At 32.2% G+C, this 72,089-nt stretch overlaps 4 protein-coding genes and 1 long non-coding RNA gene across 7 annotated transcripts; 2 read left to right on the top strand and 3 right to left on the bottom strand.

The window, feature by feature from the left end:
- Positions 1–24,263: 24,263 nt before the first annotated feature.
- Positions 24,264–25,713, bottom strand: LOC107953405 (uncharacterized). Its single transcript, XM_016888712.2, has one exon. It carries the CDS (start codon positions 25,455–25,457, stop codon positions 24,453–24,455), a length of 1,005 nt encoding a protein of 334 aa, XP_016744201.1. The 5' UTR covers positions 25,458–25,713; the 3' UTR covers positions 24,264–24,452.
- A 10,813-nt stretch (positions 25,714–36,526) lies between these two features.
- Positions 36,527–40,572, bottom strand: LOC107953404 (polyadenylate-binding protein RBP47B). Of its 2 annotated transcripts, none has more exons than XM_016888710.2 (6): positions 39,981–40,572; positions 38,300–38,780; positions 37,952–38,034; positions 37,746–37,876; positions 37,388–37,484; positions 36,527–36,869 (listed from the first exon to the last, which is right to left on the bottom strand). In XM_016888710.2, the coding sequence occupies exons 1-6, from the start codon at positions 40,347–40,349 to the stop codon at positions 36,846–36,848; spliced, it is 1,185 nt and encodes a 394-aa protein (XP_016744199.2). In that variant the 5' UTR covers positions 40,350–40,572; the 3' UTR covers positions 36,527–36,845. The 2 variants fall into 2 exon arrangements, with proteins under 2 accessions (XP_016744199.2, XP_016744200.2); XM_016888711.2 differs by having other exon boundaries at positions 36,527–36,866; positions 39,981–40,571.
- Positions 40,573–42,190: 1,618 nt separating this feature from the next.
- Positions 42,191–46,636, bottom strand: LOC107953403 (uncharacterized). Its single transcript, XM_016888709.2, has 6 exons — positions 46,321–46,636; positions 45,532–45,767; positions 45,191–45,449; positions 43,118–43,297; positions 42,887–43,042; positions 42,191–42,788 (listed from the first exon to the last, which is right to left on the bottom strand). The coding sequence occupies exons 1-6, from the start codon at positions 46,348–46,350 to the stop codon at positions 42,615–42,617; spliced, it is 1,035 nt and encodes a 344-aa protein (XP_016744198.2). The 5' UTR covers positions 46,351–46,636; the 3' UTR covers positions 42,191–42,614.
- An 11,872-nt stretch (positions 46,637–58,508) lies between these two features.
- Positions 58,509–59,620, top strand: LOC107953402 (probable carboxylesterase 2). Its single transcript, XM_016888707.2, has one exon. It carries the CDS (start codon positions 58,575–58,577, stop codon positions 59,484–59,486), a length of 912 nt encoding a protein of 303 aa, XP_016744196.2. The 5' UTR covers positions 58,509–58,574; the 3' UTR covers positions 59,487–59,620.
- Positions 59,621–61,500: 1,880 nt separating this feature from the next.
- Positions 61,501–63,703, top strand: LOC107953400 (uncharacterized). Of its 2 annotated transcripts, XR_001699202.2 has the most exons (4): positions 61,534–61,911; positions 62,189–62,351; positions 62,442–62,580; positions 63,160–63,703. It is a non-coding gene; the product is annotated as an uncharacterized lncRNA (long non-coding RNA). The 2 variants fall into 2 exon arrangements; XR_001699201.2 differs by having other exon boundaries at positions 61,501–61,911; positions 62,442–63,703.
- The last annotated feature ends 8,386 nt before the right edge of the window (positions 63,704–72,089 follow it).

The following is a 72,089-nucleotide window of genomic DNA, read 5'->3' as shown; positions in this document are numbered from 1 at the left end:
AGATAGTTTTTCTTTTATTAAAATTTTAAATTTAGACAACATTTACATCTTTGTTAATTTTTATATAGTATTGTATGATTATATATTTAATCTTATATGATACAAATTACGTAATATATAAAAATAAAATAAAATAAGTGGGTCCAAAAATGTTAAAGTCTTAACTCGACCCACATTTTAAATGAGCTTAATTTTTGTTATCAAATTAATCTTTTAGACCTCGTACTTTTATCTTTTAAATCTAAACTTGAACGAATAATTTTGCCAATAAAGAAATTTACTTACGTGTATCTTTTAGATTGCATTTCTTTTTATTTACTTTAACCATGTTATCCCCGACAACCATGGAATGCAAAGCAAAGAACAAGAACAGGCACCAATCTTCTATGCCATTTTAAAATCAGCATCATCATCATCCACATCATTGTCATTATCATTATCATTATCATAAATGAGACGAGCCTTTTCCCCCTTTCTTTCCAATGTATAAAATTTTTACATATATATTATAAAAATGAGCCATTATTGCATCACATATCATAGGCCATGGTCCAAGCCACCTTGAAAGAATTAAAGGAGGATAACGGGAAGTGACCATAATTACAAGATTTCTTGTAGGTCTCCTTTATAATTGATATAGCTAAACTTTCTGTAAAGCTAACATTGTAAGCATTGGCTGATCGCTACAGGACCATATAAAAATGTCTTACAAATGAAAGCATAACACTGTACCCTAATTATCAATCTCTGATCTCTCTTTACCTTTTTCCCCTCCTTCAGTTTGATTACTTCAGACCGTAATAAGAAGCATAATTGAAGTTATAGCACTCAGCAATTGGCATACCAGTTATAATTACTAGGTTGCATGCTACATTCACCGTGGACCCTTGGCTAAATCTGCTCATCCCATAAATAAATTCCAAATGCGGATTACTACTTGCTAAATGATTACATTTTGTGTTCAAAGTTGGTGGAAATGATCTGTACTTGTAATACAAAATGTTGGAGAAATTCTTGATTATCTAATTTTGATTTTGATTTTTGATTCCTTCATTTAAAAAAAAAAACAGTTTATGGTACGGAAACACACTTCACCATCATTAGGTCATTTATGTCGCTCTTTATTTGAAGCTTTTAGGTACAAAAACAAAGCAAATTAAATTGATTGAAACTTTAAGCCAATGCACATGGATTGAGCCTACCAAGATTTTAAAATGAAAGGGTCTTTTTGGCCAGCCCTTCATCATTGCAGCTTTGGAAAAAAAAATCAAAATTATTTTCAAAATCCGAATTATTATCATAATTGTTGGTCACAAAATGAAGGGGTTTTGGTAGTTTGGATGGATTGTTTTCATCTTTTTGTTTGACTGCAAAAAACCCAATTTGAGACTGTTTAAGCATCATCCGTAATTATTCAAAATGCTAATGATGATGGTAGAAGTAGCTTTTCCACTGCCATTTGTGGTGCCACTTTTTCTTTTGGCTAAACCATGCGGTGTGGTATTATTCTCCAACATTTCTACTTTCCTGGGATCTTGCTTGGAATGCGTAAACTAATGTTTTTATTAAGACCGAAACAAATCACACCAATTATTTTCAACTGCTTTAGCTATAAATCTGACATTTATATTTCAAAGTTACTTTGCCTTGGTTTTAATTTTGTTAAATCCTTTGCTAGTATCTAGAAACTCATATTTTAGCGCAATTATTTATAATTATAATTCATACATTTTATAGTATTAAGTTTAATTGAAGAACTTTAATTATATATTTTTTAATTTTTAGGAGGAATGTAAGAATTAGAGTTATTACGTAGGTAATTACGCTTAAATTCAATTAGGTTAGGACTTTTTATGTTCATACATGATTGAACTTTAAAAGGAATATTTTTATACAAATTTAAGTTATGAAAATTATATTATAAACACGAGTGCATACAAGTGTTTGGAATGGTTATAACAAAATATTCTAAAGTATATTATAAAAATAATTTATGTATATTTTATAAAGTTATAACGAAAAATTATATTATTTAAATCCTAAACATTTCTAAAGTAATAACCAAAAAATATATTATAAAAAATAATTTACGTGTTATAAGAAGTATTACAATATACTTATTTATAAAGAAAGTTATAGTAAAAAAGTAAAGACATAATTTATATGTGTGTTCATGTTGTATATTATAAAAACTAATACTTAAAAAAGTGTTAAAAATAATTTTCTAAAGTTATGGCAAAAAAATATATTATTTATAATAAATATTATCAAAATTATTGGGCACTTGATAAAACAATTTTTAAAGTTATATATTATAAATTTTATATTATTTTAAACCTAATTTATATATAAAAAGAGTTATAAAATAGTATAATTTTTTCTTCAAATTAAGTTTATATAATTTTTTTTTGTAATTAAAGCTACAAAATATTTGCACCATGGACATAAATATTATCTCATAAATGCTAGTTATTTAAATACAAAATATTTTCTTGCACCATATTCTGGGGTACGATACCATTTAAGAGAATAGAGTCAGATACAAGCACTAGAGATGACTCGCAAACTCTTTAACTTGAAACATTCAAAGCTTTGAAATGTGGTTGAGAAAACATTTGTTGTTCTAAAAAAAGATTTTTCATATTAACAACATCAACAAGGTATAAGAAAACAAGGTTAGGTCGTACTGACATGTTGCATACTTCATAACTTCATTTGTAGGTGGAATTGGGATGATCTATACTTTGAAGAGTACATGGAAGAAGAAGATCTTGATAATCTTAATGATACATATTAAATTCAGGTGATGATATGGAGTATATGTTAAATGTTAAATAAGAAATAACCCAACAAATATGAAATGCTAAAGCAAATATATAAAATTACATCTGATGTTTGCTTTTCTTGTTATTTTTATAAGTAATCGTTGTAACACCCCGAAACCCGGCCTAAAAGTTTTGACCGAATCCCAAAGGTCACATTGACCACCAAAATGGCACAATAGGAATCACGAGTTTAAACACATGAATTCTTTTCGACAATCTTTTTCTCTTGCAGCTTACCAAGACTGAAAACAAATTTTGCCAAAAATGTGGTGTGCAGGGCGGACGAAGTGGTGTTCAGTTGGTTGTGTGGGTTTTTAGTTTGTTGCATACATTTCAGATTTGAGTATAAGTCTGTCTACAAGGACAGTGGCACAACTGCGAAATAATTTAAGTAGTCCGACGTGATTAAATAATTGGTGTGTTAAGGATAATATCTTTATGTTATGTTTGGCAATGACACTGTTTATATGTCTGATTACCAGATCAAGACTTTCATACTTAGTCTACAAGATCTCTTTTAAAATATCTATTTTGATTCACGGTCATTTGTCTTTAATACTATTTCGGTCTCACACTGAGCTCACGTAGCTCATCTCCCTAGTTTCCTCTCTTTTTAAGTTAACTTTGAGCTTGGAGGTTGGACTCGGCATACTGGTGGTCTCAGATTCTTAAAGAGTTTGGTTTGTTTTAATGATGATTCTTAAAATTCACTTTATTATTTTTAATTGATTTGTAAGGGAGTTTATAATACTGTGGTATGAGTTTTTGTTTTCGGACAATCAGTATGTTTTGAGTTTATGGTTTTCAAAACTTAAAATTTGTAATGTGGCGCATGAGTTTAAAACTAAATATGATCTTTTGGCAAGATGACAGTATAGTTATCAATAACTTATTAATTGTAAATTAGTTCCAATTAGAGTTTTAAACGAAAATAATTTCAACGTTTGCAAAGCGTTTTGGCAAAATTTATTTTCAGTCTTAGTAAGCAGTAAGAGAAAAAGATTTTCGAAAAGAATTTATGTGTTTAAACTCTTGATTCATATTTTGCCATTTTGATGGTCAATATGACCTCTGGGATTCAGTCGAAACTTCTAGGTCGGGTTTCGAGGTGTTACATTTAATGGTATCAAAGTTAGGTTTGTAAAAACTCGGCCTGTTTTTTTACGTGTTCGCATGCGTGTGTGTTAAAAATATTTTTTGACAAACATACCACAATGTTTTGAAAATGATTTGTGTTTTGAAAATGTTTTACGAAAATGAAATGTCTAAGACTCCAATGCTGGTCCGTATGAAACTTCGAGGTTGTAAGTTTAGATCTGTAAAATTAGAACTATAGTGTTTAGATTCTTTTATTGTGCTTGGTTTCAATATTGTAGATCTCTTAAGTTTAGTTACAAGGTTCGATATGGATTCTGGTGACAAGCTAAATTGCTAGGATTAGCCTAGTTGGACTTTCAAAGAGTCATCTACTTCTCTGGGATGTGTGACTGCTCAGGAGTCATAGGTCGTTGTGGTTTTGCCAGCTATGGGTAACGATAACCCAGAGGTTGGTATTGAGGTGTTGACTTAAGTGGTGAGGGAAGTTTTAGAGAAAGTCTTCAAGGCTAGTTGAGAGAGAACCAAGGAAGTGGTTCAAGGTAGGTGTGGGGAGTGTGGGAAGAAGAGGGATCGCAGTCCTTTAGGTACGGAGCTCGATTTGCGAAGCATGTCAAATCTCAGCAAGATGGTAGTAAAGGTAATGACGAAGGTTCTTCTAGTGGCGTGGACGTTTCAGTCTGTGCGCATTGTAAGAAGCGTCATCCGGACGAATGTTGAAAAAAGTTAGGAGTGTGTTTCAGATGCGGGTCCACAGAGCATCAGATTCGGGAGTGTCCTCAGTGACATTGAGACATGTATGGTTGTAGGTTATTTTGACTTGGTGTATTGTTGTTTGAGAATGATTTGACTATCTATTTGTAGGATTGTGCTTTGTGTATGTTAATGAAGTAATATTGTTTTGGGTAGAGGTTAAGTATGGTATGGTAGTGCATTGGGATTAGAGTGCACAGCGGGAGTGTAGTAAGAAGACTTGTGTTTGAACGACTGTTCTGTTAGTGGAAAATTTCGGGGACGAAATTTCTTTAAGTGTAATTACTACCCTAATAATTACACTATATTGTTCAAATACACTTTTACTAGCAATTTTATTTTATTTATTAGAATTTAAAAATTAAATGCAAAGCTCAAGTTTAAATTTGAGCTTTGACTTTAAAATTTATCAACCTCAATTTAATTACTTTAATTATTAGTTCAATTAAATCTTACAATTATTTTAAAAAAAAAAACATTTATAAACCCAAATTTAAATCTTAATATTCCTATCATTTTTTTTAGAATTTCTAAAAAAAATCTATTTATTCGATTAATAAATAACACAACCCTAAGCATATAACTATAATTGTATGTTATTTGGTATCATAAAAAGTTAGTACAAATTAAAAGAAAGCTAATATGGTTAATGATAATCGCACTTCAGTTATCAAATAAAGTATAGTTGGCTATATCTAGATACACTAGTAACTAATTTTTATTTATAATGGGCTAATTAGAAATTATGCTAAATTAGAAATTGTACTAAATGTGTATAAGTCACAAATTAAGGTTATGATCTTCAAACTATATGAAACTTAATTTTTTTTTGACATCCATCTAATTAAAAATGAGTCCTTTTCTCTAAATAACAGACTAATATGGAATATACAAATGGCAAGACTCAAGGATTTCAACATATTAATTGTTTTAGGTACACTTCTGTATCTAATTTATTTTCTTAATGATTTGACATGATGAACCTTGGAAGATTAAGTTTCATATAAGATTTAATTCATTTTAACAAGTGGCATTAGAACATTGCCAAGTTGAATAATTGGAAATGGAAGATTTATTCTAATCTTTTAGATTATTTGTTCTTAAGATTTTATGAATTTAATATATCGATTTAGTGTTATGATTAAATATATGTTGAATCTTTGATTTTTTTATGTTGAATTTTTTAAAGGATTTATGAATATAAATTGAATGAATATTTGAATATGTTTATTTTAGAAAGGTAGCTGATGTGGTCGAGGACAAAGGTGATGATTTGTTGCTCTCTACATAATCTAGTTGAAGGTGAAGTCGTGTCAGATGTCAAGCATGTGCCTGATTTAGAGAATAATCTCATCTCTTTTTTTCATCTTTAAGACTCAAGTAGTACGCAGAGTGTTTAAGGAAAGGTTGGTCGTAGAGGGTTACAATCAGGTGGAGAGAGTCTCTCCTATTTCGGTATTATTGGCCCTTGTTGCATTATACAAATTTGATTTGAAGACTAAGAGTCTTTTAGTTTCGAAGTTCGGGCATGATTTAGACTTGTTTGGCATTCAACAAAATTCAATTTTGGACAGTGGTAGAGCATAGAAAAGGAGACGTGATAAATACGAGTCAATGTGGAGATTTATGGGGCGTGCCTCGCATTCATCGGACACGTTACAAGCACCTTAGACGAGAATCGAAGAGCAACTAAAGAAGGGCCAAAACAGGCCCAACGTTGGGACGAGGAGCGTCTGCTCGTCAGGACAACACAATGGACGAAGTCATTACAAGGCAAATGGAAGGTTGCAATGTCATGACATGTTCTCCTACTTGGCAACTGCATTTTAGACTTTCAGTAGGACTTCTTCTCCCAACTAGACTCTTTATTCAAGGGATATTTTAGTATGATTAGAACTCTAATCTTAGCATATTTAAAGGATCCTTGTACCCTTGTTTTAAGATGCCAATCAGTAAGGGCTTTTCTTTTGGGGGCAACAAGATGTAGTCGTAGACGAGTTTTGGTGAGTGTTTTCGTAATAATTATGGAGAGTATTGTATAACCCTTTTGTGAGTGCCCTATAAGAATTAAGGTTTTGTTTACCATTTTTCTCTTTAGGATTTTGAGCTTTGTATTCGGGGTTTTAGGTAATGTACATTTAGTATGTTTAGGTTTATTTTCTCCATATTGTACTCTCGTTTGTTTACTCATTTATTGAAAAGCTTATACCTCTTTTGCCTATGATTTTTATCCTCTTCAGAAGAGCTTTCAACGTAAGTATTTGTGTTTGATCTTCTCTACCTTTTCTTGCTCATTATATATACAAGTTGATTCCTAATAGATTCTCGTCCACCATATATAGATGAGAGTACCTCTCATGAAAAGAGAGATGAAAAGTTGGGAAAGATCAAAATTAATATGTTTGATTATAGTGAAAAAGGTCATCCAAGAAACATTTTAAGGCATCATGTCAGTCAAGATTATTGTTAGATATTGATCTAAATTCTAATTGGTGTTAAAATAGGATTGAAATATAATTCTATTGGTTCGAGATTACTTGGTCACTAAATTTACTTAAGTAATATTTATATTATATGATAAGTCTTAAGAAATTAGAATCCTTGGTAACCAAATAATAAGTTTATAAATAAAGAGTAATTATATATATTGGATGCAGGCTAAAGGGGTTGAACCATATTAAATTTGTGTTGTCATTTTTGTTTTGTTTTAATCATTTATTCTTAAATGCTTGTTACAGGTTACTATGTTTTTTTATAGAAATTACCATGGTTAAAGAATTCTTCAAAATTTATCCATGAGTTTCTTGGTCTTGGGTTTCTTCAAAATGGAAAAAAATGAATTCCTGGAAAAATGAATTCAACTTAATCTTTCCTAGATGTGCTTTACTTCTAGTGGTTGGACCATTCGGAAGATTGATATCTTGATTTCTTTTGGAATTGGTGGTTGTATCAATCACCATAAACATGCCAAAATCGTTTAACTTAGGTCATCTTCGACAATGTTCAATCAATTTAAATAAAGAAACACAATTAAAATAGTAATTCCACAATCTTTTTCTTAACAACAAACCTAATGACTTGCAAGTCTAGTTAAGGACCCAATTTATCCCAATAAAATCAAATTATGCTCCATAAAGTTGACTTTGTACCAAACTTGTCAAGACATCTTAATCAAACAGAGTTCACAACCATAAATAATATTTTATTCCTATTTTTCCCTTTTTTTTTCCAAGTCAAGCATCTTATTGACTTGTCTAGAGTGTCATTAAATCTTTTGGCACAAAGAGAGATGACAATATTAACACTTCACATCAACTACTCAATCAATCACAACTCTAGTTGGTTACTTGCTATACTCATAATTATTATGACAAAGGGAGTAAGTGAACCGCTTAGAATATCACTTGATCTTTTGAAACAAAGATAGATGATAACCCGAGCATCGCACCCTGATTACTCAATTAGTCAGAGTTCTAAGACTTTATTGTTTTTTTCTTTTTCACTTTTTTTTCCTTTTTGATTTATATATGTTAATGGTTTTTTTATTCTCCCTTTTTTTTCCCTCCTGGGATTACTCCTCGTATTTATAAGGCATGGTTCTTTGATAGGATGTACTAGGGGATAACTATGCGTCATTCATGAGGACATGTTATCCTTCCTAGATTTGACATGTATTCTTTGAGGGGTTCCTCGAAGAGAAATCCTTACAGGTGTACAAATAATGAGAAGGTGAGATGTGGACGTTAGGTAGACAAGGGATGACAAACCATGGACACGAGAGATGGCTAGCTATGGATGTTAGACGGACAAGGGGATGGCGAGCTATTCGGGCTCTCGAGTTGGGTCGCCATGCTCGGGTTTCTCTAGTCGAGTCACCATTTAAATCGGGTCATGAGATGTGCGATTGTAACAATTTATCCCCCCGGCTGATCAAAGAAGGGTTATAAAGTAACCCTTCTAAGACACTTACATGTGTTGAACGCGTGATAGTGGGTCTAGACGATAGTTTTAACTTCGGAACTTGTGAGATTTGTTTCTGTCCATCTAACAGTTTAAAGGAAGGGAATCTTCACGAAGAAGATTGATCGTCCCCCAAATTTTTATTCTTTCTAGATTTTCTGAAACCCTATTTTCTTACTTAACTTTAATTTGGTTAAATCTTTTGTTCGTTCTCTTTTAAGATCATCATTGATCAAGAGGTAAATCATCTTCTTTATGCAATGTACTGTATAATTAATTTATCTATGCATAAGTAAAGTATTATGTGGTGGTTGTGGCCAGTAGGGGCGTGGTGTAACACCCATTACCCAGTCCGATCACCAGACCCGAGCTATGGAATGGTACATTCATAATCGGAACAGAACGCCTCCAATTCACAATGATTATTTCAAATAAACATGGAGTACTTCATAAATATAAAACTAATACTCAAATTAAATATAAATCATACAAACAAATCCAATTCAATTCATAAACGCCAAATACAATATTTTCAAGGCCTTATACGAGCTTACATATGCTCTAGTATCACCCAGAATTCAACTGGGACTAATTTGTAACATTTCCAAAATTACAGATCAATTATATCATAAATAAATCCTTCAAATAATCATTTATGTCATAAACACTCAAGTATTATGATATATAATTAATTCGAGTCTTATTCGAGCTTACGGAAGCTCTTAAGTTGACCCGAGCACAAATAAGGATTAAATTGAAACATTTTCAAAAGTTAAAGACAAGTATGAAAAATAGAGGTCGCATGGCCGTGTGCCTAGGCTGTGTAACTCTTTGTGACCGTGTGGCAAAAAAATGGCCATGCCTTCTAGCAGTCAGACGGCCATGTGGCCAAACCGTGTAACAAACGGGGATCCTGTGGACCAAAATGTTCATATTTTACAAGCTGCACACAGTTGTGCCTTCAACTCGTGTATCTCACACAACCGTATGGCCATCCGAGTGGTACCAAATAGATCATAAAGTATTTACTTCAAAATAAATTTTCAAACTAACTTCAAAACACATTTTGGCAATTCAAAACATTTCAAAATCAGGCCAAAACATACATATATCAATCCCTAATTCACTAACCAATATGCCTCAATGGCACCATCCATGTAATAGCCTAAATTTTTAGTGGTGTCGGAATGGTGATTCGAGATCACTAAATCTGACAAACGAGTAGAAAATATTATAAATTTGGTAAGTATAAGTTAAATGTGAAGTTAGAAAAATTTTTGAAATAGTGAATAGTGTACTAGGAATAAATATTAAAATAATTAAAATAAAAAAACGAGGTATCGAGACCTCGAAGATTTTCAACCGAGCCATAAATATTTTTATAAATATTTATAGAGTGTCATTGAGTTGGTATTAAAGTTTCGTTAGAAAATTTTAACGTTTGGGTAGTTAATTAACTAAAAAGGACTAAATTGGGAATAGTGTAAAATTTGTTAAATTGTGATTAAATAGCTTAAGTGACTAAAGTGGAGGGATTTAAAAGGCAATTAGGCCCAAATTATATGGGCTGGACGGTTGGGTAAAAAAAAATCAGCAGAATGTAAGGAGAAACAGGGGCAAAATTGGAAACTTAACAAATTAAACATTTAAAACAAAGACAAAAGTGAAAAATCTAGAGATCTCTTCACAATTTATCAGCAAAAACGCCATAGGAGGTCTGGAATAAGCTGGTTTTTCATATTTTTGAATCACGTAAGTTTAATTCTTGATTATTTCTTCTAATTTTTGTGATTTTGATACTTTTACAATTAGGTCCAACTAATTATTTCATTAGTTTTTGATTCCATGGCTGATTTTGAAAGTTACCATTGATGAGTGTTGGATTTTTATGATGAATAAACATGGAATTGAAGCTTTAATTTTGTTATATGATGATTTTATTAAGTAATTTTAATAGAAATTGATTTTAGGGACCTAATTGTGAAAAAGTTGGGAATTAAGGTTTGGTGTTGCGGTTTTGAGTATGAAAGGCTCTGTAGTAGTCTAAAATAGTTGGAAAGGTGTTAATTGAGAAAAATTAGATCAATTGAGGGGTTAATTGAGTAGGGATCAAATTGTAAAAATTGTAAAGTTTGGGGTAAAAGTGTAATTTCGAAAATTAAAGGGCATAAATTGTGAAATGAATTAGAATTGAATTAAATGCTGATGAATGAATAAATTTGCATTTTAGATCGAGAACCCGAAACAAGTCGAGGAAAAGAAAAAGTAGCCGATTAGTCCCTGAACTTTTACAAATTCTGCAAATCGATCCAGGTAAGTTCATATGGCTGAAATTTAATGATTAAATGTTAATTTCATGAATTATACAATGTATGATGAAATGTATTTATTGTTGAAATGAGAATAAAATAAAAATGTGAAAATCGAATAAATGATCAAATTAAGTGGAACACCGGATTTGAGTACTTCTGATCAAGAAACAAAGTGATAAGTGGCTACACTTATCTGATCAAGAAACAAAGTGATAAGTGGTTACACTTATCTGATCAAGAAACAAAGTGATAAGTGGTTACACTTATCTGATCAAGAGACAAAGTGATAAGTGGCTACACTTATCTGATCAAGTGATAAAGTGATAAGTGGTAGCTTCAGCTACACTTATCTGATCAAGTGGAAAAGTGATAAGTGGTAGCCTAGCTACACTTATCTGATCAAGGACAAGTGATAAGAGGTCATATGTCAAAGTGAAAGTGAAGTACTCAATTTTCCGTAACCGTTCCTTAATTTTGATCAAGGATGGTAAGTGACAAATGGGCCCAAAGGAATTATGGTAAAAGAATAAGTAGTAGTGAGTTTATACCAAGGAACTCACCAAAGATTGTGGTTGACAGGTAAATTTAGTAATGGTGTATATTGTATAAGTGTACAAGTGTTTGGTAAGATTTATGTTTTATGCCTATGAACTTACTAAGCTTTTCTATAAGCTTACATGTGTGTGTTTATTGTTTTTGTAGATTAACGTATTTATACATTCGGAGGATCGGATCTACATCAAGAATCACACTATCCAAATATACGCCGGTAGTTTATGTTAAGCAACTTTTTGGATTTATATGGCATGTATAGGGAATTGAAGTAAAAGTAAATTTGAATGTTATGGTTGCGTTAGATATCGAAATATATACATGTTTTTAGTTTGAAATGGTTGATTGGTTGAACTTAATTAGTTTTTAAATGAAGTAGATGAAATACTGGAATTGGTTGTGATTTGAAATTTGCAGGGAAGGTTAGACAATTATAAAGGGGTTATATTGAATTTTTTTTTAAAAATTGCAATGGAGCAGTTCTTGGACAGCAGCATTGATGTAACTTTTAAAAATCACCAAAAATAGTGGAAATAGAATTAGAAGTTGAGTGAGATATGAAATTAAAGCTGAAAGAGTCTAATTTCATATAAAAGAAGTTGAGTAAGCAAAAGAATTATATACTTTTAGATATTTGAATTTTAGTGAAACAGGGCAAGAATGTTTTTGAAGTCCCCTGTTCTGACTTTAGAAATTCATTAAAAATTGTACAGAAGGAATTATGAGTTATAATTTATATGTATAGATTCATTAATGAGTCTATTTTCAGTAGAAATAAGTTTAATCACCATATGAAGCCTTTAATAAGAGATAATTAAATTTTAGTGATGAGTGGTTAGGATAGTCGATTAGTGAAACACGGGAGACTTCAACTAATAAAATGTACTAATTGGCTAAAGAAAAAATTCTGAAAAATTTATGGTGAATAGATATATGAGTCTAGTTTCAGGGAAAATTTACGGATATAAATTTCGAGTCTCGTAGCTTGAATTATAATTATTTTAGTGACTGCTGTACAGGTGGACTGCTTTATTATGAATGATGAAATTAAATTTGAAAGTAAATTTTTATGCCCCGAACTTTTAAGTTAAGTCAAGTAACGCCTCATGCTCGACTCCGGCAACGGTATTGGGTAAGGGGTGTTACATTTTATTGGTATCAGAGCCTGGTTTAGCCGGTCCTCGGAATATGCGTGAAGTGTAAAGTGTTTAGAAATACATGCCATATAAATCTGTGATAGTGTGATGTGTATGATCCGATATAATCTTTGTTATTTTTATAGATACTCTCCGATTATAAAGATGTCAAATATACCTGAACGTACTGATCAAGAAGAAGTTAACAGTAGAGCACAGAATTCTGAACAAAGAGCAAGCAGTGATGTTCCGATTTCCCAAATGCGAGAGCATGAATTAAAGAATATGATTTATGGGATTATGAATCAGTGGTATACTGAAATGAGGCAAGAAAGAAATCAGGCTGAACCACCTCCTCCCCCTACTGCTCCATCGATGGTACCCCCGGTTGCTCCTCCACCTCCTACAACGACTGAATCTAGTAAGCGTTCTCCATTGGAAAGGCTTAGAAAACTTGGAGCCGAAGAATTTCGGGGAAGGACTGATGATGATCCCGTCAAAGCTGAATATTGGTTACAGAGTTTGATAAGAATTTTTAAAGAAATGGCTTGCTCACCAGATGACTATTTGAGATGTGCTGTGTCTTTGTTGAACGAAGAAGCTTATAGTTGGTGGGAGACGATCGAGGCTGTGGTTCCGGTAGAGAAAATTTCTTGGGAATTTTTCCAAAATGAATTTAAGAAGAAATATGTGGGCAGACGGTATTTGGATAAAAAGAAAAGGGAATTCCTCGACCTACGACAGGGAAATAAATCAGTAGTTGAATATGAAAGAGAATTTGTCTACCTCAGCAAATATGCCCGAGACATTGTACCTACTGAAGAAGAAATGTGTATCCGGTTTGAAGAAGAGTTAAATGATGAAATTAGAATGATGATTGGGGGTAATGAAATACGAGAGTTCGTTGTTCTGTCAGACCGTGCTCAAAAGCTTGAAGAAGTATACAACAGAAAAATGCAGCGGGATCGAAAAAGTAAAGAGCCATTCAAAAGAGGTGCTTCTAAGTCATTTTCAGATTTTCCAGTGAAGAAATCTAGAGAAGAAATTAATCGAACTACATCAGTGTCGGGGAGATCGGGCAGAGATAGACCAAGACAATCTGATTTCAGGGTATTCGATAGACCTGTAGCAAGTGTGAGCAGTGTTCAGAATGCTTCACGACCTAAGTGTCAATATTGTAGAAGATATCATTTCGGAGAATGCAGGACTAAGATGGGGGCTTGTTATAAATGTGGGGCTACTGATCATCTTATTCGAGATTGTCCCCGGCTGCAAAAAGATGAAGTGGAACAGAAAGAGATACAGAGAACCATTCCTCAAAGAAGTAGACGTTCGGGCCAGAGCAGTGCTACAGGGACTACCCGTTCGAGTACGAGGGAATCAGTTGGTCGATCAGAGAATAGAGCACCAGCACGTACCTACGCCATTCGAGCAAGGGAAGAAGCTACGGCTCCTGATGTAATTGCTAGTACTTTCTATCTTTATGATGTTATTGTTTATGCATTGATAGACTCTGGATCTACTCATTCATATATTTGCACTATGTTAGCATCTGAAAAGAATTTATTTGTTGAGTCCACTGAATTTGATATACAAGTTACAAATCCATTAGGTCATAGTGTGATGGTTAATTTGATATGTCGTAATTGTCCACTGAAAGTGAAAGGCTATGAATTCCCCGCTGATTTGATGTTGTTACCCTTTCGGGAATTTGACATTATTCTGGGGATGGACTGGTTAATGAGACATGATGCGGTGGTGAATTGTCGTGATAAGCAAATCAGTTTGAAATGTCAAACAGGAGATGTAATGTCAGTTGGGTCAGAAAACATGGGCGATACAGTCAGAATTATTTCAGCTCTCTCTGCTCAGAGATTATTACGCAAAGGCAATGAAGCATTCTTGGCCTATATCCTTGATACTCGGGGTTCTGATTTAAAGCTCGAACAAGTGCCAGTGGTGAATGAATTTCCTGATGTGTTCCCTGAAGAGTTACCCGGTCTACCACCTGATAGAGAAGTTGAATTTGTAATTGATGTGATCCCCGGAACAACTCCTATCTCAGTGACACCGTACAGAATGGCTCCAGCTGAGTTAAAAGAGTTGAAGGCGCAGTTGCAGGAGTTATTAGATAAAGGGTTCATTAGACCGAGTATGTCGCCTTGGGGAGCACCTGTCTTGTTTGTGAAAAAGAAGGACGGTTCTTTAAGACTGTGTATAGATTACAGGCAGTTGAATAAGGTAACGGTAAAGAATAAATATCCTTTGCCTCGTATTGATGATCTGTTTGATCAGTTGAAAGGTGCTGCAGTATTTTCCAAGATAGACCTTCGATCTGGGTATTATCAGTTGAAAGTTAAAGAGTGTGATGTGCCAAAAACTGCCTTCCGAACTCGATATGGTCATTATGAATTTTTGGTGATGCCATTTGGTTTAACCAATGCTCCTGCTGCTTTTATGGATTTGATGAATAGAATTTTTCAGTCATATTTGGATAGATTTGTGGTTGTGTTCATTGACGATATATTGATTTATTCAAAGACAGAGTCCGAACATGCACAATATCTAAGGATTGTATTACAGACTTTGCGGGAGAAACAGTTATATGCGAAATTCAGCAAATGTGAATTTTGGCTTCAGGAAGTTGCGTTTTTGGGTCATATTGTATCAGCTGATGGAATAAGAGTGGATCCAAGTAAGATAGCGGCAGTGGTAAATTGGAAAGTTCCAAAGAATGTTACTAAAGTACGGAGCTTTCTAGGATTGGCAGGTTATTATCGCCGATTTGTCAAAGATTTCTCAATGATTACCTTACCATTGACTCGATTACTACAAAAGAATGTTGAATTTATATGGTCAGACGAATGTCAGCAGAGTTTCGATCAGTTGAAAAAGATGTTGACAGAGGCTCCAGTGTTGACTCAACCAGAATCGGGCGTACCGTTTGTAGTATATAGTGATGCGTCTCTGAGTGGTTTGGGTTGTGTACTTATGCAGTCAGGAAAAGTGGTGGCATATGCTTCCCGACAACTGAAACCGCACGAGAAGAATTATCCTACACATGATTTGGAATTGGCAGCGATCGTGTTTGCTTTAAAGATATGGAGACACTACTTATATGGTGAGAAATGTTATGTGTATACTGATCATAAAAGCTTGAAGTATTTAATGACTCAGAAAGAGTTAAATTTGAGACAGAGACGATGGTTAGAGTTGCTGAAAGATTATGATCTTGTTATTGACTATCACCCAGGGAAAGCAAATGTCGTAGCAGATGCACTTAGTCGGAAATCATCATTATTTGCATTACGGGCATTGAGTGCTCATTTATCTATTAATGAGGATGGTTCTGTACTAGAGGAATTAAAAGCTAAACCTGTGTTCTTTCAACGGATTCGGGAATTACAAGATGAAGACCCAAAATTGATGCTAAAACGACAGATGGTTCAAAATGAGTTAAGCTCAGAATACTCCATTGATGAAAATGGTATGTTATATTATCGTAATAGAATATGTGTTCCAAATAATTTAGACTTGAAAAATGATATTTTATCAGAGGCTCACAGTAGTATGTGTTCTATTCACCCGGGGAGTACAAAAATGTATTGTGATTTGAAGAAAATGTATTGGTGGCCTAGAATGAAACGAGAAATCTGTGAATATGTAGCAAGATGTTTGATTTGTCAACAGGTGAAAGCTGAGCATCAAGTACCGACAGGGTTGTTACAGCCTATTATGATTCCAGAGTGGAAATGGGAACATGTCACGATGGATTTTGTATCTGGATTACCAGTAACTCCGAAGAAGAAAGATTCGATATGGGTGATTGTTGATCGGTTAACTAAGTTGGCACATTTTATTCCAGTCAGAGCAGATTATCAGCTTGAAAAGTTAGCGGAGTTATATGTGTCTGAGATAGTGAGGTTACATGGGGTACCAATATCTATTATTTCGGATCGAGATCCGAGATTTACCTCGAGATTTTGGAGTAAATTACAGGAGGCTCTGGGCACCAAATTAAATTTCAGCACAGCTTTTCATCCCCAGACAGATGGGCAGTCAGAGCGAGTGATTCAGATTTTAGAAGATATGTTAAGGTGTTGTATACTTGAGTTCGGCGGCAGCTGGGAAAGGTATTTACCTTTAGCCGAATTTGCTTATAATAATAGTTATCAAACTAGTATTAAAATGGCACCGTTTGAAGCTCTGTATGGAAGAAAGTGTAGAACTCCATTATATTGGTCTGAATTAAGTGAATCGAAACTGGTGGGAGTGGACTTGATTCGGGAAACTGAAGAAAAAGTTCGTATTATTCGAGATTGTTTAAAAGCTGCCTCCGATCGGCAAAAATCATATGCAGATTTGAAGAGAAGGGATATAGAGTTTAGTGTGGGTGATCGTGTATTTTTGAAAGTGTCACCGTGGAAGAAAGTTTTGCGGTTCGGCAGAAAGGGAAAACTCAGCCCACGATTTATCGGGCCGTATGAAATCATTGAAAGAATCGGTCCGGTAGCTTATAGATTGGCTTTGCCCCCGGAACTTGAAAATATTCACAATGTGTTTCATGTGTCTATGTTGAGACGGTACAGATCAGATCCATCACATGTAATTCCTCATACGGAAATAGAGCTCCAACCTGACATGACTTATTCAGAGGAACTGGTGAAAATTTTAGCTCGGGAGGTTAAAGAGTTGAGGAATAAACGTGTACCACTAGTTAAGGTGCTATGGAATCGACATGGATCTGAGGAGGCAACCTGGGAAATGGAGGAATTGATGAAATTTCAGTATCCGAATTTATTTCCAGGTACGAAATTTCGGGGACGAAATTTCCTAAAAGGGGGGAGAGTTGTAATAGCCTGAATTTTTAGTGGTGTCGGAATGGTGATTCGAGATCACTAAATCTAACAAACGAGTAAAAAATATTATAAATTTAGTAAGTATAAGTTAAATGTGAAGTTAGGAAAATTTTTGAAATAGTGAATAGTGTACTAGGAATAAATATTAAAATAATTAAAATAAAAAAATGAGGTATCGAGACCTCGAAGATTTTCAACCGAGCCATAAATATTTTTATAAATATTTATAGAGTGTCATTGAGTTGGTATTAAAGTTTCGTTAGAAAATTTTAACGTTTGGATAGTTAATTAACTAAAAAGGACTAAATTGGGAATAGTGTAAAATTTGTTAAATTGTGATTAAATAGCTTAAGTGACTAAAGTGGAGGGATTTAAAAGGCAATTAGGCCCAAATTATATGGGCTGGACGGTTGGGTAAAAAAAAATCAGCAGAATGTAAGGAGAAACAGGGGCAAAATTGGAAACTTAACAAATTAAACATTTAAAACAAAGACAAAAGTGAAAAATCTAGAGATCTCTTCACAATTTATCAGCAAAAACGCCATAGGAGGTCTGGAATAAGCTGGTTTTTCATATTTTTGAATCACGTAAGTTTAATTCTTGATTATTTCTTCTAATTTTTGTGATTTTGATACTTTTACAATTAGGTCCAACTAATTATTTCATTAGTTTTTGATTCCATGGCTGATTTTGAAAGTTACCATTGATGAGTGTTGGATTTTTATGATGAATAAACATGGAATTGAAGCTTTAATTTTGTTATATGATGATTTTATTAAGTAATTTTGATAGAAATTGATTTTAGGGACCTAATTGTGAAAAAGTTGGGAATTAAGTTTTGGTGTTGCGGTTTTGAGTATGAAAGGCTATGTAGTAGTCTAAAATAGTTGGAAAGGTGTTAATTGAGAAAAATTAGATCAATTGAGGGGTTAATTGAGTAGGGATCAAATTGTAAAAATTGTAAAGTTTGGGGTAAAAGTGTAATTTCGAAAATTAAAGGGCATAAATTGTGAAATGAATTAGAATTGAATTAAATGCTGATGAATGAATAAATTTGCATTTTAGATCGAGAACCCGAAACAAGTCGAGGAAAAGAAAAAGTAGCCGATTAGTCCCTGAACTTTTACAAATTCTGCAAATCGATCCAGGTAAGTTCATATGGCTGAAATTTAATGATTAAATGTTAATTTCATGAATTATACAATGTATGATGAAATGTATTTATTGTTGAAATGAGAATAAAATAAAAATGTGAAAATCGAATAAATGATCAAATTAAGTGGAACACCGGATTTGAGTACTTCTGATCAAGAAACAAAGTGATAAGTGGCTACACTTATCTGATCAAGAAACAAAGTGATAAGTGGTTACACTTATCTGATCAAGAGACAAAGTGATAAGTGGCTACACTTATCTGATCAAGTGATAAAGTGATAAGTGGTAGCTTCAGCTACACTTATCTGATCAAGTGGCAAAGTGATAAGTGGTAGCCTAGCTACACTTATCTGATCAAGGACAAGTGATAAGAGGTCATATGTCAAAGTGAAAGTGAAGTACTCAATTTTCCGTAACCGTTCCTTAATTTTGATCAAGGATGGTAAGTGACAAATGGGCCCAAAGGAATTATGGTAAAAGAATAAGTAGTAGTGAGTTTATACCAAGGAACTCACCAAAGATTGTGGTTGACAGGTAAATTTAGTAATGGTGTATATTGTATAAGTGTACAAGTGTTTGGTAAGATTTATGTTTTATGCCTATGAACTTACTAAGCTTTTCTATAAGCTTACATGTGTGTGTTTATTGTTTTTGTAGATTAACGTATTTATACATTCGGAGGATCGGATCTACATCAAGAATCACACTATCCAGATATACTCCGGTAGTTTATGTTAAGCAACTTTTTGGATTTATATGGCATGTATAGGGAATTGAAGTAAAAGTAAATTTGAATGTTATGGTTGCGTTAGATATCGAAATATATACATGTTTTTAGTTTGAAATGGTTGATTGGTTGAACTTAATTAGTTTTTAAATGAAGTAGATGAAATACTGGAATTGGTTGTGATTTGAAATTTGCAGGGAAGGTTAGACAATTATAAAGGGGTTATATTGAATTTTTTTAAAAATTGCAATGGAGCAGTTCTTGGACAGCAGCATTGATGTAACTTTTAAAAATCACCAAAAATAGTGGAAATAGAATTAGAAGTTGAGTGAGATATGAAATTAAAGCTGAAAGAGTCTACTTTCATATAAAAGAAGTTGAGTAAGCAAAAGAATTATATACTTTTAGATATTTGAATTTTAGTGAAACAGGGCAAGAATGTTTTTGAAGTCTCCTGTTCTGACTTTAGAAATTCATTAAAAATTGTAAAGAAGGAATTATGAGTTATAATTTATATTTATAGATTCCTTAATGAGTATATTTTCAGTAGAAATAAGTTTAATCACCATATGAAGCCTTTAATAAGAGATAATTAAATTTTAGTGATGAGTGGTCAGGATAGTCGATTAGTGAAACAGGGGAGACTTCAACTAATAAACTGTACTAATTGGCTAAAGAAAAAATTCTGAAAAATTTATGGTAAATAGATATATGAGTCTAGTTTCAGGGAAAATTTACGGATATAAATTTCGAGTCTCGTAGCTTGAATTATAATTATTTTAGTGACTGCTGTACAGGTGGACTGCTTTATTATGAATGATGAAATTAAATTTGAAAGTAAATTTTTATGCCCCGAACTTTTAAGTTAAGTCAAGTAACGCCTCATGCTCGACTCCGGCAACGGTATTGGGTAAGGGGTGTTACAATCCAAATCGAGGATTTCAAAAAATTACAATTCATTCAACTCAATTAATACCATTTATGCTATTCACTTCACATTACTCAACCTTCTCATATATGCAAAACATTAATTTATCATCCACAACCAATACCAATTATCATGTCATATTGGCACCAAGTACCCCCTCAACAAGAACACTTTAGATCATACAAATCAATTTCCAAATATACCTCATTTAGCACACAAATGACATCTCTATTTTTACCTTTTGCATCATTGAAATCATGCACACATTCCTTGTCCATTTATTTCTATACTAATCACTTATGCATCAAGCCGTTCTCAAGAATAAACTAACCATTAACTTTCATCATTCATTCACATATATATTGAGGTATAAGACATGTAAACATAACATGCAAGCCTTCAATACCATTATCAATCATTTAAAACACTTACACATATCAACCTATGTACATAACATATAACCAATCAAAACATAAACCACATTCAAGAACTAAAGCATCAACACGCAAGGTTGACCAAAAACGAATCACCTATATACATGCCAAAAAATCGAGCTTTAAACGATTAAAAGTTTACCGAAACAGCAACATGATAGTCTGAGCTTCTCAATGATCCGCTTGACACTTTTTGCAAGTTAGCATATACAGTGAAAAGGAAACTGTGGGGTAAGCATTACAAATGCTTAGTAAGTTCACAATTATTAAAACAACAACTTACCTCATTTTATGAATTTATATAACAAGTTATTCAACTTGACAATTTTACCTAAACCCGACAACTCTTTATCTACAAGGTGAGTTCATCCCATAACCAATTCATATAATAATTTAAACCTGTAGCATTTCAATTAATTTCAATACTAATCGCATGGAACTAACAACTCAATACCATTCACAACATTCCAATCAACATTTCAATTTACAAATACAACTAAAAGTCTTAATTATACACATGCATTAATGTATACAAGCTTCAATTAATCAATCTAAAGATTATATCGTATCATTTCATTTTGTTGTCAACAATACATCCAATTTCAATATAATGGTAGTCATTATTCCATTTTATTGTTCGAATTCTGCATCAAATTCATAGATTTATCACATTTCCATATTGGCCCTCCGGCTCGTATATCCAATACGTATGAGCATTCAATGCTATGGATATTCATATATATATTTTTAATCAATTTCTTATTACCATTTCACAATTATCAATCCAATTTATATCTCGCAAATCAAATATCACATTTTATACCCTTATTAACCTGACTCGAATTCGAACAGATACACAGATGCAACCAATCACTCCAATTTGACACCTATGCCTATAGGATTAATCCAAAAATGGTAAGATACGCCCAACGCTGGTCAATATAACCAAAAAATAGATGTGCTCAACAATAGTCGGTATAACTGACAAATGGGTGTGCCCAACACTCCTCGACACGTAGTCGTATAACCCTTAACTATTCCTATCCTATGGCATGCCAACTATATCTGATTCTACCGAACATTTAATATGGTACAATTTTTCAATTTCATTTATAAGTTAATTTCTCAATTCCATATCATAATCTCATCAATCAATCATCAATTCACATAAGTGACAATATAATTCATCTTGATTCCAAGTTAATTTTATAATTTCACCCAGTCATACTATATTAAATTTAATCTTCTATCTCGGTAGTCAATCAATTTCATACTAGTACGATTGAAATCATTATAGCAAACTATAAATTCATTTTATATATCATAATTCAATTCAACATATTAAATTTGTTTTATCTGTCAATTTATCCTTCATTTGCAAATCAATCCACAACTCACCTTTTGTACCAAATTGTGAACCATTCAAATTAACATCAAACAAATAGAAATTTACAATCAAATGTAAAATAATTTAAATACAATCATACTATGCGAACTTACCTGAAAAAAAAAAAACAAACGATCAGTTCTCTAAAGACTAATCAACAATTGTCTTTTTCCTAGGTTAATTTTGGTTTGGTCCAATTCCCAAATTATACAACCATTCAATTGAATTTATAAATTTCAACTCTCTTATTTCATCCAATTATAAACATTTATCAGCTCAATTTCATTATTCAGTTTTCTCCTAAAATGTTATATTTTATTCAATTTAGTCCCTAAAACCGGACTTATCATATCTTCCGAATTTGAACTTCAAATTTTAAACCCACTTCAGTTATGTCCTTGTACAACCTCCTATTATCACAATTTATAAAAATTTTATACAAATTTTGAAATGTTCGCAATTTAATCCCTAAACTCAAAATTAACAAAATTTACTTAACAATGTAATGTTATTTCATTTCTATGCTTCAAAATCTACCATAAGCATTCGAGAACATCAATTAGCATCAATGACAATTTTATACATCTTTAATAATTTTGAAAATAGAAATACGAATTAAATAGACCTAATTGCAACCATCTCAAAAATATAAAAATTACGAAAAACTTACTTAGAAAACATTACTATGCAATGACCCTAAGTTGGCCGAACATGTTCAACAAAGGAGTTTTGAAGTTTCATTTTCGGTGGAAGAAGAAAGTAAAAAGATGTTTGCTTTTCATTATGTTTTATTATATTTATCTAACCATTATTTTTAATTAAAAAATTCAATAAAACAATGCAAAATTATAACCAAACCGTCCGCCCATATGTACTACGGTCTAATTTCCTTTTAAACCTCATTTAATTTACCATTGAAGCCTTTTAATAATTAATTTTTTTACTTTACAATTTAGTCCTTTTTACTTAAGTAACTATCAAATCATTAAAATTATCGGGCCAAACTTGAATCCATTTATACAAAAATTCCATAAATATTTAATAAAAATATTTACGAGCTTCTTTTGATGAAAATGAGATTTCGATACCTCATTTTTCAAAACAACTGACTTTTAGTATGCACCACTTGTACCTTGACTAACTAACCAATTAATAAAATCATCTAATCAAAATTTACCATAATACTATATTTAACTCTTAAATATTAATTACTAATATATACGTACTCACTCGTCGAAATTGTGATCTTGAAATTACTGTTTTCAACTCCACTGAAAAATGGGCTGTTACATGTGGGGTCAGTTCAGACGTTGAAGGCGGCGTCTTGCAAAGGTATCGTGATGCTAGCACTGTACTGTTTTAATTATGTTTAATTAATTTTTCAAGTATTTATTAAAAGTCCTTCAACATTATTTATTTTACTCTATAATAAAGTGATAACTTGAAGTTAATTGATGATGCATAGAATTTATGCATCAAATATCTAATCTAATAAAAAGTAACTTATCCAAAAAAAATAATTTTACTGCCAAATTTAATTAAGCTTGCCACCCAATCTTGCATTGACACCAAATAAAAAATCCCCCGTACAATTTCATAAAATTGGATTGAGTTCTAACAGCTTCCCAATATAAATTACACTTGTGAAAAATAAACCACATTTACTAATTTTAGTAGGAATTGTGTCCTAAAGTTAATAGAATTAATGACAAAAATCATGCCGTATATGCACACTACCAAAGTCCCTATGATTTTATGTTAGCACATAATTGCTAGAAAAAATGGTTTGGGTAGTTTTAAGCTCATATAATTTTCAGAAATTCGAGTCTTTTCTCTTAAGGAAAAAAAAGAAATATATTCAAAAATCTAAAAATTTGATATAAAAAATAAATCTCTACATAATCGGATCAATTGAAAGTTGACTAAAATGTTTTCCAGCCATTGAAAATGTCAGAAAAATTGCAATATTTTTGGCCCTATCTGGAAATACTGTGAGCTGCTTAGTTGAGGTTGAGAGAAATTAAATGTTTGTTGGCAGGCTCCCCAACTGCTTGATAAACAATATTTTTTTTGTACCCAGCAAACAACCGTACTCCATGTCTTTATTTTTCTCCATCCTTGCGGATACCATCTTTTAAAGTAGCATAACAATAATATACATTTAATTTGAGCACATAAGTTTGAAACCTCTAATCTATAGCTGTCCTTTATGAATTTCTTACTCCATTTCTTTTATATAAACAAAGTGATACATGAAAATATGTAAACATAAAAAGAATGAAATTTGGGGAATGTGTATTTTCTAGAAAAGAGGCATTAGATGAGTAGATCAAGATGATCCACGTGTCAATGACCCAATGCCCCTGGAAATCTCATGCATTCCTGGATTGAAACCCAAGCATCCAAGGAGGCCTTGCTTGTAAGGTAAAAAGGTCTTCCTCTTCATCTCCTCCGACACGGCCCGGTTCGCCGTGTAATGCAACTCGTGAGCCGAAACCCGTCCTCTCCGCCTCGAACTCGACACCGAACCCATGCTATCAGTGGAGCGGAAGCTGGCGTTTTTAACCTCCTCCTCCGCCTCTTTCCTTGACAAAAGAGCATATTTCCTAAGGGGATCTTTACTCGCGGCCCTCCCTTCTGATGCACTCCGGAACAGTAATAGGTCTTTCAACTTCCATTTTTTGTTGACTTTTGAGAACGAAATGGATGACAGCAGGGAAGAAACATAAGAAGATTTTGGATTGTTTGCCGTGGAAGATTCATTGTTTTTCTGGGAATTTGATGATGTCTCTTCTTGCTCGAACATGATGCCGGATACTCTTAACGGAGACAATGATCTGCTTTTCTTATGAACATAGTTGCAGGCTGAAGACGTTGAAGATGAAGAAGATGCAGCAGCAGAGGTTCTTTCTCTCCCGCGTTGTTGTGATCCAAACTGTATGTCGTTTTGACCATGTTGTCGCTTTGATTTTGGAGAAGAAACGGCACTTGAGAAAGATTCATCATAACCAGGCGGGGGTTTCAAAGGTCGAATCTTTCCGCCATCGAAGAGCTCATCGGCTGCAGACAAAGAAGGTATTTCTAAATGCCCACTGAAGTTGAACTCGAAATCCTCTTCACACCCATGGCCGCCATCATCGTCATCATCATGGTTGCTCTTACGCTTTTCCTCCCATTGAAAAGGATACAAAGAAGAAACATGAGTGGGACTGGATGGAGCACTGAAGAGGAAATTGCCGAAGCGTTGAGGACTTGAAGGAGCAGTCATGTATGGAGATGAACAGGCGCTATCGAAGTTGAAATCCACAGCGGGGACTGGCGCTACCATTTCCATCTCCTTTAGCTTCTCGGGTTCTCAAAATTCAACCACCATAAACATAAAAATCAGGGGATTTTATAGAGAGGAAAAGGGAAAAGGGAAGGAGAGACGAAGGAGAGTAAATTGACCAAGTCGATTGAAGCCGCCTTTACAATCAACACTTCCAATTAATGAATTCGTTGATTTCAAGCATGGATTTAAATTGCAGCTTAAGGACATAAAATATTTGTATTTTTTATTAAGTAAATTTGAAAAAACTAACAAATGTTCCTCTTTTTTTTTTTTTATTGATGACTATTTGATATTTAAAATTGATATATTGTAGTTGCTTATTGGGTTTTCATCTCATTGTGAAACAAAAATATTAGATATCACTCACATGTATAATATGACTATTTTTCTTGTTGCCCAAATAATCTGACTAGTTTTTTCTTATGAATTTTCAACATCATAATGGGATAATTGTTACTAGATGTGAATAAAGTTTATATAAGTTAATGTTGAATTTTAGTATGTAATTTTTTATTATTTTATAAAAATATCATCATAATAATCAAATTTACTCTAAAAAATATGATAGCTTTTTAATAATTTTTTATAAAATATTTAAATATTAAATTAAAATTTATTAATAAAATATGTAGTCAAAGGTGCCGTGCCCAAATTGAAATCTCAAATATAGTGCTGTCATCTTGATTCTTTTTTCTTTTTTTTTTTAAATCTATCAAAATGACTGCAGAATATATTTTATTTAAATCTTTGTTTATGGGTTAATTGAAAAGGATAAAGTACGATGATTAATCTGATAGCGACCTTTAAAATGTAGCCAAGCCCAGCAGTCCTTAAGTGATCAATTTTAAATATTTATTTGATATAATAGGATGGTTTTTTATATATACAAGTGAAAAAGTAGAAACAAAAAAAAAACTAGCTAATAAACTCAAATTCCATTTAAATAGGGTTTAAAAAACTACTTAATAATAAAGTTTGAGAAATTAAAAAGATCTAGCATGTTATTAGGTTTTAAGGTTTTGGTGGGTTGTGGTTTTGTGTCGGCGCTTGTTATGTTTTAGATTCGCTTTGAATTTTCTTTTTGTTTTTGTGGTTTTTGTTTACTTGGGTGTAGCATCTGCTCTGTTGTGTTTCGAGTTCTGTTTTCTTGGTATTGAGATTTCATGATGGAGAGGAATCTGGCCGGGCTGTCTCTAGATGGTGAGGATGAGATTCTGGAGGTCTAAAGACAAGTTAATTCTGCAGTTACGGAAAATGAGTTTTGCATAGTTGGTTATTTTCTGACGGCAAGTGTTATTCACTTCCAGGTGATGAGAAGCACGATGGCAAATTCATGGCATTTTGTTAATGGAGTCCATATCTCAGATCAAGGAGAGAAACCGTTCTTGTTTCGTTTCTTTCACGAGATGGATATGGAGCGAGTAACTAGTGGGGCCCCTGGGACTTTCAATAATCATTTGCTGATGATTCGTCGTCTTGAGGAGGGGAACGATTCGATGAAGGTGCCTTTAATTCTAGCAAATTTTTGGGTTCAAGTACATGATGTTCCATCAGGTTTCTTCTCTGAGCCACTGGCTAGACAGTTAGGAGATTTTATCGGGAAATTTTTGGAGTATGATAGTGAGTGTTTAGAGAGGGGGATGCGAAATTGCTTGTGGATGAGGGTTTGCTTGGATGTTAGACGTCCTTTAAAAAGGAAGAAGAGGGTCATGTTTTCCTCAAGGATATGTGGTTATGCTAATTTTAAATATGAGCGTCTGACGCTGCTTTGCTTTTTTTTGTTAAAAGTTAGGGCATAGCAACTCGTTTTGTCAAGCAAGAATGGCTCTAGGAGTTGAGGTAGCAAAGATGGGTTGGGATTTGACCTTAAAAGCTCAATCTAGGCAAGCTATGTCTAAGAATAGTGTGGCTCTAGAATATTTTCCATATTAACAACACCATCTTAGTATAACATAAAAAAACAAAGCTGGTCATACTAATGTTACAAGCCACAGATCAAACCCCGTGACAGATGCGTACAGAACGTCTTTGGAGGTCAATTGATTAAATGGGGCTCATTTGGCCCACTTAAACTGGCATAATTCGTGGAACATCTGAAGAAGCCCATCTACTTGAAGCATTAGTGGCCCAGTAAACATTTACATAAAAAACTAAGGTTTCTATGGTATTTATGGAAACTAGTCTTAAAAGATTTGATTTTGTAATCTTAAGGGATCATGTAAATCCTTAAGAATCTTAATTGTTGATTGACTTCAATCTCAACTGTTGATGTAAAGTAAATTGTACCATTGGATCTTGGGGAGCTCAACTATAAATAAACGCGTTCCCCTTCATTTGTAATCTTCCCATAGGATCCCATTTGATCCCATTGTATCATCATTCATAGTTATTGAATAGTATTAAGAACATTTACTCAAAACTTTGTGAACATTGCTTTCTTGTGGCTTTTTCTGTTATTTTGTTGCTTCTTTAGTTTTAAGTTGTTTCTGCTTTATTTTCAGTGCCTTGGAGAATTCTCATTGTGAATTCTCACTTTTTGAGAGTTAGGCTGACTTAAGGCGCATTTGAAGCGAAAAAATCACCGAAGGCTGCACAGATTGCAAGACTAAAGTTCTAGCCCCCTGACACCAGCAGGTTGCATATCCATAACTGCAATCATAAGTGGAATTAAGATGATCCATACTTCATATAATACATGGAAAAAGGAAACCTTGATAATCTTAATGATGCAAATTCAAATTCAAATGATGATGAACTCAGTCAAGAACCAACAGATGATGATAATGAGCATCTGTTAAATATTAAAGAGGGAATAAACCCAACAAGTATGCACTAGAACAATTAGATAAATATACATATGATGTTTATTTTTCTTGTTATTTTTATTAGTAATTGTACTATCAACTAATTGTTTAGACTAATATGATACATGTCATTATTTGATTTTAATTTTTGTTACTTTCATAGAAATTATTTTTATCATACTAATATTATTATAGTAATTAATTTTTTTAAAAAAATATAAATTATTTAACTATGTAATTACAATTTGTACTACCAAACATGACATAGGGAATTACGATGTAGTTACACTATGTCAGCCAAACAAGTCTAGGGAATTACAATTTTTTGTAATTACAAGATAGTGTAATTACTACCCTAGTAATTATATTTTCATTTAATTAATCTGTTCTATCCAAACATACCCTCAGTAGAATATAGGTGTAACAATCTAGTTTCTAGTGGTGTCAGAAATGTAATTTCGGAACCTTGTTTATGTAAACCGAGTCTGTAAATACTAAATAAGGGTATTTACGGAGTTAGGGTATAGATGAATTAAAATGTGGTTATGTAACAGCCCGATTTTGACCCTAATCGGAACAATGATTTCGGGACCACAAATCCGAGTCTAAAAAAAATTATTATTATTTTCTGTGTCTGTGATATTTGAATTTGATTGTGTGAAATTTTCGAAAACTAATTTGACCATTTCTGTGTTTAATTTGATAAAAGGACTTAATCGCGTAAAATGCAAAAGTGGCTAGTTAATTGTTAAAGTACTTTATTGCTATGGTTTTTTCTAATGTGGAGTCCTTATGTTGATATTATACCAAATAAATTATGAGTGGACTATTATAGACAAATCTTAGTGGATTTTAAATGAATAAATAATGGTTAAAATAGTAAATTAGGTATTTATATGTATTAAATAAAATAAAACATGAAAGTGGCCATGCATTTGGCTTGGTTTTGCCGAAAATTGAAGAACAAAGAACACCTTTGGTGTTTTAAACATTCGGCAGTTTGGAAGCTAAAAATTTGGTATGTATTTTGCTTGGCTTTTGATAATTTTTACGTTTCTGAGATCGTTGCTTCGTATACTTTAAAACCCATGTCTTAATTTTGTGAATTGTGGATAATTTTGAAATGTTCCATTGATGAATGCTTGAGTTTTATGATGTTAATAGGTGGAAAATAAATATATGTTGTTAGATTTTCATGTTATAATTAGTAATTTTTGATAAAAATGTGTATTAAGGACTAAATTAAGAAAATATTAAATTGAGGGACTAGAATGTGAAATAAATGACATGCAAGGACCTATATGAGATTAGGGAGTATTCAGCCATACTATAGTAAAATTAATTTGGAATATTTTGTGTTTTGTGCAAAAAAAGGACTAAATTGTGAAAAATGTAAAATGTTAGGGGCAAAATTGTAATTTTCCTATTTATGTGAATTTAGGCTAAATTTGATGGAATAATGTTTAAATAAGTTTAATTTGAATTTATTTAGATCAAGAATTAAAGAAGTCGAATTTGGATCGGGGAAAGACAAAAGTGGTCGAATAGTCGAATTAACAGTCGACGACATCTGAGGTAAGTCAATAAGCGGTTAAATGTTAAATTAACTACCTATGTATATATATAAATATATTTTTTATGCATGAAAATGAATTAATCTATAGCTGAATGTATATGTAATTGTTATGCAGAGAAATGAATTAAACTATGGCCGAATGTATATATATTTGTTATGCATTGAAATAAATTATTTGAAATTACATAGGTTATGGCCGAATGTATATATATATTTGTTATACATTGAAATGAATTAATCTATAGCTGAATGTATATGTAATTGTTATGCAAAGAAATAAATTAAACTATGGTCGAATGTATATATATATTTTTGTTATACATTGAAATGAATTAATCTATAGTTGAATGTATATGTAATTGTTATGCAGAGAAATGAATTAAACTATGACCGAATGTATATATATATTTGTTATGTATTGAAATAAATTATTTGAAGTTACATAAGCTAGGGCCGAATGTAATATAGTGAATTGTTTATATTCCGAGAACGATTTACTTTAGATGTGAATTAGGTGAAGAACAACTTTGTAAGTTCGGGTTTTATGCCTAGCAGGCTCTGTACCGGTGAAATGTATCGGGCTTTATGCCTAGCAGGCTCTGTGCCAGTGAAATGTATTGGGCTTTATGCCTAGCAAGCTCTGTGCCGGTGAAATGTAACAGGCTTTATGCCTAGCAGGCTCTGTGCCGGTGAAATGTATCGGACTTTGTGCCTAGCAGGCTTTATGCCGGTGTTTTATATAAGGGTCTATGTTTAACAAGTTTTACGTGAGAAATGGTAAAAGAAAATAAATGTGCTAAGAGAGTTAAATGATTTAGGTATGTATTAACCATTTGTTTAATTAGTGAAAAGGTAAGTTGATTGTATTAAATTGTTAATAGTTTCAAATGTAATATAAAGTATGAGTTATCTATTTGAGTATATCCATATTTCGACATAATGATTTATTGAATATTTGACTTTGCTAAATATTTATGTATATTTGGTCATATGATTTGTTTATTTAACTTAATGATTAAATAAGTATCGATATAAATATATCTGTAAATTTTTGCTTATGACTTACTAAGCTTTAATCGCTTACTTTGGGTGTGTTCAATTTATTTTTATGTTTTATAGATTTTGGAGACGCGTTACAAGCTCAGGGATCGTCAGCATAGTCCATCACACTATCGACTCGCCTTTTGGTATTTTGTTAAGTTTGAATCCGATCTTATGACATGTATAGCATAATTGAAATGTTGATTTGGAATCAATGTATATAGATGAGATTATTAGCCTTGCGAAAATGGCTTATCTCTTTTGTTTTGAAATTTTATTAATGCATTAGCTTTTATGGACTAAGATGTAGTATATGTTCATATTATTTTGTGCATGGTTTGTTGGATTTTGGTATGACATATAATCGGCTATGGTATGATATTTAAAATGTTATATTCTGATTTATTGTTTTTGGCATATTGGATTGAGATGATTAAGTAAATTGTATGTTTGACTTAATCATTTGGATTTAGGATATAATATGTGATATAGGGATATTGGACTTAATTATAAAATAAATCACATGCTAAATGTGAGAGAATTGAATGAGGTTAAGTTGATTATGTATAAGTTGGAACTGATAGATATGACTTATATATGAAAATCAATTGGCTATGTTATGATGGTATATGCATAGGTCCATTTGAGGTTAATATTTATGAGTAATTGTACATGTGTATAGAAGTTGTATGTAATATTAAATTTAACCATTTGCTCATTATGTTAGAATTATAATATTTTGGTTATGGCATATTATGTGCACAAAGATTTAAATATTAATAAATAAATAAATAAATAAATCTTACTATGTTAAGGAATAATTCTGCTAAGAATTTTAGATAATAAATAGATTAAATTTATTTGTTTGGTTTTAATATGTGTTCAGCTATGGTACATAAATTTAATTAAAAACTTTTATTTAATGAGTTATGTTATGTCCAATAATACCTAATAACCCTAGATCCAGCGACGGACACGGGTTAGGGGTGTTACAGGTTAAGCGATTTAGACGAAATTGTGAGTAATTATGGCTCAAGGACTAAATTGTAAAAGTTTAATTGTTATAGATTTTTAATTAGATTAAGGCTTGGGGAATTAAATAGAAATTATTCAAAGGACTAAAATGGCTAATAGACCAATTTTAAATGGACGATAGTGTGATGTGATGTTAATTACCATTAGATTAAAGTTATTAATGATTAGTGATTAATTTGTTATGATTAAGTTAATTAATTAAAACTAAACAAATTATATATATTAAAGATAGTGAAAAAAGATTAAATATTATATAGTGAAAAAAGATTAAATATCATCTTCTTTATCTATACACCACCGTCCACCCTAAAAAGCCATGAAAAACCATAGGAGAAAGCTTTTGAAAAATTTACACATTCGACCACCATTTTTAGGTAAGTCCCTAGCCATTTATTATTAATTTTTATAGATTTAAGGTCATGGGAGCTTGATTTAGCTAGCCAATGTACTAGTTTGTAAAACTATTAAAGTTTTTAAAAATTTCCATTGTTGAGATTGAATGAAATTGGTGTGAAATTGTTAGAAATTAAGCTTAGATTATGAAAAGGATTAAATTGTAAAGCTTAATTGTTAGTTTCATACATTAGGGACCAAATCAAATTAAATACAAAACTATTGTGAAATGTTGGTAAGGATAGAAAATAAAATGTCCCTTATGAGTCATGATGAAATTGGATTCTAATCAAAGGCCTTAACTTGAAATTTATGTTTATCCTAGTTTTAGGGACTAAATTGAATAAATTACAAAAAATCCATGTAATTTGGTATTTGATTTTGAATTTGATAAAAATTGATTGCATGATATGTTTTGTGATTATTCATTTATGCAGATATGGCATATTAGACTTTTTACAATAATTATTTGTTACTTTGGTGCAAATACCTTACCTTCTCATGACAAGTAGACTTACCTTTATACTAGACATGAACAAAAAACATAACACACTCATGGAGTATGAAGGAACTCACCAAACAAGTTGCAGAAAAGCTCAGATAGTAGGACCCTTGCCCTTATCTCAAGAGCTTTTAGGAGTTTCTTAAGCAATAACATGAAGAGTTATCTTATCAGATCATTTTACAAGAAACTAAACATGTCTAACAAGAGTATTAATAGGAAACCCAAAAACTGAAAGTTTCCTCCTTATTTCCCTTAAATTAACCCTAAAGCATAAAACCCTAGGGTCCCGTAAATAACCATGAAAATAACTTGAGTTTCATTAGCATTTATCATGTACCAATGTCGGTGGAGTTTGCTAGATACAATGAACTCGATCCTTCAGGCAGGTCTTAATTTTCAAGTTTTTTGGGAAATTGCAGAGAAAGTTATTGAAGAGAAAATTTAAGTTTGCCAAAGAAAACACAAAATTTTGTCAGAAAGCCAATGTTGGCTTTATATTGGTACACGTGAAAGGAAAACTTAATAGGCAAGTTTATCCTCCCACTACGCTTCCTTCGGTACCTGAAACTAATAACATTCTTTCTCATCTTAAATGCATGTTCTTTTCAATTCCAGAAACCTTGTTCCATTCAACTAGTACTCCTTAGGCCAACTATAAATAGAGGCCCTCCCCCTCATTTATAATCATCCAGTTGTAATCCTTCAAGGTAATAGAGAATACTTTGAGAGCATTTACTCAAACACTTGGTGTGCACTATTTTTTTGTGGCTTTTCTATTAAACCGTGACTTCTTTCATTTCGAGTTTGCTTCCGCTTTGCTTCAGTGTCTTAGAGAATTTCTGCAACAATTCTCACTCTTCGAGAATTATGTTGATTTAGGCGGATTGAACTAAAGAAATCGTCTAAAGTTGCGCGGTTTGTCAAACTAAAGTTCTAACCCCGTAACATTTGCACCATCTAAATGCTCAATTAGCAAAATTGTGATATTTAGTTAAATATAAATATGAGTATTTAGTACACTCGCAGTGTATTTTTTTAATTCAACAAGTAATCTTAAAAAATTGACATGTGTTTTTTTTTAATATTTTACTATATTATCAGCTCCTAACTCTGTTTTAATCTGAAAACTCTACCGACAATGTACCATATAATTTCCCACTATATATTTAATTATTTGAGTTTCTCATTTTTATGTATGAGTTTTAGTTAATAGGTTGTTGAAATGAAACTTAAGTTTTTGTAAGGTGGTTAAGCGTCGGAAAGATTTCGAGGTGCAATTGGAGTACGAGAACTCGTCCGTAAGGAGCTTTCATGACATGTTTGCAGCAATATAAATGTGTTGGGCAACCTGTTTTATGCTTGTTTAATGTACTTCATCCTCGTTAATATCGCAATTTGACCTTCAATGCACAAAGCTTAGCAAGACCAGAGTCTTTTTCTTCCAGCAGATCTGGTTTATGACAAGATATTTTGACTTTATGATCTGGTTTTATTGTTGGACAATGGACCATCCCTCTTCACTTTCCTACAAGATTCAACATCATGTTTCACCTTTTGCGGACCACATCAACACACTCGATCACCTCATCACTGACAATTAAAGATTGTATTGCTATTGCTTCTACTGCTTCAACAGTGCCCAGCGATTGTGCTCCTAATGCAAAAAAAAAAAAAAAAATAGGGAACAAATTACAAATATTAATATTCAGATTATAAAATTGTTAAATTCTATTTACCGTTTTAGAGGTGATTATAGAAATCAATGCAATTTAAGTTTTGAATTTTAAATTCTATTAAATAAGCTGACGTGTGTTTTATTATTTTCAGATGCATTGTGAAGACCCCAAAAAAAAATGAAATTTCAAATTGTGGCTAGCCCTTATTGAGTGGCTGTGGAGTTTTTATATTTTGCAGCTGACTAATCTAGAAGATCATTGAGGAACATATCAAATAAGATGGCTGAATCTATGCAGACTTTGTTTACATATGTATACCCTTCTCCACCCTGACTGCTTGCTTTGTCCTGGAACGAAATTGTACTTGGAAGGCGTGTTAATTTCCATGCAGCAAGAGATCTTAGTGTGCGGGTGGGAATAAAAATAAATTTACGAGAAATTAGTCGAAAATTTTAAATTTAGTAATAATGTTACTACTTTAAGGTTCTTTTTAATCGTTTATATTTTCGTTTGCAAGAGAGTTACTGATTAATGAATCGAATCTTGAAGATACAATGAAGTCTAATAATTTTTTGCATTTTGTACTAATAAAATTAGTTAACTAAACATTAAACAACGTATAACAAGAGTATCAAATTTTATAAAGAACTTTTGCATCAATTCTTCTATAGAACAATCTTTGAATATTAGAAGATGGAGGAGAATAAAGAAACAATATTTTGATATAATATGTATTTTTTAATATGCCATGTAAAATGAAATTTCTATATTATTTATAATAGTTATAGTACCTTTTCATAAATAAAAAAACATTACTCTTCTATTTAAAGAATACAAGTATTCATTCGATATCACTTGAACAAATTTTTAAATTCCATTTGCTTTGTCTTTAACAGCCATGGAGATTACTCGGAAATCTTCATCAACCAGTCTCTAAAATTACATTTAATTAGAAATTATGTATTTTTTTCTTCTCAGTAAGTTGGAAATTTAAATCTCTAAAAAAATAAAGATAATAACGGCACGTTTGGTTCACTGGAATTGAATAGGGCTGTAATATAATAGAGTTGTAATCAGTAATTCAATTGTTTGGGTGAATGGAATGGAATAGAACTGTAATAGTATTCTTATGTTTGGTTGAATAGAATAAATGTTGTAATAGCATAAGGAAAAAAAACTGAACTGTCCAAGTACGTTTTGCGGAGCTTTTCTGAGTAGATGATTATTGTTATTATTATTAAATTTTAATAAGATTATTATTAAATATAATTCAATAATAATAAATAATTTAATCATATTTTAATATAATTATTATCAAATATAATTTAACAAAAATAATAATATATAATTCAATAACATTCTTAATATATATTTTAATATTAAATTATTTCAAATATATTATTTTTATATTTTCTAAGTCCAAGTTTTAAAGTGAACAAGTAATAGGAAAGTAATAGTCATTCTATTAACCAAACAAAAGAATGATTTACCATTCAATGAATAAGGGAGAATACTGTTCCATTCCCCCAACCAAACATGGTGTAAGAGTTGAACTAAGAACCCTAAAAACATGGAGCATGGGAGAGAAAATTTTAAATATACTAAAAGGGCAAATTATTACTTGGGGTTAAAACAACCACTTAAATTATTTTTATCTTTTATTATGAAAATAATTTTGCTGATACACTTTTAACATAACAAATCAAAATTTTCAAGAGAAGTTAGGTATATAATACTTTCAAAAAATTTAAAATATTATTTTGTTAATATTTTTTATTTAATAAATTATTCTAAGCATAAATGAAATTAGTTTAAAAAATCAAAATATTTTTATTTTAATAATAAAATCTTAGGAGATGATTTAAGGGCATTTTTAGTATATTAGCCAAAGTTGAAGAAAAGGAACAATGTAACTTGCAAGCACCGAGAGAATATGAACTTTTCTTTGCTCCAACATGAAGAAAATGGTGATGAAAAGCCCATTCTTTTTCATTCTATATAAATTCAGTTCTTAACAAATAAACAATTAAAAAAAAAACCTCTCAAGCAAAAAATTTAAATTGTAAATGACATATTAATACAGTTCTAAAACAACTTCAATGTTTAAAGATTAAAATCCAGCTACAAAATTCTGTAACCTGAAGAATCAGCTAAAGCAGCAAGCAAAACCCAAACCCATCCTACTTAATTAATGAATCTGATTAACTTGAAAACTTGTCCTGCAAGTTCAGATTACAAGCCATTCATGATTGTCATGCACCCCTCTTAAGAAGAACCAGTAACAGCAGCCACAGTATACGTGTTTGGATCCTGATTTGGTGCTGCAGCATAGCCGTAGCCATAACCACCATCGCCTTGCCCTCAATGATGTCCTCCATTCCACTGCTAAAACCAGTTTCAAGAAGTAAGCTACAATGCATTAATAAATTAAGATAAACATTTTAAGGGGAAGAAAAGTTGCAGAAGGGAGGGGAAATAAAATAGTCTACCTACAACTATGTTGCTTGGACTCGAGTGAGTGTCAGATGCGAGTATATATCCGACAGGGGTACATTCAACTTTTCAAAGTTTTTTCAAATACTTGGAGGATCATGCCCCATACCCATGTCCAAATATGCATGGGACAGAAGTGCCCAAGTAACAAATAGACTGTAGCATCACTCATGCCATACTGTAAAATTATACAATTCTTATCTGTAATACTTAAATACTATTGTAACTCCCATGTGCTGTAATTTCATCAAAAATGAAAAGGAACTCTCTTCCATCCCTTTTCACCTATGTCAGATGCCTTAAATGTCGAGACTTAGACCTAGGAATCGCAAACCCTCCAAGCATTTTGCAAATATCAAGGCAGCAATAGGCGACAGTTACTAAGAATAGGAACTTGAGCACAAATTTACCTGCTTGTTTCCTATAGTACGACCCCAAGAAAGACGAACAGTCTGCTGGCCTATGGTCATCCCGTTCAAACTCTGGATTGCTTCCTCAGCATTCTTTCTGAAAAGAAAGCACATCATATTACTACTGACATCATCATAAAAATAATAATATAATCAAGATACCAACTGTCAGAACCTATCACTCTGCATCACTTAATTCAACAACATCCATCAATATTGTGAAAGTATTAACATTGATGGAGCTGTAACTAAGAATCCCTTAATAATAAAAACCATACTTCAGCATAACATAGAGTGTGACAAGGCAAAGTACATTATTATCCCAAAAAAATGAGATGAAGTACATATAGGGAGGCACCTGTTTGCAAATTGCACAAACCCACATCCTTTCCCGGGTGGTATTTTTACGGAGATGACCTCACCAAACTGGGAAAAAGGTTGCCTAAGATCATCATCACTAACATCTGAGTCAAGTCCTCCAACAAATATCTGTAAGAAACATAAATTACTGATCAATGGCAGATATACAGGTGAAGAATGCACAAAGGAAGGAGGAGGACTCACAGTAGTGTTATTTGAGTCATTATCAGATTGAGAACCTTGTGCCAAAGCACCATTTGATGCATGTCCACCAGCCAACACCAAAGCTAATAAAAAGTGGAATATTGATATAATGATTCGATTAAGTCTCACGTCAAGATATAAGATAAGAAATATAGTACATTTGAAAGACAAATTTACTTTTTTAGAAATAACTAGCTCTGTAGTAATTTATTCAAGTGACACGAGAACATGATGACAGAAACAGGATAATCCAAGAAATAAGAGAAATTCTGGGAGCTCCATGCTCCAACCAGAAAAAGATAAAAAGATGAACCATTGGAAATAGCACAGTTCACCATATTAGGTTACCTTGTGAAGAATACTGTTGTTGATGACCAGATGCTTTCTTGGGAGTTGCAACCCCAATCCTCATAGGTCTATTGGAGCAATACACACCATTCATTTCAGTCATGGCCGTTGACCTTTCATTTTCATCACCAAACCTAACAAAACCGTAGCCTTTTGAACGACCAGTATTTGAATCAATAACAACTTTTGCTCCCTTCACTGATTGAAATCTACTAGAAAAGGTTTCAAGCAATATCGAATCAGTTACATCAGTGGCCAAATCTCCTACAAATATAGATAGGTCAGAACCAGCATCGGGCCGCCTTTCATTCACACTGAAGGAAGCCCAATTCAGACGAAAAGTCTGCTCTGTATTTGGCATTAGAGAACCATTATAACTTTGCAAAACCTTTTCAGCTGTTGCCCTTGAGTAAAATTCCACAAACCCATATCCTTCAGACTGACCAGTTTGCTTATTGCGTATAATCTTTACTGAAGAAACCTGGATTTTTTAAATGCCAAATTTCAGTAAGCAAGGGTATAATAATGATGATAAGCAATAGCCTTTTCAGTACAATAGCCTGCCTTCTGGATAATCAAGTAAAATGTTCAAAATGGTATTGGTATTAGACATCAACTGTATGATGGGTCTGAGCAGCTAACTTTCCAAGAAACTAAAAATAAAACTGAAGCTAATAAAATCCTCTAGAAGATTTCAAGGTTCCAAAGAATGGTACAAGATACGAAGTCATTTTAGGCCCCCATTTTTCAAATAATACAAGCAAAGAAAGAAGGAAGCTTTCGGAAAGATCATGGATACATTAGAACCTTCCCAGAAATAAATGCCAATATGAGCCAGGCACTTTCTTCAAAATGGTGTCCAACACTTCACACTACCACATAAGCATCTCAGTGACTTTTGGATCCAAACCAAGAGGATCCTATTTTATGTGTTCAAGAAGTTATCTACATTAAAAAGCCTATATTAAACAAAAATTCTGAATGTTCAGAAACTTGGAGGAGTCCATGTAGCAGGGGAAAATGAATTTTAAGCATAATTGATTTCGTAATCCAGCCTATCTCCCCTAATTAACACCCAACATGAAAAGTCATTACATGTCTAGTTTTATAACAACCTAAGATTGCTACTGCTGCAAAGCTTGTTCTTTTTCTTGAAAGCATCAGCAGCAAAGTTTTGATGTGAAATAAGAGGTCTTTTTTCTTATAATTAAGTTTCCATGTTTACGAAACGAGATGTAAACTGCTTTTAACCAAAAGCTAATCATCCAGGCAGTCTACAACACAGCTTAAATTGACTTTTGGCAATTATCCAGTTTTATTTTATAATGGCAATCTACTATATAGTCTATTCATCTGTTCAGCTTCAATTAAAAACAATCCTTGTCTTTAAATTAATCAGCTTTAATGTTCTGGGCAAAAAGTTTTAGGCCATAAACGCAGATTATTTTCTAAAACTGTAATTACATTAAAAACATAAACCACAAACTTAGCATTCCTTAAATTAGCAAAAAACCTCGAACCTGAACTTATCCTTAAACCCCACAAACAAAAAAGGCAGCAAAGTACTAAAACCAACAGATTCCTCAAAACATAAAACAAAAAAAGATCTAGTGTAAGATTCATGACAAGACATGCATCTATCAATTTCATGCTATAACCACACTATTGTATTTACTTTTACCTCGCCAGTATGAGAGAAGCAACCGTGGAGATAAGTTTCATCCATCCAATGAACAAGGTCACCAACCCAGATCGTTTTAACCTCATCCGAATTACACCCTTGTTGCTGTTTTTGTTGTTGCTGCTGCTGCTGTTGGTATTGTTGATAATGGTAATGATGATTATTGTAAGCCATATAATGATGGTGAGGGTACATCATCATCTGCTGCTGCATCATGACCATAGCAGCCGCCGGGTATTGCATGGCTCCCATCCACTGGTTAGGCACCCATTGTGGATGTTGTTGTTGTTGCTGTCTGGTTTGTTGCGTTGGCGGTTGTTGTTGCTGTTTTGAGTTGAGATCAGGAGCGTTGGTTGAACTTGACTGCATCTTTGATAATATAGATAAACAAGCTGATCTGAGACTCTGGGTGTTCTTCTTTCCTTCCTCTCTCTCTTTCTCCCCCCTTAATGGCCAAACGAGAGAAAGAAAAGCAGAGAGAGAGGGGGTGCGGTAGAAGGGAATGTAAGGTTATAAAGGGTGGCGGTGGATGATGGATCTGAGTTGAAGGGGTAAATAGCGAGAAGGAAGGGCCTCGGCCTCGGGTACAGCGATGGTGGTTGTTTACGTATTTTGTTTGTTGCCGGCCCGTGAGTTTTAGACAGGGACCCACCTGATGGTCGTGTGGGGATATCTTACCATGCTGACCTGGCCTCAACGGTCTAGATCCAACCGCCATTCCCCTATTAGATCATCTTTTAGATTTACAGATAATGCATTAGAATTTAGGAACTTTCCAACCTTTTTTTTAATCATAGTATTTTCAATATCACAAACCCAATTTTAATGTTTTTTTTTTCTATTTTTAAGATATTTTATAAATTTATTATTTTTTTATGTGCAATTTTGGTAAATTCATCATCACCACTTTTTAATTTGATAAGTTCATCAAATAATTGAATTAATAAATTATTTAATTTCTATTATAGTAATTAATTTAAATTACAAATGTGAGTTATGACTGTTGTATATGATTCAATGCACATACTTATTTCCATATAATACGTTAGTAACATACATATTGCAATAATATCTTACAAAGATTTTTTTTAAAAATAATTTCAAATAAATATGTGTACACGATCATAAGAAACAAGAAATACGGTTAGAAATAGTACCTGATTGAAATAATAAAATTACCACATGCTCATTTAATTGATCTTATACGTTTGTCTTCAATAGTTTTAGCATTAACAGCAAAATATATAAGTAAATATAAGCTCCTTAATTACCTAAGGTTTAATTAATAATAAGTTGCATTATATGGATAGATTATAATGTGAGAAGACAACTCATATGTCGTCTGAATTACCCATAGTCCGTAAAATTAAATTAAGCAAATAATTCAAATAATAGGAGACTATTTTGTTGTCTATAAGTCCAACTGGGGTATTAACTTGTCTTGCTTGTCGGAGCAAAGTTTACTCTAAAAAATAGAGGCATAAATGTGATTGTCTGAATTGATAATACATCATATTGAACTCGAATTGAATTTATCTTAAATATATTTATAGATTCGTTCACTTATAACGTAAATGACTCGTGTATTTTGGTATATTGAAAATTTGTGCTCTCATGGCAGTAGGTCGAAAGTTGGTATGTTAGATGCATGACTTACACATGACATGACTTCACTCACAATAATAGGATCATAATTTAAATAAATAGGTAAATGGTATCTTCTTTTTGGAATTGTATGAATTATGAAAATAGTACGTGGTACAAATATTAATACATGGTTAGAAATTGATACAAAAAATTCATAAGGTACCGAAGTGATAATTGAGTGCATTAACCTCCCACCATAGACTATGCATTATAGTATAGCAATAGATTTATATAACTTGAGATTAGATGTTGAAACAGAAGATTAAAGCGCAAAAAAATAATAATAATAATAATAAAGATTAAAAGAACTCCCGGAAGGATGTTCAAAAATTGAGTCTTTTTGACTCTCAAACCAACAACCCCAACTTTTTTTAAACCCCACTTGACTTTAAAGTTTAAGAAACTTTAAAACCCCACCTGGTTATGCCTAAGCCTGCTGGATTTTTCTTTGAACTAAACCTGGTGGATTGGTTGAGATTCTACAATCACTTGCTGTCGTAAGAAAAAAAGAAATAGAAACGTTTTAATTCAGATATTTGGAATTGGTTGGAGGGTCAAAAATGGAGGGATGAATGGGTTCATAAACAAAAAGGGTCCAAGTTTCTGCCGGTCAAGCCCCTGGCCTGCACTCATGAGACCCGAAATAGGAACTTTGAATGTGGGAGGTCTCCCTGCTTCAACTTTTAAAAACTTGAACGTATTCATATTAACATATACAACGCAAAAAGGCAAGTTTCTCCTTTGATTGGGCATAAATACAGCAGTTTTCTGTCAAAGCCATATCAACTGAAAAACAAAAGAATGAAAAGAATACGAAGGTGTGAGTTTAAGGTTAAAATTTAAAAGCAAAATGATGCATGCCGTGTACCCAAAATCCGAACAGAGTTCAGCTTGGTAGGTTCACTGTTGGTGCCTGTCACTTGGAGATCCGAAACAAAAGATGAGTGGAAATGGGTCAAAAATGGAATGTACATCAATGCCACTGCTTTACTTCCTGTAATCTGCATGTAGATAACTTTCATACTTAGTTCCATTGAGTGCCTTTTCAACATCAACCCAATTCTGAATGTGATTGGATAACGATCCCTTGTGTATCTTTACTTGACGACTCTTCAACTCCCTCTTTGGAACCTTTAGGAATTCTTGGACCTCGGCTAACTTCTGCACAATGACCAGAAATGAGTCTATTAAGAACCCGCACTTAGATAAAAGATTCATAACCAGACTAAAAGATCAGCTTTTTGAAACATTTTCCTTACAGTGTGGTTCTTTACTACATCCTCATAGTAAAGAATGATGTGCCGTGTGCTTTTGAAGTACTCCAAACCTTTCTTAGTTGTCTCTTCGACCTGCCTTAGGCTTGGAATCAGCGTTGTGGCATTGACTACAGGCTTGTAACTAGCAAGTATTGCAGCCTGAAATCATTTCGTAAGAGTTGAAACTTTTAGATATTTATGCGTGTGTGTGAGAGAGAGAGGGGGGGCATAAACCTCATGAGGTGAATGAACATGAGACTTGTGGGTTCCATTTAGTGGTTTAGCATCCCGATCATAAGAATTTGCTAGTATTGAAATCATCCTGCGCAGAAGATTCCTTCTAAAGAGGAAAATAGTTGAAACACCCCGAGTATTAAAGTATTCTACTATTTCTTTATGATGTTGCATCAGTCCCTGCAGTAAAAGATTATGATCACGAATGCAACAAAGACAAGCATAATCACAAACACTAGCAATGTGTGTAGACAAAATACTGTCTTTAAAAAAGTTTCAAACATAGGGAAAGCGTGTTCATTAATGAATATTGAGCTGCAGACATTGTTCTGAAAATCATGAAGTACATGTTTATCTCGAAGGCAAGATCTAACAAAATATGACCTCATTGTTCAGTTGAGTCTCCAAATCATCAAATAAGGGGATTATCTCCTGTTTGATACACATTTTCTCCACTTCCAAACACAGATTTCAATTACCTTAATCCATCAGAATTGCATGAGCTGTTGTCATGTCTTCTTTCCATGTTTGTTGGTTATCAGAAACTTATCTCCTGTTTCCTTTTCATAATTTTGATTAAGAATCCTATTATAGTAATTCAAGGTAACATGGAAAATGATATCTGGATCAATGTCGTGGTAAATATTTACCAATAAATGTGCTTCTCATTAAAAGATCAATGTAACTTGAAATATCTAAATCTAACAATTAAATTTTTATTAACGGTAAACATTTTTTAGACTTCCAATCTCTCCTACCTATATAGAGACACAGCTTTATATTTACACCCAACCATTTTATGAAAGGAAGGCCACAACTGATCTAACTCTCGTTGCACCCCTCTTCTATTATCATGCTGCAAAAGCAACGTCATAGAAAGCTTGACATGATCCCCAGGGTGACCAAAAATGTAACTTGAAATATCTAAATCTAACAATTAAATTTTTATTAACGATAAACATTTTTTAGACTTCCAATCTCTCCTACCTATATAGAGACACAGCTTTATATTTACACCCAACCATTTTATGAAAGGAAGGCCACAACTGATCTAACTCTCGTTGCACCCCTCTTCTATTATCATGCTGCAAAAGCAACGTCATAGAAAGCTTGACATGATCCCCAGGGTGACCAAATATGTTAAGAGCCTAGATGAGACATCATGTTTGTCCCCATTTTTACCCCCTTAACTTACCAAGTAGAAGTCACAAGAAGGAAAAGAAAAACCCCACAAACTTATGCAACAGCTCAACTCTCCTTAGTGATACACTTAATAATTTTCCCTAAATTATTATCAGAAATCTGGAGCACTAGGATATCTAATAATCATAACCCAACTTTATGCAAACTCGCATCTAAAGAGAAGAAGACCCAGAACCTGCTGTCCTAATAAAAGGAGTATCTAGATGCAAGTAAGGCTCGAATTAGCAGCAGTTATACAGAAATCAATTGGCTGGGTTAAGAATATGAGGTTGGTGGTATATTGGAATACTAACAAAAATAACATGATGTTGGATTGTCTTGTGTGAAAAAGCATGCTAGGATAGTCATTTAATTCTTTTTGAGCAGTAGGGGATTGGTTTCTAATTACAGGGCAAAAGCATCAGGTTCCTAATAGAATTACATAAAACTGGATTGGGAAACAAAGATAGTAGGTAATTTAGAAAAAGAAAGAGGCAATCAAACACAGAATGGTATTAGCTGTCATGAGTTTATCATGATTATGCTGCAGAAACCAAGGAACTCAAAACTTGCATTCACTGAAAGACCATTAGAAAACCTAAAAGCACAAGTGTATTTATAAATATAAAGGATGTTTTGGGTTTCTTTTGCTTCATTTTTGGTGTCCTGGTTGTAGAGCTCCCACCCACTAAATTAGCCATTCCTAATATGAATCTAACTGGTATAACTAAGGCTTTGTATAGCAGATAGTGTGAACCATTTAGTACTCAACTCCTTTTTGCAGATTCATATGGGAAGAACATAAGTAATTTTCAGTGTATTTCTGCCATAGAAATATTTGCAATTAGCAGTTAAACTTTAGAAATCGCGTTTCACCCATGAGGTGCTCACCTGATTAAGCATCCACTTCAAGCCAACTGCAGCTGTGCACTCATTTTTTGAGGCACTACTCATCCAGTCTAGGTTATAAATTTTGTCCAAAGTCTCAAAAATTGTTGACACATTACTCCTCCTAACTTTGACAGAAAATATCTCCCCATTTGAGCTTATGTTAGTATGATTGTTCAATAATGTCTCGAACCATCCACTCCCGGATCTCTGCATTGACATAATGGCAAAATACTGGACTGGGTTGCACGCACATTCAGCCCTAATCACACACAAAAAATTAATCCCATATTTATATCTGAAAACTGAAACCAAACTTAGGAGGACTAAAATCATTCTCTTACCTGCTATAAGTTTTGGGGTTCGGATAGTGTACGTAAGGAATTTCCCATGGCTCAATATTAGGTTCTGGACAGGGCTTTTGGACCACTCTAAAATTCAAAAATTCAGTGGTGCTGCCAGTGCTTATTTGCTTCAAACAAATCGTGCAGATATACACTCCACAAACCATTACAAAAAACAATACAACCGTCCTCAACACCAATGGAGACTTCTTTGACGACTTTAGGATGAAAGAATCCTGAAATTCAATGAATCTGCCAGATATTAATAACAAATTATACCAATAAAGCAAAAAAAAAAAGATAAAACAAAGCAGAACTTTGTTATTGATAAGTCATTAAATGGAGCTTGTGAAAGAGATGATGTGGGCATTCTTATAGCACTGAACTGAACTCTGATCTGATTTAGCTAGAAGACTCAGCTGTGAGTTGAGCAATACATTAATTGGTTTAATTTAATATGCAATTAGAATTAATTGATTAATCACGTTTAACGTAAATAAATAAACCAACATGCACATAAATATCAAAGAACATATCTTTCATGAAAATGAAATCTGGGTATTGTGAATTGACGATAGAAAACAAGCCCCGCTCAAGATATGGGTTTACAATACAAAGATCAGTTTTCTGTGCGTGTGCACGGAAAAATAGATCAGTATATTCGCATGACACTAAAATATGAAAAATGAAATAATTAATAGAATCTTTAATCTCACTCAAGATAACGACAATGAAACCCCCCAAAAAAACACACTCCTACAAAAGGGAAAAGGGGGGGGGGGAACTGACCTTGGTGAAGAAACAGAGATCGTCGGCCATGACTATGAGAGCTCAAAAAGTAAAGCAATCAAATGGCATTGGCAACTCCTTTATCAATGGGATTTTGTTGTTCACTCAAATGATAAAAAGGGAAGAAGCTAATAGCTTTGATCTTTCTTATCTTTCAAACAAAACTGGAATTCTTTATTTTGATTTTAAATGAAAGTAGAAAAGGAATGAGATTAATTATGGCGGAGATTAGAACAAAATGATTGAAGGCTGTTTGTTTGTTCCTAAATCCCGTTTCTGAAGCAACGCTCACTCTGCTTTGCTTTCTGCACATCCTTTACAGTCACATAACCCCTTTTTAATAATCGTAGCTGCGAGTACGGAGCAAGCACAAAACGATGGCGTTTTGTGGACAGGTTCCGTTTTAATTATGTGATGATGACTTGTTGGTAACGGACTTATGCTTTTTATAAAAGGACCATTTGTTTAAAAAATGTTACTTTAATTCTTTTTCATTAACAAAAGCAAGCTTTTTTAACCTTGTAATAAATTATGGTCTCACATACCTTTCCATTCCTTCGCTTTCTCTTTATAATATTGTGATCAGATGTGTACTTGATTTAGATCCCTCAATTTCTCATGCATTATGTACATTTTGTTTTTTTTTATTAATTATAATAAAAATTATTAAATATATTAATTTTTTACACAACTGCGACGTATTTATTAAATTATGGAGGGAGTCAATCATATATATATAATCATGGATGAAAATCTTGAATTAAAAAAAAGGGAAAATTTGTATAAAAAAAACAATATTATCCTTGGACAAAGCAATGGGTTATTTAAAATTTAATAAGTTAATCATGTCATTTTAAGCAGATGGTTAAAAGAATAAAATACTAAATTTATGATAAAATTAAAACAAAATAGAGCTTTGGTAATAATGCTTCTTTTTTTTTTATAATTTTCCATGAGTTGGAATTCGATTGATGAGTGTTATCATTAATTAACTAGACTAGTAGTATTAAGAGTTAATTTGCCATAAATATATATTGGGAATTAAATTAATCAAGTTATTTGTTTTGAAAAAAAAAAGAAATAATTATAAAATAATTACAAAAACAATTGTAATCCGTTTTTGAAGAATTACGTAAGATCTGGTTCGATAAAATTAGTCGAGCTTTATTGCCTCACAGAACATTTCGGATAATATTATCACAGCTCAAGAGGTAATCCATACGATGAAGCAAACCAAGATTAAAAAGGGTTAGATGGTGGTAAAGGTTGATCTTGGAAAAGCTTACAACAGGCGATTATGCTATGTGTCTTGTCTGCCTCAATGCAACTTTTTGGGAATGGTTTTATTTCTGATTCGTTCATTCCAACAAGAGGTGTTCGGCAAGGTGATCCTCTGTCAACATATCTTTTTGTTTTGTGTATGGAATTGTTAGGCCACTTAATTGAAGCGACAGTTGATCAGCAGCTATGGGAACCAATAATGCTTTCTCATTGAGCGCTAGGTGTGTCACATCTATTTTTTACAAATGATTTAGTGTTGTTCTGTAGAGCTGATGACTCAGGAGACGTTTGTCTCAAGCATGTCTTAGACACCTTTTTTCATTTTGCTGGTCATCGTGTTAACAAGCAAAAGACTCAAGTTTTCTTTTCATCTAATGTTAGGGACGAGGAAGCTAGGAGTGTATGCTCTAAACTTGGCTTTACAAGGGCCAGTGATATGGGGAGATACCTCATAATGCCTTTCTTTCACGATAGAGTAGGGATTAATATGTTTCAATTCATACTGGACAAAGTTATAGCTCAACTTTTTGAGTGGGATGTGTGCAAGCTATCATTAGCAGGTCATCTGACATTAGTAAAGTCTGTTTTGCTGTCGATTCCTAATTATTTCATGTCAACTGCAAGAATTCTTGTTGTAATGAAATTGAAAAATTGGCTCATGCTTTTTTTGTGAGGGTCTTCTATTTCTATTCAGAAACCATCTCTAGTCAACTGGAATATCTGTTATCGGTCTAAAGATAATGGTGGTCTGGGAATCCAAAGTTTGCAAGTTCAAAACAAGTTGTTCCTTATGAAGCTTGGCTTCAATTTGATTGCTAATCCTGGTGCGTTTTAGGTTAGAATTTTAAGAAATAAATATAGTATCCATAGTTTGGTACTTGATGATATTCAGCGTAGTAACCCATCTTACTTATGAAGGTTTGTGATGCACATTTGGGATGAAGTCAAAAATGGCATTATCTGGATTATTCGGGATGGTCGCCTAATCAATTTCTGGAACGATGATTGGGTGCTAGAGATTCGTCCTCTACAACAATTCTATCTTGGACCCGGGGAGCTGAATGACACGATTTTAGTAAGTAAAGTGGCTCTCTTGGATGGAATCTGGAATATACCGTGGTTATCTTCAGTTCTCCCTAGAGGAATTTTAACACATATTCTTGCACACTAAGTGCCTACTAGTGGAGTCGATTCACACTTTGTTTCCTGGAAATGGACATCGACAGGGAAGTTCTCTGTCATGGAGTCTTACAAACATTTTTTTTTGTTGCGGATGATTCAGGACATTTTAGGGGCAACAAGCTAATATGGAAGATTACGGCCCCCTCAACGAGTCAGGATGTTTTTGTGGTTGCTTATTCATGGTCGGCTACTAACAAATGAGGAGCGTGCTAGACGAGGTATGACTCAGGTTCCATTTTACGAGCAATGTGGTGCCATTTTGGAACCCACATTGCATGTTGTTAGGGATTGTTCTTTTGCAAAATCAGTTTGGAAAGCAGTTGTTCCTATGAAATATTGGATATGCTTTTTCATTTCCTCTTGAAAGATGGATCACGTGTAACTTAAAGAATGAAGGTAATTGTGCATTTGGTTGTGGACAATGGGAGGTTTTTTTGGGGATTGTTTGTTAGTTTGTTTGGAAAAGAAGAAATATTATTTCCTCAACTACCACATGGACTAAATCATTGCAAATAGGAGGGGCAATTGAAATATGGGCGTGCAGTGAATAGTTGGCAAAATTCAACCTTCAAATGGATCAAAATTAGTGTTGATTGATCGTTATCAAGGAGTGGTTCAAGAGAAACAATCGAGGAGTAGCGAGGGGACCAAGCAGTGGTTGGTTGTTTAGTTTCAAGATGGCAATAAGTATAACAGATATTTCCCAAATTGAAGCTAGAGCGGTTCTTAAAGGGTTGAGACTAGCTTGGGATAAAAGTTTTACACAAGTCGAATTGGAGAGTGACAATGCTTTGCTTATTGAGGTTCTTCAAACCAGACTTGCAAAGGTTAACAATGTTGTTGAAATTTAGATGATTAACAACTTGTATTCTAGAGATTGGAAAGTAAAATTCAGAACATTTGAAAAACCAATAACAAAGTGACAGATTACCTAGTCAAGACAATTAGTGATGATATCGATCGTTTAGATCCGCCGTCCAAGATCAAGATTTTGTTAAAAGAGGATACCTGTTTGACCATTCTTATATAGTCAAGTAGAAATTAGTTTATTTAGTTTAGTTTTTACGCTTGGCCTATTTTCCTTTCTACCAAATAAAAAAAAAGAAATAGGTCATATTTTGAATAATAGGTCATGCTTTCGCTTGCATTACATTTAATATTGTGAAAGAGAATATTTTGATTCTTGTAATAACCTTAGCTTTTGGGTCTCAAAAGTTCGAAAAATCAAGACCATCCATTTTTTTAACGTTGAAATCAATGGTAAAAAAATTTAAATAAAAATAAATAAACGATAATATTATCGTTTGCTCCTCCCCTAAATAAACCCTCCCACTTTCATCCAATTCTCAATCAATTTAATCAAACCATTTCTCTAAATTTCATTCTCAAATTCCTTTTTCTCTCAATTATCAATCTCAATCTCTAAATACTTTTTTTTTATTTTCTCTTAATTACCAAAAATTAGTAATTTCGTGCCTTTAATCGATTTTTATGGTCTCAAATTCCTTAAGAAATATAAGGTAATTCCTTTTGTTTTAAGTGTTAAAAAATTTCGAATAGTAGGTTTTAGTTCTTGCACCTATTATTATATTATTGATGTTTTAGAAAGATAAGTAATTTTTATGTTAACTATATTGGTATTTTAATAATATTGTAGATTATAAATTTATTGTTTTGTTAAATAAATTATTTGTATATTATTATATTTAATTTAATAAACTTTGCAAATTTTAAAAATGTGAAACACCAAAGTTGCAATCTAAGAATCCAACAGATGAATGTCTTCGTATTGATGATTCTGACATCTTCAGATATGAGCTTCCCAACAACGTTAAGAAACCACTACGCAACCAGGTGGTTGTACTTTTTGCTTTCTCTTCTTAACCAAAAATGGGATACATATTAATAGCAAATGTTAATGAACTTAGAGCGAACTTAGAGCAAATGTCTGTACATCCTCAAACTAAGTATATAACTCTATTACAACATTCTCAATTGAGTAATGCGCATCAACCTTTAACTTGACATTCGTGTCGTCATTCAGCTCAGTTTTTTTAATAAAATATCATAAATAGAGTAACAATATACTTGAAACAAATTAGTCTACTAGGGTGAGTATCCAAATTATGTTGCAGCAACTATGAACTTTGTTCAAAAAAATGAAGAAAAATAACTTAATATTGTTAACATCTACACTCTTCTCCTCGACATGCAAATTTTCTCCACAAAGGTTATCTTAACTCCAAAAAATCTCTCTATATCACCTCCATTTTATAGGAAGCCTCTACCACCAGATATGAAACATACTTGAAAATGTTGGAAAAGATCGAATATGATTATACAAATTTTTTTTAAAATGCTTCTTATTATGTTCGGGATCCATTTCACAAGAAGCCTATACTACCAAATGTGAAACATATTTGAAAATGTTGAAAAAGATCAGACATGACTGCCCAAATATTTTTAAAAAATGCTTCTTGTTAAAAGCGTTTAATTGAAAAGTTATGCTCGGGTTTCCCAAGATAATTGAAATACATAAATAATTAGATTCATCTCGATATTTCCAAGTTTCAATCCAACAACCCAAATTTAATTGGCCTATGCAAAATCTACCTATTTATTATTTAAAAGTTCATTATTACTGATTCAAAAAATCATATGTAAAATTTAATTTAAAAAATATAACTCACTTTAAATATAATTAAAAAATATTTTAGAACTCAAAAATTATCTCAAAACTCGAAGATTTTTATCTCCTAAACTGGTCGTATGTTATATGAAATTATTATTTAAATAAAATTTAAAATATTTAATAGTGACCATCATTAAAAATTGCTTTAAACTTATATAATTTATTTAAATGTTGATAAATCTATTTTTTATTTAGTTGTTTAAAACCTTTTATCAGAGAACATTATAAATAATATTTTAAACTTGTAAATTATTTTAAAAATAGTAATTCAAAATTTTGATGAGTTATTCTATACTGAATTTAAATTTTTTTCTTATAAATAAAAAAGAATAAATACATGAATAATATAAATAAATCACATTCAAATTTTATTTTTTTTTGAAAGCAAAATGTTTATGGACATATTTAAAATAATTAATGAATTAATTAGACAATGAAAATTAAATCTTAAAATAATTAATAAATTAAGTAGCAAAATGTTGATGTGTATTAAATTTATGATAAGTTAATTATAAAATAATATAAATAAATATATAATATTTTAAAAATACAAATAAATGTTTTCATTTCTTCTCCAGCGAAATTGAAAAAAAGCCCCTTCTACTGTTCTACATGTCAATATGAGAAGGCACAACTTCTCTCTCTCTCTACTTGTACAACAAATTGCGACGTTTTATATTTAACAACATTTGTAGACATAATTATCATCGTATAATAATTTTTAATTTGCAGGAAATTGTTTCCACACCACCGTCCATCTAAACTTAACATAAGCGGTGTTTCGCCGGGATAAGTTGCACGATTCCATGGCATTTCCTATAGCAATTATGCAGAAAATTTTAATTTTGTATGTGCTTATTGCGGCATTAAAGGAGTAAAATGTTGCGGGGAATTTTGGAGAAGAAGCAACAATTCTTTACAAAACACCACAATATATTAACTATCTTCCTCGTTTATACATCAAGCACCATAAAAACTCAAGACATATTCAACTTCGATAATATACTCTGGATTCAAAAATCTTATTATTGCAGAGCCTAACACTTGTAGAATGATTTCAGCAAACATCAATACGGTCCAATTTATTATATTTAATTTTATATTAATTATTATATTTAATTTCAGAAAATATTTTATTATGTTTTTAATTTATTAATTTGTGTAAATTATAATAAATGTTTAATGTAAGGATTGATGGTTAAAACTTGACTTTATATATAAGAGGTTTTAGATTCGGATAATGGACATTCGAGGAGTCTACATCCACTCCAGATCTGTAGCATATAATAATTTTAATATCTGAATTTAAATATTATCTGAATCTGCAAAATTCAAGTTGAATATCCATAAATATCTAAATCCACAACAAAAATTTTATAAAACAATGCCACATCAAACATTAGTAATAACACTTATTAAGGACATTGTTTTAAAATTTTGGAAATCATCATAGAGTAAGAGAAGGGATTATATGAAATTGTGATTCCACGTCATCCTTATCCCTTTCTAATACAAGAAAGACAAATTAGATTTTTTCTCCTGATTTTCAACTTTTTCCTCCTGAAAAATTCAAATTCAACTAAAAATGTTGAAAATCAAGAGGAAAAATCTGATTTGTCATTCTCCTATTAAAAAGGGATAAAAATGACATAGAATCACAGTTTTACCCAATCCTTTCTCCATAGAGTAATCATTAACTCCACCATAAATATTCCAAATGACGGGAGTTTCCTCATTTGCCAAAAAGTGACATCCCATTGCCCCAACATAGTAGTTTCAAATAAACTCACTTTATAAATTTCTCTTCAATTGGAGATAAGTGCTAAACCCTACCTTGAGTGCCTTCTACACCCCCATACATGAACACAAATATAAAGAGAGCATCGTTGCACTACCACAAAGATAACCGTGACATCAAACCCAACTTCCCAACTATATATATTACATTCATATACTTTTCCATTTTTTTCCAAACAGCTGCTAAACTCTTTTTCTAGTTAAAATTTATAAAATTTAATTTGCTCTCAAAATTTTTTTATTTGGTATTTTCATATCATCTGTTTTAATTACAAATATTTAGGTTTGTTGGATATAAAGCTTGTATTCGATTGCTTAGAATATTTTCCTTGTTAATTTGAATTTAAGTATTTAATTGATTCTAATATTTGTGACGAATAGTATGGTTGTTTATGTCGAAGTATGTGATTCATTATTACGTTGATACGTGATTTGGTCAAAATGAGCCCTGTTGGTGTGTTTTTTTTTATAGCTAGAATTGGTTCTTTTTAAATCTTAATGCTATTGGTAAATTGAATCCTATGTATTCTTGTTATAGGGTTATTTTTCAATAAGGAAAATAATTAATGATGTTCATCTTAGTTATTGAGAAGGTAAGAATAGGGGTGAGCATTTGATCGAATCGAGTCATTTTTATTAATATTTTTATATAATTTAGAATTTATATATATATATTTTTAAAGATTTCTTAACATTATCTTTTTTGAATTTATGTATTTTTATAAATTTTAAAAAATATATTTTATAATTATTTTGAATTTTTTGTAATTTTATTAAAAGGGACTTATTTGCACAATTTTAAAACTATCAAGGACACAAGGGGTATTTACATAAATTTTTTATTCGAGTTGTAAAATTCAACTTGACTCTAACTTGAAAAACTAAATTATTTATTCGAGTTGATTTGAAAAAATGAATATCTCGATTCAATTAACTTTTTTTTGAAGCGAATCAAATTTTGTTCACCTCTAGATAAGAAGAGATTGAATACTATAATCAATTTATCATAGAATATTGAAATTTATCTTTACATCGATGATCAAACCCATAAATCAAAACTGTGATTTTGCATTTAACTAGATTTTCATCGCATTGATTTTCTTAAAATTTTAGTGTGATCTTTCTTGACACAATTTTAGATTTTAATTTCAAACCCTCCTTCTCTTGTATTTTATATTACTTGTTTTTACTAAAGAAATAAGAAAATCACTAGTCTATGTGGATTCAACCCTATTCACTACTGTATACAAAATTTATATTTTTAAATAGGAATTCAACATTTTTTGGTTTAGACTCCCATCAACTATTATTTTTAGTCTTTCTTTATGTGTAAATAATAATTTGATTAACACAGCAAAGTTCCAAGAATAATATGATTATTCATCTAATTCACAAAGACCTACTCTAAACCCTAACTCCCTTATAAACACTCTTCCTACAAATAGATGCGATCTCAATAACTCCAAACCACCACCCAACTTGCAGTAGGGACGACGTTAGAATTTTTTTTTAACGAGGTCAGTATTAAATTGTAATTTTTACTATAGTAAAAATATAGTTTTTAAAAGATTAAATCAAGATTTTATCATTTTTAGAGGGGATTACATTGATTAATTTAAATTTTTAAAAAAATTAAAGAAGTAAAATGAGGAGTTTTCCATTTTAAAAGAAACCTGATTTAGGGTGTAACTTATACGATTTAAACCACCAACCTTGTATTGTTATAATTACTTTGTACATAATTGTCTAAACTAGGCTTTAAATCATTTGAACAATTCTAAATGGGCGTGACTACAGGTAATAATTTTTAATTTAAATTTATTTATTAAAATATATAAATATTTTTGTAATTCTATTGCGGTGTAGGTGTGGACTGTGGAGTTTCAACTTCAATACATTTCCAAAATTATTGTATTGGAAAATGAAATTGGTAAGGAAGATGTGTTGTCAATTCACATGGTATATATATATATATTTTATTTTGGCTTTATTTATACTGATTTAAGAAATATATATAAAAACAAGGATACTATCCATAATTTATATCTATAATATATATAAAGACACGAGGTTAAAGGGAGAGTATTTTTTATTATTATTCATTATATTATTACATTGACATTAAAATAATAAATTATTGATATATTACTAGTTAGATAGTAACAAAAATAATTATTAAGCATTAATTTATTGAATATAATGAATAAATTCAAAAAATAAAACCTCTTTAGATAAATACTATATACATGTTTAAAATATGATAAGTTATTTTATGATAATAACAAAATTAACTTATTCGTTTATGCAAAATTTTTACTTTCATGTTTTTTATTTCAAATAAATATGATAAAAGATTTTACTTATATTTTTAATGCATAAATTATATAAAAATGTTTTTTTAAATAAAAATAATTAAATGTGCATATTCACATACCACCGGTAATGTGAAAATATTAGTTCTATTAAATGGTTAAGGGTGGGGCGTGTACTAAAATTAGGGGAGGTTGTTACTATCAGACATGTCTTCAAATATTGTATGCAAGGATTAAGCCTCAATGGTCGTCAAACTAATGATCTCCTATTATGGACGGATTCTTGAACGTCCCAATTGCTAAAAAGGCTTGGCCCTATAACTCTAATGAAGATTTGACATGAATTCTAGTGGGGAGGATAAGGACACCTCCTTTCTTTTTCTATGACTCTTGTGGGATTCGCCCACGCCATTGGAATACTATAAGTCATGGTACATCTTCTACTTCATCTCCTAATCGAGCTAACTCTCTTGTTGATGATGCAGGGTCTTCTTCAAATTTTCATACCACTACGCCCGTTCCAACATATAATATGGATCTCAACTCCTGTATCTTAGCTTGGAAGGCCAAGTATAAGGATACACAAGCTAAGTGCGAGCAGGTGGAGGAGGAGAACAGTTTGCTGAAAGCCAAAGACTCCTCTTGGGAAAACTCAAAGCCCAAGAACAACACCACTTAGCAGATCTGTAATTATAACTCATTGAGTCTAGTTTTGTATAGAAGAAACGAAGTAATAAATGGAATTATAAATTATGAGATATAATAATGATTTCGGGATCCCTTATTCTAACTTTGAAAATTCATTATAAATTGTACAAAAATGTTTAAGAGATAAAATTTATATGAATAAATTCCTAATAAGTCTACTTTCAACGAAAACAAATGGTAACTTAAGATGAGATTTGTAGTGAAAGATATTTAATTTTTAGTGAAAAAGTGTCAGAGCTACCTAGTAGCAGAACAGGGGAAGATTTGAAGAAAAAAACTGTATTAATTGGCTTATGTAGAAATTCTAAAATTTTTATGGTAAAATTTCATCGAGTCTAGTTTCAAAAATAAAAAGAGGATCCTAATTTTGAATTCGGTAGATCAAGATATAAATAATTTAATAATTGTTACTCAAGAAGACAACTTGGTTAAAAGTATATGTGTAAATAGTGGAAGAATAGTTAAATTGTTACATATAAATGTGTCATACTAAAGGTAAAAGATTTTTATATAAGTACACGTACATAGGGGTGTGGAATGGAGAGGAGGAGGAGGCAAAATAATAGGAGAGCTATAATGTTAAGAAATTGTTGTAAATGATAGATTTGCTAACACGTAGAAGAACTTCAAGTTTATTGTTGAAGTATCAAGTGAGTGAATGTTTTAAGATGAATTAAGGAAGTCTTAATTGATGAATTGACTGATAAATGTTGGCAATAGTGATGGTATATGGAAAATTTAAACTATTTTTGCCGTACAAGTCTTCTAAAGGACTTATTTGTAAAACTTCAATAATTGTGTTAACTCTATAAATTTTGGTACAAAAGGTATGCACATAGAGCTCATCAGTTAAGAAAATATCATATATATATATTTAAGAAATGGGTAGTTGAATAATGATCTTGGATGATAAACTGCATATTTTGAACACATTGGGTAATTTGAAATGACTTAGAGAAGTTAAGAAATAAATGTGTAAATTGTTCCTTAATGAATTTCTCTTATTTCCAAACATGAAAACAAAATTTAGTATCGATATCAGGGGTAAAATACCGATACCTTAAGGAAGGTATCAATACTTTAGTCAAAGTATTGATACTATAGGAAAGGTATTGATACTTCAATATAGATATCAGTACATGTTGGATTTTGTTTAAATTTTTTGAACTTCGAAACTTAAATTGGTATCGATACCTTGGCTAGAGTACCATACCTTATATTCAGTATCGATACTCGAGCCTTGCTTTGTATGGAAAAAGTTTCTGAAACAAATTTTACCCAATAATTTTATAATATTTTATTTAAAACCGACTTAATATGAGAATATTACATTGATAATACTAAAATATTTACTACGAGAAACCCAACTTATTAGAATATAGCCATAGTTGCTCTGGCAACAAATATAGCATTCCCATGTCTTTACTCGATAGCCGAGACAGGTATAGAGATGTTACATTATAAGTACTAAGTTAATACCTAAAATGAAATATATACATTTAGAAGGTCCAATAGGAGGTGTAAATACATCGCCGTGGATCTCAAAATTCTATAGATGTTGGGACAATGGTGTTTAGGCACCATGAAAGCGGGATGTGGCCGTGGAGGTAAAGGTATGCTCGATATTGGGTACAAGATTTCAAATTATGCAAGCTTAGACTATCCCGAAGCCTACATATCATTCATATATTCCATTGCCAGAGTCCCTTTCAATGGTGAACATTCCTAGCACATTTCCCAATTACCATACTCGATACTGGGTACACGATCCTTGAAAATCTTTCAATGCTGAATATTCCTTTTTAGTTCAAATAGTAAATGAAAAAAATATGTGGTGTTATAGGTTTATATCTCATTATAGATAAATTTTTATTGATTTATAAAAATATAAAATAAAAAATAAAAACATTCGCATAATCCTATAACTTAATTAATAAATAAAATAATTTTTTTGATAATTTTCCAACTTTGTTGATGGATGACACAAACTTAATAAAAAAAGTATAAAAAGAAATTGCATAAAATATTTATGCAAAATTATGGATAAACTGTGATTTAATCATGCTGCATGTAGTATGTAATAAATGATTTTTAAAAAAAATTACTTAAATATAGCGTAACAATCTTTCTAGAAGCACCAAAATTAGATGTCAGAAGACAATGTTGAGTGATAAAATAAAAATAAATTCCACCAACCGCATGACGTTTGGCTGTCTTTAAAACACACCCTTGCCCTTGTAAAGTCGGAATCATAATCCACTTATCAATTTGGTTTCTGCCAAATGGATTCAAGCAGTAATGAGGTCATCCGTGATTGTCCCCCGTTCTTTAAAGTCTACAAAGATGGCCGAGTTGAGAGATACTTTGTCACACAACCGGTTCCGGCGGGGCTGGACCCGACGACCGGCGTCCAGACTAAAGATGTGGTGATTTCACCGGCTGTCAAGGCCAGGATTTTCATGCCACAAAGTACAACCCCGGGTCAGAAGCTTCCCCTGCTTGTTCACTACCATGGCGGTGGCTTTTCCATTGGATCGGCCTTCGACACCTTCACCTATAAAGTGGCTGCCCCACTTGCAAAACAAGCCAATATCGTTTTGGTTTCGATTGATTACAGGCTAGCCCCCGAGCACCCTCTACCGATTGCGCACGATGATTCATGGGTAGGGCTACAATGGGTCGCTTCTCACGCAAACGGACAAGGGCCCGAACCATGGCTCAATGACAATGCGGATCCCAGCCGAGTTTTCTTGGCCGGTGAAAGCGCCGGAGCCAATATTGCCCACTTCGTGGCAGTCCAAGCTGGTGTAACCAAATTGGTGGGTTTAAAAATCAGAGGGATGCTTATAGTACATCCGTATTTCGGAACCAGAGAACCAAGCGATAATGAGTTGGACAAGTACGTTTGTCCAACGAGTACCGAATTCGACAATGACCCGATTGTGAACCCGGCAGCGGATCCGAAATTGAATGAAATGGCATGTGAAAGGGTGATTGTTTTGGTAGCAGAGGAAGATGGGTTTAGAAACAGAGGAGAGGCTTACTATGAAACATTGGCGAAGAGTGGGTGGCGAGGAAAGGTGGAGTTTTTCGAGACGAAAGGAGAGGGTCATTGCTTCCATGTCGTCATCAACAATCACAACACTGAGGTCTTGAAGAACAAAATGGTTGATTTTATAAACAAAGATATCTGATTATGCCTGCTCTTCTTTCTTTTTTACTGTTATGTTTCTCAAATAATTTTAACTTTTAAAGTTTATCATATAAATCAAAATTTGCATCTCCAATAATAATCTTAATCATAGTTAAATTTACTAGAAAATATCTTATTTCAAATTGGGTAACCAAATCTAAATATCGGGATACAACTTATTAATACATCAATTTTAATTCAATTATACATATTAAAAAATATATATATCTCAACTTATTCTTACATTAAATAAATATAATTATTTGTGTATATAATATATAAATATAAAATGGGGTTACATCGATAATGATGTCGACAATTTATGAAAAATGAATTAAATTAAAATTATATAAAATCAAAATTTATGTGATATTGATGTGTCGGATTTATGTTTATCCCAATACATATAGCCCCTATCATATAGCTAAATTATCACTTTAGTACCTATACTATTTTTTTATCCATTTGACCCTTGTACTCTCATTAAAAAACCTCCCCATCCAATTAAATGTTGTCGCATATAAAAATTCAAATATACTTGAAAATATCAAAAAGTTGATAAAAATTGCAAAAATAAAAACCTAAAAATTTATTAAAGAAACAAGGAAATAATGCATCAACAGAATTATCCTTCCATTAACAAATGAATAAAAGTTTACTACTAGTATATCATTGAGTGGTAAAAATCAAGGATTACAGTGATCCAAAAAAAAAAACCATCTCCCCTTCAATTGCAGCAACAGTAATGTTGGCTCCCCACTACATCATCATTCTACCTTTTTGGTCAACAGACTTGTCAATGTATTCATCATTAGGGAGGGCAAGAAGATCATATTGCAAGGCTTTTTGTCTATCAATTACCTTCTTTATAGCCTTGGCCTCTACACATAACCTATCTACATGTCTCTGATTGAACTCAATGTTAGAGTTCAACTCAACAATAATCCTTTGCTTAATGCCCGAGGGGATGGATGTGGTGCCTGCAGCAGTGGGAACATCCTGAGATTAAGCATCTTCCTCCTCCTTTGCATCATCAGACTCAGAATCTAAAGCTTCTTTGGTTGGATCATTCATAGTGTGTTTCCCTTCAGCCACTTGTGGGTAAACCTCAATTCTGGCACAAGCTTCTCAAATTTTTTTGTTGCTCGAACAATTGTGGGATTCTTAGTGTGCAGCACTTGAAATATAAGGGAAGAGAATGGCGGTAGGTACCGAGGGTGAACCTTCTCAGCATTTTTCACAATCTCATCTAAGATAATTTGGCCTAGGTCGAATTCGACCATCTCTACTACCTTTCTCAATATAATGGTTACTAGTTGAGTCACTAAATCTCTCTGGCAATTAGGAAACCAGTAGAGAGAGAAGAGGCGTGAAGGTTACCTTTCTGTAGGCAAGTAAGATGAAGGTTGTTGGTTACAGAAACAACAGTTGAATCAATGCTCTCATTGAGCTCCATCGTGTTCTAACCAAAACTTAGGGCTTAACATAACTTACAATGCCCAAGGAATATTGCTTTTGGATGATGCTTCAATTGGAACCAAATTCTAATTTTCAGTTGCAGGAAATATTGCTTTTGAACCTGAAGTACTAAACTTTCTCACTTCTTTTTGCTGTTTCCTTTTTCTTACTTCAAGATCAATTGGTTTTAATTAGATACACACATCCACTTCAAAATCAAATGATCATATCACTATATTTAGGCTTACCTTAACCATGCTTGCTTTAACAAAAACAAAATAAAAACCAAGTGTTATTTCTCAAGTTGAAACTACATATATGTCTATTGTAGCGACCTACTTTTGCCCATACTTATAATCCACAATTTTCAAGATTTTGATATTTGATCATTTGTTTTATCTTATACATCTATGTATGATATTTAGTTTATTCCGAAATCAATTTCATGTATGATTAAATATTCATTTTAAGTCACAAGGTTAATTTATTTTTTATTTAAATGGACTTGGAGGCCCAAATTTAAACTTGAATCTTGCATTACATGCCTAACGAGCAACAACCTAGGCCACCACCCTTATTGCACAACCCTTGGTGCATTAGCCTAGCTCAGTTGCCCCTACACCTAGGCTCCGTTCTTCTGCGCGTTTAAGAAGGACTTTTTCCTTTTCTCTTAAAAGGAATGAAGAACGGCTTCCTTTTGCTTAAACATTTCACCAGCAGAGAAGGGCTTTTCTCCAGATGGAGAAGCTAATTTTTTCTCCTTTTCTCCAGCTTCAAGTGCTTTTGGATGATAATTGACCAAATTATCCTGTCTTCTCCCCAAACGTTCTTTCCCCTCTACTGGTTCCCCAAACGTTCTTAAAATGAGAACGCCAGCGACAGCTGATCGACGAAGAAGACCAAACTCAGATTCAGACCAAAACCCAATATTACATTCTTGATTTGCTCTTTCTCTATTTGTTAAAACAGTAAGTTCTGTCTTGTATCTTGGCTTTCTCCTCTTCCCCCTTAATTATCTAATGTCGACTTTAACTTGCGAAAAGGTTTCCTTTTTATAAAAAAAAAAAGAGTAAATGATCACCGGCAGTGGCGCCGCTACCACACGCGTTTTCTTCTCTTCTTGTCTAAATTTGCTAGCACTTAGCTGCCTATAGCATTTAGCAGCCTCCAAGAAGCTCTCTTACATTTTCTTTTGTGTTTATTCTATTAATACATTTTCGACTCTTTTTGACATTGTTCTCAAAGGTTGATAGAGAAAAGCTAGAAAAAATTCTTCTTCTTTTGGACATGTATGGACTCTGGGGATTCGAGCGGTTGAAGCTCAGGATGATGGTGGTTATGCTGTTAATGCTGGTTTTATCATTGTTTGAGCAGAATATGAGCTTCTCCTCGCCTTTGAACAGTGAAGGTATTTATTCAGGCCTCAACAAGAGTTTCTTTGTATATTATATATGTTCTTACGAGAAATTATTTGCCTGTGTGGCAAAAAATGGTGCAGGTTTGGCTTTGTTGAGGTTCAAACAGAGAGTGGTAAGTGACCCCTTTGGTGCTTTATCGAACTGGAAGGAAATTGATGGAGAGATTGATCCGTGTTCTTGGTTCGGGGTCGAATGCTCTGATGAAAAAGTTGTAATTTTGTGAGTTTTGTCTCTTTTTGCACATTTTATTGCGTTCTTTTTAATTTGTTTTACAGGGAGATTGTTGAAGTATATGAAAATATTTGGAATCCCCTTTGCATATGGTAGATAGCTGAACATGTTAGGTTCTATTCTTTGCTTAATAACTTTTAAGGGTTGAAGACTACAGAGTCAATTTCTACTTTTGTCTCTTGATACTAAAAAAGGCTCTTTTTGTTTCTCAAAGTGATTTTTCTCTAAAGGGATATGGACCTGTTTTGGATGTTTTTTGATGTTTTAAGTTGTTTATGAAGAACTGAATTTGACATAAATAAAACTTGACACAAATAAGACAACCAAGTTTTAATGCTCCATGTAATGTTCTTATTTTAGATTTTGTTGATGTTAACTGTATGAGCAAAATGAAATGGACTAGGATACTGCAAAGGAGTAATCACTTTGATAATAAGTATTATGTAATGAAATCTTCTACATATTCCTTAATGTTTTTGTCATTGAGTTTAAGTTGGAGTATAGATTCAATTGTATTTATTGTTCCTTGACTGTGTTGTGTTGCATGTATGTACTAAAATCCCCCAGCATTGCATCAATATCAGATTGTTATTCATGTCACATGATGAATGAGTAGTTTTCAAGTTTCTTAATGAAGTCAATCAAAGTGGAGAGCAGCAGTGTTCCTATGAGTTGTATTTCATGGTTCACCTTGCCACAATACCAGTCACTGGGACTGGTATCAACCCTGCTAGGAGCTTTGGAGCTGCTGTGATATACAACAAAGTGGAGGTTGATCAAAACACTCATCATGCAAAGCTAGTAAATATCCCAGGAAGCTACACAAAGCCTGTCGAGTAAATTTTTTTTGGCTATTTTGGTATAGTGTTTTTTTTTTTATACATATATGTAATGCTATTTTAGTATAGTTGACTCGTAGGTGTCATTCTTTGAAGAATTTTTTCCGATTTGTACACTTCTTTTAGGAACTGATCTAGAAAACAAGAAGCTTGACCTTGAAATCCCATTTTATAGTGGTACAATTTGTAGATGAAGATATAGAAAATTGTCTTTCCCCTCTGTCTTGATGATTCAGTTTTTGCTGATATCTGGGAATGAATTTGCTTTTATATGTGTATTGTTCATCATGTTCCAGAACACTTGATATTTCTTGGTACAGATTATGCATTGACCTTTTGATTGTTCTTGCAAAATTCAATGTTTTCAGTGCTTGTGTTAAAAATTGGTCTTACTGAAGAAAGAAAAGCCAACTCCCATTTTAATATTGATGGATTGTTGAACTCCTTAAATGTTATTGTATGATTTAGATAATATTGATGGATTGTTGAACTCCTCAAATATAAGTATTGTATTAACCAAATCATTTTCATATGCTTATCAAATGTAAGTATTGTATTAACCAAATTATTTATTGAATATAACCAAATCATTTTCATATGCTTATCAAATATAGCATCTAGTTTAATGAATTCACTTTAAATTGTAAATACTGTTGACAAATTTTTAGTATTTATATTTGGTATATAATATTATTCCTTTTAAAACTTTAATCCAAATATATATATATTTTAATTCGTTAGGTTTATGTTTCTATGTTATGTTAGTATATAATATGAGTTATATATTCAAATATATTTTAAAATAAAATAATACAAATGTGTTAAAAGCATTAAAAATAAAAATAATTTTATAATAATACAATCGTGTCAATATCTAATTACAAATATTTAATTTTATATTTAAATATTTAAATATAGTTTATATTTTCTAATTAAATTTATAACTAATTAATATTAATTACTTAGAAATATTTAAAATTAATATTATATATTAAAATATTAACAATAAGTTATAATAAATTATTTTTTTATATTTTTACTAAAATATCATAATATTAACTAATTTAAACATTAATTAAATACATATTTGTTACTTTATAATCTCATGTCTAAAATGGATATTTTATTCTTCAAAAGCACTTTTTGACAGCAATGCCAAACACTCAAATTTCTCAAAAGCACTTCTGAAAAGTACTTCTGAAAAGCACTTCTCAAAAGCAATAAACAACTAGCCCCTAGTCAAAACACTCAGTCACAAGCTAGTGTCCCATGCCACATGCGGCTTTAGACTTGTGATTCTAGTTATGAAAGGACCTAATTGATATATTATTGATAGTTTAAGACTTTAATTAGAATATTTTAAAATTCAAGGATGAATTTAAAATTAAGGTCATAGTATGGAGACATTTGATACTTTATTTTATAATAATTGAACTCATGGTTGGATGGATTAAATTATAAAAATAATAAAGGGTTGCCATAAAAGGTGGGGAAGAAGCGCTAACTTAGGGTTGGGCCCAACAAACTGATTTGAAATGTAAACAATGGGCTGGTATTTGATTTAAAAAGACATAGTGATGATGTCAACTTCTCTTCTGCCCATGTTGATCACGTGGAAAACACCATTTATTATAAATACATGATTTTAACTTTATTATTCAAATTCACACCTAAATTTTGTTTTGAATAATGTACACCATCCAATTTGCAATATCTGGTGTATAGTTTTTTAAATAATTTTTTTAATTTCTTTTATTTTAAAATTTTATTTTATACCTTTCTAATCATATTATCCTTTCAAAATATCTTTATCTATCTATATATATATAATTTTAATTTAATTTTTAAATTACTCCTTAAATGTAATTTTTTATTTTTAGATAAATTTAAAGTTCAAAAAGTGATTTTTTAATAATAAAAAAGCAACTATTTCATCCATTTACAAAGATTGAAAATTACATTTAGGTTAGTATAAAAAAAAACAACAACTAACAAGCTAGTATAATCTTCATACAAATAAGGTAAAAATCACATTTAGGTTAGTTAAATTTGTGACAGGTGTCACACTTATAATATAATATAATTCTATATTTAATTAAATTATGAAAATTATTTCCTTTTAGGATTCTCTTCAAATTGACATTTTAAAATTAAAAATGTAGTTAAAACTTTTCTCGTTTTTCTCTAAATTGTTTGTTTATTATCTTTTGTTTTGTTCAGCGACGGTATTAGCCTCCTTTCTTTCTTCTTTTTCTTCTTTTTTTTTTCATTCATTATACATGTCTTTCCTCTTTTCAGTTTACAAATTTATTTTGTAGGTATCTTTGTTATTTTTACAAGTTGTGATGGACAAATGACTGTGTATATCATTCTAAAACTCCACCGGCCATTGGTAGTTTTTCTTAGAAAGTGGGTGGCTCTTCGTCAATTTTATTAATTTGTTTCTGTTTTGAGAGTATTTTAAAATACTAAATGATTCCACGTGTCTATTTAGACTCGTGTTGTCTTAAGTTTTATATGTTTTGTTGCTTGTTTTTTCATTGTTTAATAAGTCTTCAGTTTTAGAAGTTTTTGTCTACTCTTATGACACTTTTTTAGTCTTGTTTATGCATGTAATCTTAGTTTTACAAGTGATTTTAGGGATGATTTTGTTGTCAGCCTCTCTAGTGTGGTGAATGTTCGATTCTTTTGTCGATTTTTGCTTGCCACTTTGTACCATCCGGAGTTGATTTCCTTATCGTATTAAGTGCTTGCAATATCATGCTTGAGCTGAGACAAAGCCAATTGTCAATGTGTAATAATGTTATATTAATGTTGAGGCTAAAGCTTTTCTTGTGTTGATGGAGTTTGTCCTTCACCTGACAAGTGTTTATTATTATTTTTCTCTAAATAAAAAATGTAGTTTTTAAAAGATTAACATTTTAAAATAATTAAAATTAAATAATCTTTACAAGCAAGTGATTTCTCAACTTTTAGAGTTTAATTAAAGCTTATTAGTAAAAAAATGTTTTGAGTGAAAAATTAAAAAAAAAAATCAATTAAACTCTCACTAAACTTTAGAACCCAATTAAATTTTTATTTTTGGAAATTCATCACAACTTGATGTGGAACAAACATTTTTTAAGATTTAAACTAACCCTAAAACTAAAATTGTCATCTTTTTTTCCTTGTTGAAATATGAAGCTAAAACAGGATAAAGAAAAGGTTCTAAAATAGGGCTCATTCGAAAACACCCTGTCAACTACAAACCTGATTTCTTCTTCAATCGAAAGTGGGTGAGGTGTTTCTTTTTCTTGGATTCATATTCAATTGTGGCGGTGGTTTTTCCTCAATCAATTCTTGAAAGTTTAAAGGGTTGTTTTTATTATTTTGGGTTTACTTTTAACAGGTTTAGGACCAACATAGAGTTGATATTTTTCTTGTCGGTTTGTTGTTCTATTTGACTTTAAAAGTCAGTTCTCACTTTTGGTTTATTTGTTGGTTGAAGGTTTAGGAAGGGGAGTTACGAGTTCATCCTTCTCATCGTTTGAAAGCAGGAGGAGCAACGCCCATAGTCGTGTGCGTCTTTTGAGTACATGGGAGATGGTGTGTTTTGCTATTGTCTGATGTGGACAACTTGGAAGATTTCGAATATTGGTAGAAGGTTTTTCAGCTGTCCTAATTATAAGATTGTTGACAATGGATTCTTCAAATGGCATGACGAACAAATGACTGAAAAGGCGAAATATCTTATATATGAGCTGAATAAGGAGAATGATGAGTTTAAGAAGGTGAATGGAAGCATGAAGTAGAGTGATGAAGAATGTGTTGTCTAGGCATTGAAGGTTGATGTTAAAGCACTGCAGAGACAACTAAATTTAACAACTAAGAAGGCAAATCATTTGAATACGGACAAAATTGTGGTTGATTTGACCTTGTTTGGACACAAATTGTCTTTGCAATTTTTCACCAGTCAGACTTTAATGTCGCAACACACATGGTAGTTGGCACAAAACAGGCATAGGAGGCTCTCGATGTCGCAACACACCCTTGCTGGTGTCACGATCGGGACGACATGCCATTGATTTCAACAACTTCATCTTTTGGCTTGAAGTCGCAACCTCGAGGGCTTTGAATTGAGACTTTGAGGCTTAACGTCACACCATCCTGTGCTTAGGATGGGTTTGGATGGACAATTGGGTGCGGTGCCGTGCGATGTGTTTAACTTACTTTTTGTCTCACGCTACCGTATCGCTACAGTATCTAATCTCACCGCCACCGTTGTTTTTACACTAACCGCAGGTAAATGCACCACCCATCTAAACCCACCTTTAGTGTCGCAGCCTCCACAACAAGCTGTCCCATGTTGAGTTTTGGTGAAGTTCAACTTTCTCGAGGTGATGAAAGGTCAGTGTTGCAACACACAGGCACCTCTGTTGTGACCTCTACAATAGTTGAGGTGTTCCTTGATGTTTTGCCTTAATCACCTCCTACACAAGCTCAAATCAATCATTAGACCTCTAATGGCATGATTTTGTCAACTTGAGTTTCAAAAGTGATAAAATGCAATAAAAGCTAGCATTGAAATTAAAAGTTAAGAATCTATAAAAATAAAAAAAATACTCTTGAACTACTTGAGAATAAGCTCATTAAGTACACGGGAAAATTTAATTTGACATATCAAATTACGGAAAATCACTAACACAAAATAAAAAATATAAAGTTGAAATTTAGTCGTGAGTCTATTGGGATTTACGCGCCATGAGAATAGATGAACCCTTTGGGTATTTAATTTTGTTTATTTGATTGTTTGTTAGAGTTAAATAATAGTAATTTGTTGTTTCTTAATGTATTATATTATTCATATACCCTAAAATAATATGATGTGGTATGTTATTATTGGGTGTCTAAAATGTGATCTTTTAGGATCATCTTAATCTAAGTTAAACTATTTTTTTTTGGATTTCATGAAATTAATGATAGTTTGGATATTAAATACTTACTTTTATCGAATCTCAAGATATAATTAATCTTAAACATTAATTATCATTTAATTAAAATAATTATTATAAATTATAAATTTTTAAAATTACTATTTATGACTTTGATGATGATTTTGTTAATTGTATAAAATTTAAATTTATAATAATTTAATATATATAATTTTTTATATTTAAAAATTAATTAATTAATTAAAAATTTTATATATTAAATTATTAAAAATCAAACCTCACAACGCGAGATTATATTTCTAGTATATATCATGTTAATCTCACACATTTAATTATTATTAACTATAAAAAATTGGTTTTAACATTATTAATTATTATTATATTTAAAATAAAATTATATTTATATATTGAAATTATATTTATTTAATTAAGAACTTAGATTTTTTTATTTTGAATTTGTCTAATTATAGATAATAATTTTATAATTTTATAATTTTATTAATCAATAATATATTATGTTAGTTTTTAAAGTAGAACTTTTAAAAGCTAAGACTAAATTAAGTAATTTCAAATTAATATACTAACATATTAATTAATAATATTTTTATTATTATCATATGATAATACTAATAAATTATTATTTTAATATCAATTTAGTAATATAATTAACCATAAAGGGTATTCTTATTAGTTTGAAAGTTTTTCAAACTTGTGCTTTTATTTATATTATAGATATAGATGGATGATAGTTGACATTTTTGTTATCTCCCCAACCCGGCCTAGATGTTAGACAGAGTTTTTTAAAACAGACAAATTAAAGCATTTGTTTATTTTAAAGAAAACCTTAGTCTATTTTCGAAAAAAAACTTAGCGTTTTACCACCCTTCTCACAAAATAATATTATTAATTCAAAACTAGTTGACTTATAAATTATCTACTTGTTTAAAAACTCATTTTTCATCAATGCAGCGGGAAAAGTATTACTAGCATAGATTTAATAAAAAATCATGTTTCATGCATTATAAAATAAAATAAAACTCAAGCGTTAATAGCCTAAATATATCATGCAGGCCTTAAATAACCCGAAACTAAGTCCCGTGCCACAATTTAAATAAGACATTACAGTTCTTAAATAATGGAAACTATAAATAATAATGGGTAAAAATAAAAATATTAATAAAACTTCAATCGAGTCGAGCCCTTCAATCTGCCAATTCCGCTTCCTAACCTGGTGGGTTATCTGTAAAGATGTAAACTAAGAAGAGTGAGCTACGAAGCTCAGTGTGAGTTTGGTCACAAGAAAATCGAAACAAAACCATAGGCAAAGCAAGTTTATTAGCAATTCGGATAACAATGACAATCATAAAGCACTTTAGATTACGGTTTATCATATAATCACTTCACTACATTATTTCAGAAAACACAATTTCAAATGCACATGCTAGTGTATGGCAATACAAGTATAATTTATTAGAAAGGTCTTGCCCAACTTCACTACACACCTCACTTATGAGTTCCCTAGAACTCATCTATCATATCACTCCAGGTTGTGGATGAACCACCACTGATTTGCAGATAACTGTCACTTGTTGTGGATACACAACGTAATTGCAGATAAAATTTGCCACTGGGCTTGTAAAAATTGTGGGTAAACCACTGATATTTTTAGATAAACATTGCAGCTAAGCTACCACTTGGTTTGAGATCAAACCTCAAATTTGCAGTTACTACTGTACAAGCCCAATTTCGCCCGGGCCCAGTACACTCAAAACAAACCCAAACCAATTAAACCTACCCAAAACAAATTACAGACCAAAATACCCCAGACAAAACCAAACCTAGCTTAGACCTAACCCATTAAACCCCTAAAGCCCAACGATACAATGGCCCAAATAACCCAAAAAAAATCTAACAGGATACAACAACAAAAAAACCCTAGGTGCGCCTCACCTAGGTTTGTCTTCTGACTACCCAGCGCCGCACATCCTATCCTCACCATCACTGTTGCGCCACACTAACTCCTCTGCCACTGGCCCACCCAACGCCACTTGCACCTGCAAAATCAGAGAAAAGTGACAGTTTATAGATTTTAAAAATGTGTAAAAAGGCTATATAAAGCCATTCAAAACACTGTAACAGGGGTTCCTTTTTTTATTTTTCACGAACATTATAGAGAAATATCAAAAAATAGAAAGATTTCTAAAAAGTTATTTTAGATTCGCGTTCTCTTTCTTTTCTGCCCTTTTTATTTTTTTATTGTTCATACTAAATAACAAGTAAATAGAAAGAAAGAAAAAGAACCTTACCTGCGCCGCACCGGAGGAGGAGAAGACGAGCGGTTCCTCATCGTTTTTTGGGTCTTGGGCTCATTTTTCACGAGATTCGGCCCTGGATCCGTGGCCTAGAGGCAATCGGCTTCAAAAAAGCACCAAAAAAGCCCGATTTTGTGCCTCCAGCTGCCACCCACGGTGGCGCTACGGCAGAGGCACGCCGAAACCCTAAGCCAGACCATGGCCAGATTTGAGGCCTGAGAGAGAGAGAGAGAGCTCAAAAGCTCTCTGTTTGTTTTTTTTAAAATAAGATGAAATTGAATTTTTTGGGTTTTTTTTAAACATTTATACTAAGTATAAAACGATGTCGTTTTGCTATTAAGGGTCAAACGATTAATGGACTGATTATTCAAGCGAAAGGAGTCTTGCATATTACTCTAAAAGTTTCTAAATAATATAGGAACCTGAAATAGGACTATTGTTTAGAACACACCAAGTTTAAAGGTTGAAATGTTTAAGAATGAAAAGTCTAAAGTAAGATTATTCTTTCGGATTTTGTTGTCCAAACATTGATTGAACAAAATGGCAAGATGTCGTGTTGGTGACAAAGCTTCAATGAACAAACAAGCAATGATCACTGAGTGATAAGAAGAGGAAGTTCTGCAATTGTGCATAACCTTGGGAACGGTGTAAGGAGAGAGAGATTCAGATCCTGTATCCCTGAATTGCAGTGGGAGAGATTTGAAAAAGAGCCAGATCTTATACTCAGTGGGAGAAAGATGGTTCAAATTTTATGTCCCAAAATTACAATGGATTGGACCTTGAAGATTACAGTGGGGGCAATCCGGTTAAGTAAAATATTAGCATTACCAACAGGACAAGATAACATTCTGACGTGTTGACAATAAAGCTTTATTAAACAATGAGCAATAACAACTCAAACATCGAGGGATCATTTTCATGACATTTTTCATTCATGCATACACATTTAGTTAGGATTTTTTGATTCATTTTGATCATAATATTATAATCACTAGGCATAATTAGGTTCATTATACAGGCCATATTCCCCGGAGAACAGATCAGTGAAGATAGCAGATCTTGCCTTCCTGTACTGACAGCGAAACAGATCAGTGTGGTCAAGTCGTGTAACAGGCTGAGGCCCTGTGGAACATGCAAAATTAGGCTACATATGAGACACGACTGTGTGGCCAGGCCGTGTGGAAGGGTTACACAGCCGTGTGGTTCACGAACTACACTAGGGTTTCAGGAGGACATGGTCATGTAGTCCACACGGTGTGGCCCACGTGTGGCTGGCCGTATGGCCCTATTTCGAGGCTCAGTTTGCTCTAATTCGCTTGTAAAAGAACACATACCTGTCTCCGAAAGCTCGATCAAATCTGATCCGACGTACGTAAAATAGGTTTTTCAAACAAAAATTTCACACGAGTTAACGA

This window comes from Gossypium hirsutum, chromosome D12 (assembly GCF_007990345.1).
Source record: "Gossypium hirsutum isolate 1008001.06 chromosome D12, Gossypium_hirsutum_v2.1, whole genome shotgun sequence".
Classification (NCBI taxonomy): domain Eukaryota; kingdom Viridiplantae; phylum Streptophyta; class Magnoliopsida; order Malvales; family Malvaceae; genus Gossypium; species Gossypium hirsutum.
This window is presented reverse-complemented; position numbering and strand designations above follow the sequence as displayed.

Bases quoted from the DNA above. Each gene is read 5' to 3' on its own strand.
- LOC107953405 (XM_016888712.2), bottom strand. From the start codon at position 25,457: ATGGAAATGGTAGCGCCAGTCCCCGCTGTGGATTTCAACTTCGATAGC.
- LOC107953402 (XM_016888707.2), top strand. From the start codon at position 58,575: ATGGATTCAAGCAGTAATGAGGTCATCCGTGATTGTCCCCCGTTCTTT.
- LOC107953403 (XM_016888709.2), bottom strand. From the start codon at position 46,350: ATGGCCGACGATCTCTGTTTCTTCACCAAG. The intron at 45,768-46,320 runs GTCAGTTCCCCC...ATTGAATTTCAG, and splicing joins ATCTCTGTTTCTTCACCAAG to GATTCTTTCATCCTAAAGTC. The intron at 43,043-43,117 runs GTTTATGCCCCC...AAATGATTTCAG, and splicing joins ATGTTCATTCACCTCATGAG to GCTGCAATACTTGCTAGTTA.
- LOC107953404 (XM_016888710.2), bottom strand. From the start codon at position 40,349: ATGCAGTCAAGTTCAACCAACGCTCCTGATCTCAACTCAAAACAGCAA. The intron at 38,781-39,980 runs GTAAAAGTAAAT...TAAAAAATCCAG, and splicing joins GCTTCTCTCATACTGGCGAG to GTTTCTTCAGTAAAGATTAT. The intron at 37,485-37,745 runs GTGCCTCCCTAT...CTTTCTTTTCAG, and splicing joins TTTGTGCAATTTGCAAACAG to AAAGAATGCTGAGGAAGCAA.